This window comes from Myotis nattereri, assembly GCF_964212035.1.
Source record: "Myotis nattereri genome assembly, chromosome: 11".
Classification (NCBI taxonomy): Eukaryota; Metazoa; Chordata; class Mammalia; order Chiroptera; family Vespertilionidae; genus Myotis; species Myotis nattereri.
Window position 1 is genome coordinate 36,403,458 of NC_138086.1, and position 69,682 is coordinate 36,473,139.

The 69,682-nt window shown below is 47.4% G+C and overlaps 2 protein-coding genes across 2 annotated transcripts; both read right to left on the bottom strand.

Annotated features, from left to right (window-relative positions):
• Positions 1-7,032: 7,032 nt before the first annotated feature.
• PDIA4 (protein disulfide isomerase family A member 4) lies at positions 7,033-27,863 on the bottom strand. The gene is made up of 10 exons (XM_081102226.1): positions 27,524-27,863; positions 22,557-22,731; positions 18,651-18,856; positions 16,867-17,005; positions 15,520-15,725; positions 15,243-15,401; positions 12,538-12,689; positions 9,406-9,562; positions 8,920-9,153; positions 7,033-8,249 (listed from the first exon to the last, which is right to left on the bottom strand). Exons 1-10 carry the CDS (start codon positions 27,609-27,611, stop codon positions 7,834-7,836), a joined length of 1,932 nt encoding a protein of 643 aa, XP_080958352.1. The 5' UTR covers positions 27,612-27,863; the 3' UTR covers positions 7,033-7,833.
• Positions 27,864-35,803: 7,940 nt separating this feature from the next.
• ZNF786 (zinc finger protein 786) lies at positions 35,804-48,552 on the bottom strand. Its single transcript, XM_081102728.1, has 4 exons — positions 48,477-48,552; positions 43,451-43,577; positions 39,863-40,015; positions 35,804-38,427 (listed from the first exon to the last, which is right to left on the bottom strand). The coding sequence occupies exons 1-4, from the start codon at positions 48,492-48,494 to the stop codon at positions 36,323-36,325; spliced, it is 2,403 nt and encodes an 800-aa protein (XP_080958854.1). The 5' UTR covers positions 48,495-48,552; the 3' UTR covers positions 35,804-36,322.
• Between the last annotated feature and the right edge of the window lie 21,130 nt (positions 48,553-69,682).

The following is a 69,682-nucleotide window of genomic DNA, read 5'->3' on the forward strand; positions in this document are numbered from 1 at the left end:
AACCTGCGCAGCGCTCCAGCCTGGAAGCAGCCGCTCCCCACCTCCGCAGTCTGTCCCCTGCGGGAGGGCAGAGGCACCGCCCACGGCCAAGATCACCCGCCTCCTCGTTAAAACCTCACTGATGAGCCGTGACCCGCCTGGTTTGTCGGGCGGGTGTCGTCCTGGACTCCGAAGGACTTCTTGATTCTCCGGAAGGTCTCTGGTTGGATTCCCTGTCAGAGCATATGTGCTGGTTGTGCATTCGATCCCCAGTGGTAGCCGATGGAAGTTTTGCTCTGGCATCTTGTTTCTCTCCCTCCCCTTCCTCTCTGTCTAAAAATCAATACAACTTAAACATAAATAAAACCTATCTGATGAAAACCAGAAGCCACCAGCATGAGGAACATATTTCTGTAAAAGCGTCAGAGAAGCAAAGCTCAGAAAGACCTGAAGATTGCCTCTGATGCAAAGAACAGCAAGGAGAGCTGTGTGTGTGTGTGTGTGTGTGTGTGTGTGTGTGTGTGTGTGAGAGAGAGAGAGAGAGAGAGAGAGAGAGAGAGAGAGAGAGAGAGAGAGAGAGAGAGAGACTGGTTGCTCAGGGTGCAGATTGAGCCTGCAAATGAGGTATATGCCCTTGACTGGAAAACCCATAACCCTGTAAGTCCCACCTCGACACTCTATCCACTGAGCCAAACTGGCCAGGGCTAGGTCTATAATTTCTAACTGTATCTGCCCTCAGATGTCTTTTCTGTGACCTACATAATAGATAAAACGATTTGAACTAGATCTGGCATTTAAAAATTGGGGGATTTCAGCCCTGGCCAGGTAGCTGAGGTGGTTATACACCAAGGTTGTAGGTTCAATCCCCGGTCAGGACATATACAAGAACTGGCCGATGAATGCATAAATATGTGAACAAATTGGTGTTTCTCTTTCTCTCCTTCCCTCTCTGAAATCAATCGATAATTTTTTTTAATTGGGGGATTTCACACAATGTCTGGCTTTTCTTGAAAAATCTGAACAGCAACAGCAGGACCAGATTCCCATGGACAAGAAGTACCCTTCTCAGGTGGAACGCAGAATCTCGAAGTACACCCTGGTCACCATCACTCCTCATTGCCCACATCCAGCCCCGTGTCATTAACTCGCCCACTGGGTTCCTTGAACACTGGCATTTTCAACCTGGACCCCGAAGGTCTCTCAAGGCTCCAGTCCCCCAAATAGCTATGATTTCTGAGGACACTTTTGTAGCAGGTGGGGAGAGAGAGGATTTGACTCCCATCTCACCCATGGTTGAGGCATCAGTTTTCAATCCAATCAGAGCTGAGCCCACTTTCTTTTCATGAGAAAATCCAGGAAGACGGGAGGGCCCCTTTTCTAAAAGGCCCCCTTCCCAGTCTTTGTAACAAGGGGTCCTTTGTCCTCTCTCTGCCACAGTATCTCCACAGTCTAAGATGGGAAGATGTTGGATTAGAGAACTGTGCTCCAGGCAGGCCGAGTTGTGGTCAAGGGGGACCTGCATCAGGGGAGGCCCTCACACTGGGTGGACCCAAGATCTCCAGCTCTCCACTGGGTCATCCACATGGTGTTTTGTTACTATGTGCACAGCCCTCTGGGGCTCTCCATGGCTCTCGCTTTCCCAGCCCCCCCTCCTTGGCACAGCCAACTGTCATGTGAGTAACAAGGCAGACTCTAAGAAGGAGGGTTCTTTACCTTAGTACTGGTCCCACAGATGTATTTTATTTTTTAATATATTTTTATTGATTTCAGAGAGGGAGAGGGAGAGAGGGATAGAAACATCAGTGAAGAGAATCATTGATGGGCTGCCTCCTGCAAGCCTCCTACTGGGGATTGAGCCTGCAACCCAGGCAAGTGCCCTTGACCAGAATTGAACCTGGGACCCTTCAGTCCAGAGGTCGACGCTCTATCCACTGAGCCAGAGTGGCTAGGGCCCCACAAATGTATTTTAAAAACCTCTGACCTATAATAATAAAAGCATAATATGCTAATTAAACCAGACATCCTTCTGGAGGTCCTTTCGTCCTTCCAGACGAAGCCGGGGCTGCAAGAGAAGCTGGTGCCAGCAGCCAGGGGAAGGAAGGCCTACTTTTGCACGAATTTCGTGCATCGGACCTCTAGTTTATTATATCAATCAAGGAATTAAGGTAACCATACCCTCTCAGAGTTTAATCTCTTTGCCCCATCAGAAGACGGGGTAAGTTACCCCTGTAACTTGCTATTGATGTGCACTGTGATGGGCTGCAGGATCAGGCTTGTCCCTGGGCTCCTGGAGCACTTCCTGGCCCACATCCCCCACCCCAGGGCTGGTCAGGGATCATAGGCGGGTGGGAAAGGCATCAGTGCTTCCTCAGGGCCTGGGGAAGGAGCTAAGGGCAGAGGTGTTCTCAGAAAATACCTTTGAGCTAGCAAGGTTTGGCACTGGGGGCGGGTTGCCGAGGAGCCCCCTGGATCTGTGTGGTTTGGGGTCAAAGAAGCCAGGAAGCCAGGTCAAGCCCCATCAGAGCCCCTGCCCACTGAAGCCTTACAGGTTCTGAGAACTTCTTGCAAAGAAGCACTTTTTAAAGTTCAGTATTTCCCAAGCCAAATTACAAACAGAATTCGACCTTAATGGAGCATTTATTAACCTCCTTCAGAAGTGTTCTGCCAACACATCTGGGAAAGGCCGGAGCAATGGAAAACACTGGTTCTTTCTACTTCTGGTTTCCTGATTTACTGGCCACGTGGCTTTGGGGAAATTGTTAGCCTCTCAAACTTCCATTTCTTTTATTATATGACTAGAGGCCTGGTGCATGAAAATTCATGCACTGGAGGGGGGTCCCTCAGCCCTGCCTGACCCCTCTCACAGTCCAGGAGCCCTCAGGGGCAGGAGGCGACCCGGTGATCAGGGGAAGGCGACGCCCCATCACACCTCTGCTGACAGCACAAGCCTCAGCCGGCCCTGGTTACCTGAGCCTTGGGCGGCCGGGCAGCCACCATCCAAGGCTTGCCTGTGCCTAGGGCCAACCCTGGGAGGCTGGGGGGCTGAGGGGACTGGGTGCCGCCATCTTTGAGGGCGGGGCAGTCAATTAGCTTATTCCCTCCTTATTGGCTGTGGGCGCCACCATCTTTGCGATGATGTGAGGGTCAATTAGCATATTCCCTCTTTATTAGATAGGATGGGGGTTATCATATGTGTCCTGCTTATATTCCAGGGCTGACATGTGGTCAGATATGGGAGCTTCTGAAACAGACACTAGGCTCCACGCCTGCCGCACCTGATTTAGACCAGAACTGGGGGTCAGGACTCTATAGACACACACCCTCCATTAGGGTCTGCCTTGTATCTGCACAATGCACAGAACAGGCAGGAGAGGCAGAGCTGAGGCCCAATGTAAAGGGAAAAGGCCTCAAAATTAGCATTTCATGCTCCGCAGACCTTGGAGTTGGTGTCTGAGGATCTGCACACCAATTTCCTGTCACACCCTGGGAGTCATGTCCCTGACTCAGCACTTATGAGGCTAGAAGCTACCTCTCGGGGGAAGGCTGTGCTTCTTTAGCCGTAACTCCAACCTTGGGACTCAGCTCCTCCGTGTGACCTGGAGCAATACCCATCCTCTTCCTGTGATGACCACATGCCAGGAACAAAGCTAAGCCCGTGCCCACATCATCACACGGAACCCTTACAAATACCTGTGTGACGGGGCTGTGTCTTTCCTTACACATGGGAAAGCAAGCTCCCAGGGGAGTTAAGTAACCTGCTCAAAGTTACATGGTGGAGTCAGCTTGGACTGAGGCTTTACCAAAATATGCCAGATCCCTGCTACATGGTCAATGGCATCTATGATCAGTTTTTAAGATCTGGCACCATATCTATCTTTAGATCTCTCCAGGTGTCAATATATCTTCAGACACACCAGTAAGACAGTGACAATTGAACATTCCTCAAACTTATACAAAACACAACTGAACCGACCCAATTGACCCCGTCATTTCTGCAATGAGTTCAAGTTGTGGGGACAGGAACTGCCCTAGAACAAGACTGAAGAGACAAAGTGCTGACACCGTTTGCCGATGATTCAAACAGACCGATTGTAAAAAGATGTTTTTGGGGAAATCCAATTATAGCCTGGGTACTGGATGAATTCTTGTTTATTGTTAGCTGTGATAAGGCACCGTAGCTCTGTAGGAAAATGCGTTCAAGAATGTATGGGTGCCCTAACCGGTTTGGCTCAGTGGACAGAGTGTGGCCCTGGGTTCGATTTCGGTCAGGGACATGTACCTTGGTTGTGGGCTAGATCCCTAGTAAGGGGTGTGCAGGAGGCAGCCAATTGATGATTCTCTCTCATTGATGCTTCTCTCTATCCCTCTCCCTTCCTCTCTCTAAAAAAAAAAGAAAATGTAGGGGTGACACGAAATGTCTTGGCTGTGTCATTAAAGAAAAAGGGGGATGAACAGATAAAGAAAATGTAGCAAAATTTTGATAACTGTCTCAGGTGGGTGTTGGTTATGTTATGTCCTTTGGTTTTGTGTATGGAAACGTTTCATAATTAAATAACAAATCGGAAATCTGGATGCCACACCAGTCTTCTTTGGTCGACTCACCCACCCTCAACTTCCAATCAGCTGGAGTCCTGGAGACCCTGCTCACCCTGCTAGAGCCCACCCACCTTCCAACAGAAAGGCAGTGGTCTCTGCAGCTGCTGGGCGCTCCCTGGCAGACATGAGACCTGGGGCTCCCTCCCCCCGGCCCCGCCCCCCACAACTGTAACAGGAACACACTTAGAAACCACCTCACAGATCACTTAAATGGGATAAACCAGCAAACTGCTCACATAGGGTCTGGCTTTTGCTAAGTGGCCAATAAGTCAACTGTCACTTTCATGATTAAAAGCTCACTGATATCACTTCCCCACCAAGTTCCAGGATAAGGCCAGACTCCTTAGAGCAGTGGTTCTCAACCTTTCTAATGCCGCGACCCTTTAATACAGTTCCTCATGTTGTGGTGACCCCCAACCATAACATTATTTTCGTTGCTACTTCATAACCGTAATTTTGCTAGTTATGAATGGTAATGTAAATATCTGATATGCAGGATGTATTTTCATTGTTACAAATTGAACATAATTAAAGCGTAGTGATTAATCACAAAAACAATATGTAATTACATATGTGTTTTCCGATGGTCTTAGGTGACCCCTGTGAAAGGGTTGTTTGACCGCCAAAGGGGTCGCGACCCACAGGTTGAGAACCGCTGCCTTAGAGGAAAAAGACCCCCCGCCTCTGGCCCTGCCTCTTCCAGCCTCAATTCCCACCCTCACTGCCATCCTTTCCTCTACTTGGGGTTTTTTAAACACCTTACAGATTGTTGCCTCTACTTTGCCTCCACTTGGAAAAGTCCACGTCGTCCTCCTTCTGGCTCCTGCATCAGCCCCTGAAGGGCTGCTCTATCTAGGCTGTGACAGTCCCCTCTGGGCCCTGCACATACCTTCTCCACTGTGCAATCCCAACCTAACGGATTTACTTGCCCATCCCCTTCCCTGGGCCCTAACCAGTCAGGGAGATTTGTTCACAGTTGGCCTACATTCTGCAGTCAATTTAGGCATCGCTTACTCAGTGAAGACTTTCCCAGAGAGCCTGGTCTCCAGATTGTACTTCAGAAGAGGATATATTTTTATTTCTGCCCCAGGCTCTTTGCCAATGTGCCCATAAAATAAATCTCTTGGGATCTTAAAATGCAGATTCGGTTCAGCAAGTCTGAGGCCCAACCTTGTGACTCTGCATTTCAGACAGAAATCCAGGGAGTGCGACGTCACAGGTCCCTGGGCCACTGAGAAGCGAGCCTCACTCCTATACTTTCCTGAGCTCAAGCCTTGCTCATCCATGGCCCTCAGCCCAAACGTCACCTCAGACGGGCTCTCCCGACACCTTAATCCCACAAGGCCATGCTGTGCTTCCCTCCTAGAGTCAGTCTCCCCCTCACGGCTTCGTGCACACGGTGTGGACATTTCCCCAACTAGACTGGAGCCCCCAAGGAGAGGGGATACTGTTCTCCTGCTGGTGCTGGATAAGCCTCTCAGTTGAAGAAAAGGCCATGAGCACCACACCCGCATTTCCTCCTATGACAGCGGTTCTCAACCTGTGGGTCGCGACCCCTTTGGTGGTCGAACGACCCTTTCACAGGGGTCACCTAAGACCATCCTGCATATCAGATATTTACATGACGATTCATAACAGTAGCAACATTAGTTATGAAGTAGCAACAAAAATAATTTTATGGTTGGGTCACATGAGGAACTGTATTTAAAGGGCCAGAAGGTTGAGAACCACTGTCCTATGAGTTTCTGGCACAAAGTCCCAGGGTGGGGGTGCTCATTCTCCTGATAGAAGAGGAAAGAGGATGCCAAGGAGGGTACAGGCAACATCCTGTCACACTGGAGATTCTGAGAACTTACCGCACACCAGTTCCCACAGTCCCGTCCGTCTCAGCCAGACTCAACTTTAGAGCAGATCACTTGGAAGGCCCACCTAGGCTGCCCCTTCCAAGAGACCTGCTGGCTGCCCCCCATCCCAACCCTGCAACGAACACGCCAGTCACTGCCGAGAGCTGCCACCAGCTCAAGCAACTTCCACCTCACCACCTCTGCTGCAGTCAAAACCAGGAGCAGGTGACAGGGCAGGGGAGATGAAACATCCTGGGGCACAGCTTCTGAATGGGGCTCACATCCCACGCAGACCCCCCACCACCTTTGGAAGGGCTGGTCCGACATCCAGCGGGTCCTACACCTCTTCCCAGCCCCATCAGTGCTCGGCAGGTTCCTTGTCCTCCATCCTCGTCCTCCATCCTGATGGCATGTGCCACTGCTCACCTCCACACGACCTAGAGCTGAGGCCACCAAAGCCCCGCCCCTGGGCCTCCATGACCCCCCCTCGCCGTATGTCAGGTGTTAGGTGGGAAAGGGCTCCCCAGCCCACCCAGGTTGGCCTCTCCACCTTCACCTCCACCAAGGCTCTGGGTGAGCTGGTGCCCCTGACATAGTCATGCAGGTTGATTTTCAAAATTCCTTTTATTCCATCATAACAGCCTACCCAATCCTTACTATCCCCCTGAAGTACCCGCCTGTGCCCCAGGTCACCGCTCCTCCAGCCACGTCCATTCTGAAGAGTGGCTGGCCTCTCTCTCTAGGAGACACCTCAGTTCCTGGCTCAAGGGGCCTGGGGGCTTGGGAAAAGCGCCTCGTCCTGTGGTCCTGGGAGAAGGCTCAGCAACACCCAGTCCCTTTTTCACTGCAACAAGGCTGGGCGCTGCTTGTCGGGACTGCGCGCTCAGAGGTCAGGCTGAAGCGTCATCGTCCTTGGCAGGTTGCTTGGTGATGGCTCTCACTTTGCACCATAACAAGAAGAAACAAAAAATGAAAGCATTCCAACTAGTAATTCCTCAGACGACAACAAAATTAAGGGCAAAAATCAACATGATTTGGCAAAAGTTTTTAAAATTTTAAATTAAAAAAAGAAAAAACATTCACACAGAAGAGATTTAACTTGTCTGCTTTGAAGAAATATATTAAAGAAAGTGGAAAGTTAAAAAAATATCAAACCCCAAATAAGGATAAAAATAGATGTATCCTCTGTAAAAATCTGGGCAAATCTACTGAATCATTCATATCTATTCAGTATTCAGAGCGTGAGGTGAAATATCCGAGTATAAAAAGTTAAAAAAAAACAAAAAAAAACACAAAAAACAGCAAAAAACTCAAGACACTGCCCCTGTGCTGAGCGGGGCGGCGGCTCGCTCGGGCTCCGGCCGCTGGAAGCCACAGTGTGTCTGGTCCCTGCTGCCTCCCTGCCCTCCGAGCTTTAAAGGTCCTCCCTGGTCCTGCTGGGCTTTGTGACGTGCTCGTCTATGAACTTGCTCAAGTGCTCCAGGTCTCTGTTTCCATCCTCAAACTTAATCGGGTTCTTTTTGTCCCCACTGGGCGCGAAGTAGATGGTGGGGAAGCCCTCGACCTTGTATCGGTCGTTGGTGATGTCGTTGGCGGTGGCGTCCATCTTGGCGACGACCAGGTTCTTGTGGCCCTTGTACTTCTTGCCCAGGGCGGTGTACACGGGCTCCAGCTGCTTGCAGTGCCCGCACCAGGGTGCGTAGAACTCGATGAGGACGTCCTTCTTGGGGTCCATCACGATGGAGTCGAAGGTCTTGCCCACCACGACCTTGACGGGCCCCTTGTTGTTCTTGGGCACAGGTTGGGATTTGATAACCGGCTTCAGTTTTCCTGCCGAGGAAAGAAAGCAGGGGAGGGACGTGAGCGATGAAAAGGCCCCGGCTCTGCCTGGACTGGGTAGGGCCTTGCCTCCAACGGCCCATCCTTCAGTTTCCTGGTCTCCTCAAATCTTCTACTTCCCCCTTGCAAAGGCCAGAGAGGGGGGAGGTGGTCCCACCCAGGGCTCTGGGGCCACTGGGTCCTGTCCAGGGCGGCTGTCACAAAGGGAGAGCCGGTGCCTGGGGCTGCACAGCCGTGTGGGAAAAGCACTGACCGGAGCGGCAGACAGGGGCCTGGGAGGTCTGCCCATGACAGGCTGGCGCTGGGGACTGGGCCATGTGCTCAACCTGACCAATACAGACATGCATGTAATGCCTCCAAGAAATTCCCACATACACACAACTTCCCACAAACACCAAAAGCCTGTTTTAATTAAGTAAGACTTCTTGACATTTCCAAGACATACCTGCCCTTTTTCCTATTACAAAAAAAAAAAGAAAGAAAGAAAGAAAAGAAAAAGAAAGGTGTATCTCCATCTCTATCCTCCCTGAGGCACCCAGGGAACAAACGAGGTGTGGGCTCAGCACAAGCGATGGGATTGAAGAGTGCCCTAGCCTGGACGCCAGGTGCGCCCGCAGCCACCCAGGCTCGCGCAGGGGAAGCCCGGCCACACGCAGCCCACCTTTTTTGAAAGCTGTGACGAACTCTCGGAGGGTGTCGGAGTCAAACTCATCGGGCTCCATGGCAAACTTCCGCCCACCCTCGTCCAGGATGGCGGCATTGACGTCCTCCCCGCTCTCGCTGAGCCCCAGGTCCTTCACCTCCGTGGCAAAGTCGTCCTCGTCGGCCACAGCAAAGGTGTACTCCGGGAAGTCCTGGGCCACCTCCAGCACCTTGCTCCGCCAAAACTGAGTGGCTGAAACAGGACGAAGGACCGTGAGCCTCAGAGATGAAGGTGAAGATTCTGCCCCTTGGATTCTAACAAGGCTTAGGCTTCCATCGGAGAGAAAAGCATTTCTGAAAATGCCACCTCTGTGACCAAGGGACCCTGGTCGAAAGCTCCACCAGCCCAGGAGGCCTGCATAAGCCCCTGCCTGGAGCACAGAAGGACAATGACCTGAAGCCATAAAGTAAACACACTCCCACCCACCAGGGCCTGGTCCCTCACCCGCTCTGTAGTCAAAGCTGAAGTCCACGCTGTAGTAGACGACCACCAGAGGGCGGCGCGTGTACCGCTTGGCGTCGTTGGAGGGCTTGCGGTGACCCACCAGGGGCAAGGTGTGTTTCAGCACGAAGTCCTTGATGGCAGAGCCCTCTGTGGAGCTCTGCAAAAAGTGAGGACAGGTGAGGGTCGGCCTGACAAAAGTGGGGCTCACCTGACACTCCCACCTTTTGCTGCCACTGTTAATGAATACAGATGGGACGGAGCACGGGAAGAGGGGGTCACTGAAGGTGAGATGCTCTGGGCTCACTCAAGCACACCCCAGTAATTCCCTTTCTCCAGTGAACCTTGAGAGAGCTTGTGGGGCCACTGCAGAGGCCCCCACCCAGTCCTCCGGGCCTGGGCTCACTGTGCTGTCAATTAGGAAATGCTGGAGGAAGGCCCGCCTCCGGAGGACAGTTGTTACCACAGCCAACTGAGCAGAGGGTCCGTCTTCCCGTCTGATCCTCACGTCTGCCCTATGAGGACATTTCAGACGACAGCATGGAGGTGCAGAGAGGCCCAAGTGCACCCAGATGGTGAGTGGCCATGACAGCTTTGTGGGCTGCCTGGAGAAATCACCCCCGTGCTGCCCACTCCAAAGGACAGCGTGGTCTCGGGCAAGAGCATGGAGCCACAGCTGTGGCTGGCCCAGAGATGGAGCAGTGTGGAGACTCAGCTCACACCGGCACCCAGGTAACTTCCAGGTAAGAAGGAGCAGTGTGAGGCACTGGCATTTACACAGAACCTGTGATCGGCTGGGCACAGCGGTGGTCGCTTGGAGACACTGAGCCCAGGCTGTGAGAGGTGAAATGACTGCCCTGAGGGACAGGCAGCGTGTCCTGACACAGGGGCTCACACTGACTGAGGATCAGAGCCAGGCACTCAGACACCAGACTCACAGGCACCCCGAGGGTGGGCACAGCCACTTCACGGTATAGATGAAGATACCGAGGGGCAGTGAGGTTAAGCTGCTTGCCGAAGGTTGTACAGCTAGAAGTGGTGGATGAACACCACACCTTCCCCCACAGCCTGAGTCCCACCTGGACAGGACAGTCAGGGAGGTGGCCCCGTGCAGCCCTGAAGATGGGCAGAACTTTCCAAGTGAGAGGAAGAGCAGGAAGGAGCAGGGGACAAGGCATCGAGGCTCTGGCCCTAGGGTACCAGGAGGGTGGGAGGAAAGTGCCAAAAAAGCAGTGAGGTGGGTGGCAGGGGGTGTCACCCAGAAGGCAACCTCAAGAGTAAAGTGGCAGTGCCCTGGCCAGTGGGGCTCTGTTGGTTGGAGCATCATCCCATGCACTAGAAGCTCACAGGTTCAATTCCCAGTCAGGGAACACACTTAGGTTGTGCATTTGGTTCCCAGTCGGGCTATGTATGGGAGGCAACCAATTGATGTTTCTCTCTCAGTTCAATGTTTCTCTCTCCATCCCCTTCTCTAAAATCAATTGGAAAAAAAAAAAGCCCTAGCTGGTTTGGCTCAGTGGATAGCGCATCGGCTTGTGGACTGAAGGGTCCGGGGTTCAATTCCAGTGAAGGGCACATGCCCATGGTTGCGACTCGATCCCCAGTAGGGGGCGTGCAGGAGGCAGCCAATCAATGATTGTCTCTCATCATTGATGTTTCTATCTCTCTCTCCCTCTCCTTCCTCTCTGAAATCAATAAAAATATATTAAAAAAACACCACCACCTTGATAAAAAGAGAGAAAGAGAGAGAGAGAGAGAGAGAGAGAGAGAGAGAGAGAGAGAGAGAGTAAAGCGGCAGTGACAGCAGGCGAACTTGCGGAGTTGAGCACACACCCTGAGTTGAGCCTCAATGTGGACTCCTTGCAGAGCAAACAGACAGGCTGTCCTCTCTCAGCAGCTCCGGGTGCTGGCTTTACGCCTCGCTTCACCTTATCTGTCCTGCCCTTGTCTTTCCTTTGTCCTGATTTCTAAATCCACTTTTTAAAAACACTCCTTCTCATTATACTGTGTGAATTTTTACAAAGTAGCCTTCTGTAACTTTTGGAACAAAGGTGGTATATGAATAATACCAATCCATTTAAAATCGAAAAAAGCAGGCAAAAGACAAAAGTCAAGTGGCAGTGCTACATATACCAGACTGGACTGTGAGGCTCTTAACCCCTCTGAGGTCAAGGGCCTCTTCAGGAACCTGCCAAAAGCTACAGACTCCTTTCCTGGGAACATGGACACCACACAGGCTGTGCCCGACTCCCCGAGGTCACTGCTCCACGGCCATCAGGGCCCCTCTTTGGACGTGAGACTTCCAGAAGCAGCAATGGGAGTCAGAATCAGGGCTGTCTCCAAGGTTATGCTCCCAGTTCGTAAAAAAGACCAGAAGGGGCATGGCTGCCCCCTGCAGGACACATCCAGGGGACTAGGTCCCACACCACATCCTCCAGGTCCCAGGGGAGCCCTCAGCCCCAGCCTGGCCCAGGAAGAACACCTGCATTCTCCCTCAGCTGCTTCTAACTGGCGTGGGACCTTGGGTAAGACAGCTCACTTGGCTGCATCCAGTCTCTCTCTAGGAAAGTAAAAGCTTTGGGTTCAAGATCTAAGGTCTCTTCCAGGCCTGAAGACCTGCTCACTGAAGCACTCAGTACGCTGAGCTGGGACCGCCTCCCCTTCTAGAGGTGAATGTCACGTCCTTCAGGAAGATGGGGGTGGGGGTAGCAGTGCAAAGAAAGGCCAACTCCACGAGCCACGCGCAGTTCCACAGAGTGAACAGAGGCCTGCCATCGCCCCGCAGCCCTCAGTGCCTGGGGTCCCCGCCTGGAGCAAGACAGACACAGGCCAGACCCTCAGTGGCGGGCACCTATGGGAGGCTGGTGCCAGGAGGTCTGAGTGGTGTGAGAGGTGGTGCTCTGCCAGGGGCCAGGGCTCCTCACGTGCCGGGTGTGTGAGTGCTGCCTGGGTCCCTCGTGTAACTCCTGACCAGGAACCTTCCTACTGGCTGTGCTCCAGGGCCAGAGCCTTCGGTGGAGGGAAATCTCCAGCCTTCAAAACCCCTGCGATGGCACCACCAGGATCCTCATGCCGATCGCATGCCCAGGGGCTGGCACTTCAGAGGGCCATCGAGGCCTGAGCGCCCTCACCCACCTGGATGTCCATCATGTTGCTCCTGGGCTCGTATTTGGACTGGAATTTCTCAGGCTGCATCATGACCAACTTCCCTGGGGAGACTTTCAAGAACTTTGCAATTTCAGTGCTGAAAGTGTGGTGGAATTTGTAATCTTCTCTCAGGTTGTTAGCTGAAAAATGAACCAAATGATAAATACACAATTCATTAAATTGCTTAAACAATCAAATTTTAACTCATAACCCACATCAACCAAAGCAAATGGCCTGGAAATAGTGTAATGACCACCTGAGTTCTTGTGTGGACAGCACCTCAAGCTTTAAGGTTGGATTTTTAAACTTGGTACAGGCCTAATACCTTAAAACCTGTATCTTGGAATTTATAAAAAAAATTTAACAAACTGAATGTTCACAGTAAAACTTAGAGCTAATCTGTCACGTGTCCAGTTGACTGCCGTCTCCAATGCTGGGAAGCACACTGGTCACGGAGAGGCAGTCTCGGGAGGTGACGGTGAGCGTCGCACAATGCTGTGCGCACATGGTGAGCTGGCACACGCAGCACCTCCCGGGGGCCTAATCTCTCCTCAGTGTGTGTGGGGGGCTGTTGGTGGGCTGGGGTCCTAAATGTGGTTCCCCAACTATATATATTGCGTTTAAATCTCATCAAACTCACAAGATAAAACCCTGCTGTCTGGATACTCAAGAACAGGGGCTGGCCAACTTTTTCCAGAAAGGACCAGACAGTGAACGCCTGTGCCACAACCACTCGATGCTGGGCTCAAGTGTGAAAACAGCTAGACAGTGTGTGAACAAGTGAGTGCAGCTGTGTTCCAATAAAACCACAAACCAGGCGAGGCCTGTTTGTCAACTCTGCCCTCATTCTGGGGTGACCAGACCTCAGTCTCTCTGCTCTGTCCTGGCTGAGACACCTACACCCGCCTCTAAGGCAGCTAGCATATCACATGACTTGGGGGAGGCAGCCTGGAGATGCCATGGCTCTCAGAAGCAGACAAAACCAGATTCAAATCACAATTCTAAAACCTGCTAATGGTGTGACGCCAGACATGCTCATTATGCACCTGCCCAAGGCTCAGTCCATCCTCTGTAGAAACGGGAGTCTACCTCGTAGATCGCTGTGAGGATCAGTGAGGCAACCCACCCAGAAGCCATTCGCAGGCTAGCCTCCCACCCTGTTCTAAGCCTCCAGGTGCCCCAGATATTAACAGTCGGCCAAGGACAAAGAGACAAAATTGCCCCAAGAATTTGGTTAGCCACCCCCCTTATTCAGACCCTTCTCCCACTATCCACAGACCGCCCTGCATCCCTAGGGCTGTCTCGCTCCTTCCATGCAGCCCAGTGAACAGGAATGGGCCAGCATAGTAGGCCCAGTGACTCTCACCTCTGCCTGCAGCCTAACCAGATGGAGCCCGAGAGGCACCCGTGTCTGACTAGAAGTGTGGTGCCTGAACTGGCAGTGTGGGCAGCACCTGGCCCACCCCCCACCCAGCCTACAGCCCCAGGCCTGATCACAGACACCACACCGCACCACACTCCTCCCCGCAGCATGTGCACACACACAAATGTGACTTGGGTCTAGGGTTCCCTGTGCAAGTTCCTTCTTGATTACTTACGCGTGGATGACAGGGTTACCTACCCGTGGTCGGCAAACTGCGGCTCGTGAGCCACATGTGGTTCTTTGGCCCCTTGAGTGTGGCTCTTCCTAAGCCTTAGGAGTACCCTAATTAAGTTAATAACAATGTACCTACATATATAGTTTAAGTTTAAAAAATTTGGCTCTCAAAAGAAATTTCAATCGTTGTACTGTTGGTATTTGCCTCTGTTGACCACTGACCTAATCAATGAAGACCAACGAGCATGAGCGGAATGTAGCTCCATGGGAAGGTGCACTACATTAATCTGCATCTGACATGTGCATGACTGTTACAGAAGTCAGCACATTGCAAGCAGTGCGTTTAAAAGATGACAATCAGTACTCTAAAGTAGAAAAACGAGCTATTTTTGGTGTGAGTGCAATGAGAGGGTAGAGGGTACTCAGAAGGAAGTGATGGGGATGGAGGAGATCCTGAGTGTCCCTGAATAAACCAACTTTCATTCACAACCTAAGGGCCATCCTGGATGGCAAGTACACCTGCCCCCAGGCAGGGGCCAGACTTGGGCAGACAACTGTGCCCACCCCCACAAAACACTACTACTGACAGCTGGTCCTAACAATTTCACTTCTCACATTAGCAAGACTAGTACTTATGGGTGCTTATTAGCATCACCAGGCACTCCGTCTACATTATCGCAGCTGACGTAACCACCTTCGAAGTAGAAAAGGTCACCATGGTGGACAGAACACCAGGTTGGTCAGGTCACTGTCTGCGGTCAGTCAAGTGCTAACAATGGACAGAGCCAGGACTCAAACCCAGGTCTGATTTCCGCACTTTCTGGTGAAGAGCCTCCCCTTGCAGAGAGGCTGGCTTTGGGAAGGGGGTCCTGGAACGCAAGGGAGATAAGACAATGAACTTCACTGTGCCCCCCGCCGCCCCACTGTTTATGCACAATTAAGGCAACAGAGAACTAACCTCCAAAGCTGACAGCTAAGCCTGTTCCCATAAATGCTCTGCAATTCATCAAGCCATCCCCTAAATCGACGCCCAGGGCTATTATGCAAAGGCAGCAGGCTCCCCGGTGTCTGTCCAGCGCAGAGGACCACTACTCACCAGCATCCTGGTACAGCTGGTAGGCCGGGTCACTCTCTGCCTTGAAGACTCCAATGATGATGACATCATCTCCATCCTTCAGGAACTCTTGGACCTGCTTCAGGGCCAAAATCTCCTTGGAGGGCGGCCCGGACTGCTCAATCATGTAGTCCACGATCCCTGGGAGCAGAGCACCCGCCTGAGGAGGGGCTGGGGCTCCAGGGCACTCTGCCCACCGCCCACATCCACCAGGGAGCTTCCCCACCCGACTGAGCTTGGAGAAGGAAGTGGCCCCTACCGTATTTCTCCCTTGGGCCATTGTATTCAAAAGGCTTCCCCTTGCGGAAGATCTTCAGGGTGGGATAGCCGGAGACACCAAACCTCTTGGCCAGGTCTGTTTCTGCGGTGGCGTCAACCTTTGCCAGAGGGATTGGGGGAGAGCGCTTGCTCAGCTCTTTGGCGGCCTTCTCGTACTCGGGGGCCAGCTTCTTGCAGTGCCCACACCTGCCAGAGCAAGTCAGTTCAGTCAGGGGCCTGTTCCAGTGTGGACACAGCCTCCCAGTTACACAAGGTGCAAAACCCAGCCTGCGTTCCTGAGCAACTCAGTGCGATCCAGCAGACCTCCAACTGTCTCCGGGCGAGGGTGCTGAGCCAGGCCCCTCAAGAACCAGCTCGACACGGCTTCCTCCCGTGGCATACACACACGCACACACATAAACACATGCACACGCACAGGCACAGACCAGAGCGCAACTATGACATGGAGTAAGATGTGGGAAAGGCCAAGACAATGTCCTAAGAAGGGAGATGTGGGTCAGGTAGGGACACAAGTCAGGGACGGCTTCTTACAGGATGTGACAGTTGAACTGGGACATGAGGGATGAACAGGAAGTGGACAGGAGCCGAAAAAGGTGGGTGAGGGGAGGGGACACCAGGCAGGAAAGCTGTGGGAACCCTGAGGCTCTAGCATGAGAAGGGGACACATGTCGAGTGTGCAGCAAGGCTGAGGGTCATCTTCCAAGATTCACTCTGGAACAAACAGCCATTAGCAGAGACGAAGACAGATTCAACCCTCAGGAGGGAGACAGCGAGGCAGGGATGACAACCTGCGGTAGGTAGAGCGAGGCCACCAGATGCCACCCCCACCTTCATCTCTGTTCTTTCCTCTCTCCCAGCTGGCGAACTTCCATAAACAGCATTCCAGGCCCCCTACCCGAGGTGAAGGGTGTCACGGCTCTCAGTGCCTAGAGAGCCACAAGCTATCAAAGAGCTTTCACACGTGTTCCTCAGAGATGCTCCCTGGCCAGGGTAGGTGTGTGGTGACGAACCTAAGCCTAGGCCAGGTGCTCAGCCATGTGCTCCAGCCTTGAGGAACCCAGGGAGCCCTTTCACGTGGGTCATGTGGGCTTCCCCCATATCCTAGGCTTATGTTCAGCCTCATCATACCCCCCAGGAAAAGACTGTAAAAGGCCACCCCGTTCCGGAACACTTAGCAGCTCCACGTCGCCCTCTGTGCAAGGTGGGGATGCTGCACCCAGGCCATCTCTGGTGCCCCCCCCGCCGCCACCCCCCGCCCAGTGCAGGGTGCCCAATACAGGACGGGCCTGCTGAATCTCTGAGTAACATGAGAGCAACATTATCTTACCAGGGGGCATAGAACTCCACCAGAATGATGTCGGCATCGTTCACCACTTCGTCGAAGTTATCTTTGGTCAGCACAAGTGTGACTTCTGGTGGAGGCGTCCAGTTGGGCTGGGAGATCTCTTTGACCTTGGCAATAATTTCTGAAAGAAACCCAACAAGACTGAGCACAGGCAGACTTCTCGACAGCCCAAGGCCAGCCTGACGAATGAGACTCTATCATCATCTATCCTGATGAATTAGACTACAGTACTAACTGCAAGTGAACGCTGAGACGTCACCTCCCAGTGCTTGATCACACATGCTGATCAACAGCATTGGGGGCATCCCCTTAACATGTACCGCCTAGCACTAACACATTACAGCATCATAAAACATTGAGGAGAATGGAGAGCAGCGGCTCCCAAATGCTCAGGCTGCGCTGGCATCACCTGTTATGAAGGGAACTTTGAGACCCAGTCCAAGTGACTTCCTATCCTCGATGTGGAATCCAGGTCCCACAAAGGGAAGGCACTTGTCTAGGACAAAGGGCTACTGATGGGTGTTTTTTTTAAGCGATTAAAAGATTCCTAAAGGATACCACAATCGTATTTGTTCATTCAGGTAATAAGATTCACTTAGTGCCTAATGTGAGCAGGCAGGGATCCACCGGCCTGGTTTAAGAGACCTGCCTGGCTCCCCACACCATGGTTCCCAATGTGCAGTCTGGGCCTGAGGCCTCAGCAACCCCTGGCTGCTCGTAAGAAATGCCAATTATTAAGCCTGACCTGAAACTTACTGAGTCAGGGAACTCTGAAGATGGGGCTCTGCATCTGTCTTAAATGACGGCACCTCCGTTTTGGTGATTCTGATACAAGATGAACAGTGAGAACCACTGCTCTAGGACAGCGATTTTCAACCTCTGTCATCTCATGGCACTAAAATTAATTACTAAAATTCTGCAGTACACCAAAAATATATTTTTTGCTGCTCTGATAAAAAAAAGTTATAATTTTGATTCATTTACACAGGATGGCTATTGTTGTGTTGCCTGTTGTCATACTCTGTCTTTTGTATCATTTCATTTTTAAAAAAATGTTCTGCCCTAGCTGGTTTGGCTCAGTGGATAGTGTCCCAGTTCAATTTTGGTCAAGGGCATGTACCTTGGTTACAGGCTCAATTCCTGCCCCTGGTCAGGGCACATGCGGGAGGTAACCAATTGATGTGTCTCTCTTACATAGATGTTTCTCTGTCTCTATCCCTCCCTTCCACTCTCTGAAAAAGTCAATGGGAAAAATATCCTTGGTGAGGACTAAAAAAAACAAAAAATTTTCAATTAATCTTACGTCATTTCTTAACACATGTACCCCAGATCTTGTTTCATGGTCTGAAATTGGAAGATACCCCTCCCACCCAAGGACAAGTTTATTCTGATCTTGGTTAGCTCAAATATACCAGAAAGGATCACTCCCAGAAGCTAGTGCTCTGACGGGTCACTCAGTCCTCCCAACTTGTCTTCCTTCCCTTTTTTTTTTTTTTAAAAAATATATTTTTCTTGATTTCAGAGAGGAAGAGAGAGGTAGAGATAGAAACATCAATGATGAGAATCACTGATTGGCTGCCTCCTGCACACACCCTACTGGGGATTGAGCTCACAACCCAGGCATGCGCCCTTGACTGGAATCGAACCTGGGACCCTTCAGTTCACAGGCTGATGCTCTATCCACTGAGTCAAACCAGCTAGGGCTTGTCTTCCTTTGTATTACTCAAATCTCCTCCCCGGCTTGGTACCACTCAGGTACTACTCACCGTCCTGGGTCCTGGAACCCTCGTAGTCGACAGCCTGCCCCTTCTTGAGGATCTTGATGGTGGGGTAGCCGCTCACATCAAACCTGCTGGCCAGCGCTGACTCTGAGGTCGCATCAATCTTAGCGACAGGAATGGGAGGGTCGTTCTCCTTCAAGGTACTGGCAATTTTTTCATACTCTGGAGCAAACTGCTTGCAATGTCCACACCTAAGAAGGTTTGGGGAAAGATGAGCAAGTTGATTATATCCCTGGAGGCTTAACTCCAGCAATGCACACAAAAATGAGGCATCAGGGCGGGGAAAATCTGCAGTCAAGAGGAGACACACGAAATATCACGGGGAGGCCAAGCTGGCTGGAAGTCAAACATCAATTTTCAGCTTCCAGCTCTGCTTTGGGCACAGATTTTCAATGTCTCTGAACCCTATATTTTCATAGGTTTCTCAAAATTTGGCCCAGAGACCCCTTGCAAGGGGCCTATGAGGTAAAACTCTCTTTTTTTAAAAAATATATATTGATTTTTTACAGAGAGGAAGGGAGAGGGATAGACAGTTAGAAACATCGATGAGAGAGAAACATCGACCAGCTGCCTCCTCCTGCACACCTCCTACTGGGGATGCACCGGCAACCAAGGTACATGCCCTTGACCGGAATTGAACCTGGGACCCTTCAGTCCACAGGCCGATGCTCTATCCACTGAGCCAAACCGGTTTGGCTAAAACTCTTTACATAAACATTTTTTGTCTTTTTCACTCATTCTCTCAGACGTATATAGTGAATTTTCCAGAGGCTACACTGACTGACAATGGTGTTAGCATTTGGATGTTAACATGTAATGGGTTACTGTTACTTAAAAATGAGTAATTTTTATTTATTTTAAAATATATATTTTTTAATATATTTTATTGATTTTTTTACAGAGAGGAAGGGAGAGAGATTGAAACATCGATCAGCTGCCTCCTGCACACCTCCTACTGGGGATGTGCCCGCAACCAAGGTACATGCCCTTGACCGGAATCGAACCTGGGACCTTTTAGTCCGCAGGCTGATGCTCTATCCACTGAGCCAAACCGGTTACAGCTATTTATTTATTTTTAAATATATTTTTATTAACTTTTAGAGAGAGAGGAAGGGAGGGGGTAGAGAGATAGAAACATCAATGAGCCAAAACCAGTTTGGCTCAGTGGATAGAGCGTCAGCCTGCGGACTGAAAGGTCCCAGGTTCGATTCCGGTCAAAGGCATGTACCTTGGTTGCGGGCACATCCCCAGTAGGGGATGTGCAGGAGGCAGCTGACCGATGTTACTCTCTCATCGATGTTTCTAACTATCTCTCTCCCTTCTTCTCTGTAAAAAATCAATAAAATATATTTTTTTAAAAAAGGGAATTAATTAGCAGAGATATTTTAATATTGCTATTTGCCCTTTCTCTATAATATAAGTGTGAGAGATGAAAAGAAATTAGTAAAATGTATATAAAAATAATATATAAATTTATTAATAAATAAACAGTAACAAAAGGATATAACAACAGAGGCACGATATGAAAACGACAAAACATGATATAAAAACAACAAAAAGCCCTGACCAGTTTGGCTCAGTGGATAGAGCGTCAGCCTGCGGACTGAAGGGTCCCAGGTTCAATTCCAGTCAAGGACATGTACCTTGGTTGTGGGCACATCCCCAGTGGGGAGTGTGCAGGAGGCAGCTGATCGATGTTTCTCACTCTCTATCCCTCTCCCTTCCTCTCTGTAAAAAATCAATAAAATATATTTTAAAAAAACACACAACAAAAACATGATATGAAAACAACAAAAACATGATATAAAAACAAGTGATGCAAACAATGACTGATAAAGTGATGAAACTTATTCTAATATCTCCCTGTACACCACAATAAGAGTGAAAACACTTTCAGAGTGCTTGACTAATTTCCCTTGTGATGAAGTATTTAAAACTTTAACTGTAACATCACATGCTCTTCAAACTCGAGAGAAAGCAACATATAACTGACCATGCATGAAAACGGGTTCAGGTAGGAATATGCCTACTCTGTCTACACTTTGTCCTTGTGATTTATTAATAGTCATCACAAATGCTGGCATCACAGGAAACTGTCGTCGAATCAATTTAAATGAGAAGCCAGTGTCAGATGGGAACAAATTAATTCTTGGAATCAGAACAACCTCTCCCTCTACAGATCCTGTTAATACTTCAGCTTCGATAATGTTAGGTTGTAATCTTTTGATAATAAATCTGGTACCATTACAAAGGCCCCATTTACTATTGAGATTTCTCAAAAGCATGATGATTGCACCCACTTTCAATTTTAATTTATGACACGGCATTCCCGAAGGAGTAATACTATTAAGAAATTCGATGGGAAAATTTTCCTTTTCAGCATCATCTGTGGAATCAATGGAACCATCAAATATGTGTGAAAATCTCCATCGAGTATATCCAAATTTTCATTTAATTTTTGAACATGCTCATTTTTTGGACAAAGAATTGCACGTTTAGATATATTTTTAATATTATCTATAGCAGTGGTTCTCAACCTTGGCTGCACATTAGAATCACCTGGGAATCTTTTTAAGATCCTGATTCCTGGGCCTCATCCTCCGGAAATTATTTCTTTGTTATGGGGTGGGGCCACAACATTAGTAACAAAGAAACAGAATTTCTAGAGGATGAGGCCCAGAAATCAGGATTTTAAAAGGATTCCCAGGTGATTCTAATGTGCAGCCAAGGTTGAGAACCACTGATCTATAGATATAGTATTTCCAAAGGTAGCTTCAATGATAGATCCATTAAAAATCATTTCATTCTAAGCTCTGCTCCTAGGGCGGGTTCCTGCCTGAAACCTCGCCCTCCAGGAAACAGCTGGGGGAGGGCGCAGCCATTTCCAAGACAACCCCTGCAGGACTGACTTCCTTCGGGTTGGTCGCACTTCTGGCCGTGATGTTACACCCAGGGTTTTTATATAAGTAGATGATAAACATAACCCACATGAAAGCTATTTGGGGTCCTCACATTTTAAGTGTTAAGGGATTCATTCCCTGGCCGGGTGGGTCAGCTGGTTAGAGCATCATCCTGATACACCAAGGTTGCCTGTGGGTTTGATTCCCAGTCAGGGCACATGATTCATTTATTTATGCATTCAACAAATGAATGCATAAATAAGTGAAACAACAAATCAACGTGTTTTTTTTCTCTCTCTCAAATCAATAAATAAAAATTTTAAAAATTAGTTTGAGGACTGCTGATCTATAAAATAGGAATAAAACCTCACAGACCTGTTCATAGGATTGTTGAAATTTTTTACACAAAATAGCTAGTACCATACTCGAACAAAGCACCGGACACATAGGTACATCCTGACTATTATATTTTCAAGTGAACCAAGGAGGGTGGGTGAAAGAGGAGAGAAGAGATTAGGAGATAACAGGAGATGGGGGGAGGAATACAAGATGGGTAACATGCTGCACTGTGAAGGTGAAAGACAGGAAAGGGAGCGGGCACCTTCTCTGCCTTCCCAGGGGCTGCGTCAGGCCTACACACGGGAGCCAGCCTGACCAAGGGCAGGACGAGGGAGGTGGCCTTGAGATGGGTCAGATGTCTGTCACCAACACAGGTTTCCATATCATCAGAGTTTGTTAAACACCCACCCCTCCTGCCTTCCCTGGCTGTAACTATCAGAGGACAGGTTCATATTTGAAACTGCTGGGGACCACACTCTATAAGGGCTGGCTCATGGGATGTGCGGTGCAAATTGGCAGAATTCGGAGGTCCAGGTGATCCAGAGCCAAGGGCTGGCGTTCCTGCACCCAGCCACTCCTGCCCTGCCAGGGTCAAGCATGGGAGCAGAGGAACTTCGCATCCACCCTGAAGGAACCAGATGTGGGTCCTTACCATGGGGCGTAGAACTCCAGCAGCACCGTGTCTTTGTCAGCCACAAAGTTATCAAAGTTTACGTCAGTTAGGACTAAGACACCATTTTCTTCCTTAACTTCCAAGTCATCTTCCTCCTCTTCCTCCTCCTCCTCCTCCTCATCGTCCTCCTCAATGGCCTCTTCTTTATTAGAATCTGAGCAGGAAATATCCAGAATGGTTAGAAAACTGGTGACTTTCCCTCCTTAAAAATTTTCCTAGAACCCCAAATCCTTCAAAATGTGTCATGAGTCTGGAATAGTCTCTGGGAACCCCCAGCAGATGGGGTGGTGACATCAGGACTTTTCACCTCAGAAATTCTGCTCTAAGTTTGCATACTGGGTGGCCACTTAAGATTTAATTTAAAGGGAGGCCATGGTTAAATAAGATGTCTGAAAACCAGACCTAGAATTTAAAGTCTAAATACCCCCGCCCTGGCCGGTTTTGCTCAGTGGATAGAGCGTCGGCTTGCGGACTGAAAGGTCCCAGGTTCTATTCCGGTCAAGGGCATGTACCTTAGTTGCGGGCACATACCCAGTGGGGAGTGTGCAGGAGGCAGCTGATCGATGTTTCTCTCTCATCGATGTTTCTAACTCTCTATCCCTCTCCCTTCCTCTCTGTAAAAAATCAATAAAATATATTAAAAAAAAAAGTCTAAATACCCCAGCAGGATCACCCCCCTCCCCAGAGGTGGCACCCCCTGCTCTGCATGCCTCCTGCCTGAATACAGAGACCCCAACATCAGCCCCCTCCTGCTCTGTACTGAACTCTAACTCACAATCCCTCAGCAACCCTCCTGCAGTCTCTCTAGCCCATGGCTCCTCTGCACAGCCCATGCTCTGCGTTTTAGGAACACCTCGTTTTATGATTCCCTCTTGTTTGTGCTCCAGGGTATTAACTTTCACCTACGTGCTTCCAGCCTAGAAGCAAACCTCCCTTCCCAGAACACAGAATCCAAGTACACCTCATTATCAAGGTCGTTAATTTTTTGCCAAACTACAGATACAAGGCATTGTGGGACCACAGTTATTATTCAGGTTCTCCAGCTTCGGTCACATCAGCAGGTGCACTTGAAGCAAGCACGAGGACTTCATTAACTCCGAAGCCAGAACACTTCAAGGGGCCAATTATTGGTGTTTGGAGATGCTTCCCAGGAGATAAACCAAGATGGACAGTTTCCAAGTTTGGGGCCGAGGATGAGATCAAAGCATGAAAACCTACCCTTGGGATCCTGGAACTCCTGGGACTTACAGAGTCTGATGCCCGTCCCTAACTAATCCCCCCAACTACTCCAGGGCTGGCCCTGCAGCTGCTCAGGCGAGCCAGGGCACTGGTCTGGGTGGGGTGGGCAGCTTTGTCCACTACTGTTAAAATTTACCAATCCGCAAACCAATTACAAAAAACAAACCAAAACCACCCCCACCCCGCCAGCCACTTCCTCAAACATGTGCCTTTAAACACCTTACTGCTTTTTCCTGACTTCCACATTCCCTTGTCAGGAGAGGGAGAAATAGCTCTAAACCCCCCCCAAAACCCCCACCAGTGTGAAAATACAAACCAACCGGACTCCCCTGTCTCTGGGACAAGTTCCCCCCCTGCCCTCAGTTTTTCTCCTAGCCCACACCTTGCACTCTGGACGACAGTTCTGCAACAACCCTTCCCTGGCCACCTTATCACCTCCCTCCCCCATGGCAGGAGCTCTGTGGGGTGGGCAGACCTGCAGGGGCGCCAGGCCCCCAGCACTGTCAGCAGGCAGCACCAAGAAGAACAAGGCTTCCTGGATGTGAAGGGGGCCAGAACACAGGGGAAGGCAACATCTTTTGCAAGCTCTACCCAAAATGACCTGCAGGGGGGGACTTGACGCGGGGTGTTCTGCTTCAGCTGGGGTGCCTGCCTAGGAGGCACCCCACAACCTGGGGCCAGGATGGCCTGCTGTGGGCAGGGCTGGTGGGCCGTGCATACACACTCAGTGCCTGGCTGCTCTGCCCAGTCAGATCTGCCTGCAGAACCAAATTTCCCTGCAGGCAGATGGAGGCGGGAGGAGGGCTGAAAGAAAGCACTGGGAGCCTGGTCCGCTCTCCAAGCTGGGAATGCACGACGGGAGGAGGCGGGACTTGGCAATCCGCTCAACACCAGGGACAAGGAGAATGTTACGAAAAGGAAGAGCAAAGACGCCTCCTTACCCATGCTGGGCCCGACGTGGTCTGTGAGCACCAGAGATGGGGCTCTCGTGAGTAAATGGGTGTCCATGAGTTACCGTGGGCCAGAGCTAAGAGTGAATTCCTTTCTTGAATTTAAAAATGTTTTCCACTCCTCCCCAACTCACAGACCAAGGACTGATTCCCCTGCAATCTGAGAAGGTGCTGGCTCTATATTCGCACCAACTAGATACCCACATTTCCCCGCAAAGAAAACACCTACCTTTTAGTGGGGAGACCACTCTTCATTGGGCTTCACTTTTAAGCCCAATAGATAAAAATATACCCAAAGCCTCTGGCACCTTCTGGAAGCGTGCCATCCTCAGCCTGGGGCCGATGTAGCCTCCCACATAGCCTCAACAGTGCTGAGCCCAGGTGGTAAAATGGGGCCCTCCTCTAACCAGGTCACTGCAGTACCTGTCCCCTCCCACCAGCACATGTGGTGATAAGAATGGATCCCTGCCCGGCCTGGACGCTAGCAGCTCCTTGCAGAATGTCCTCATCAACTTTCTTAGCTCATCACTTCCAATCCCCACTACAGATGTCCCTGTAACAGTTGGATAAACTCTGCCATTAGGTCATACTGAATGGTTTATATTAAACATGGACTAGAGAAACTTGTTATCAGATGTAGCATTCTAGCTGATATGGTTGACAGGACTGTGCTGAGCTCTTAAACATTCTCTCATCCCTTGAGGGAAACACATTCCCTGCACTCACAGACAAGAAACTGAGGCACAGAGAGCCTAGGTCACCTGCCCGAGGATCACAAAAGCTACTCAGTGATGGCTCCTGACCACTCCACTACTGCACTGTATTGTCATATTAGATTTTCTTCTCAACACGCCCAAAGGTTTACGATTACTTCTCAGGAATGAAAAGAGAGAGGCAGCTGAAGAGTTCTTTAATGCTAGTGATTTTCCACTTAAAATCTAAACCCATCCCAAATAAAAGCAGGCATCAAAATATCTTCATTCTGTTCACTGGAAAGACGTGACAAGTAGAAGTGACGTCTAATTTGAGACATGACCACAAACTGAGGCTTAAATCATCAGAGCTCAAGCTCTATTGGTGACCGTATTTTTTTTGGGGGGGGGGGGCATCTAGAACCCAGACACCACTGTGCTGTTTGAACCTAAAATGTAAGAAAGGCACACAAGACGGAAAACCCTGCAGCCTTGGAATATCTGGGGAGGGGGAAAGTGTGGCCCCAAAATAAATTCACAGGACAAGTTACCTGTGAAAGTGAAGGGCAGGGATCCCCACAGGGATGGGCAAGAGTCCAGATAAGGGCTCGAAGCTCCACTCCACCCCAGAGGATGCCCTGGGAAACCTGCCTCGGCGGTGACAACTCCAGAGTTCCCTGGCTCACCCCAAAGGCAACTGCTTCCCCGGCCTCCACTGCGTTAGTGACCTGTGGCCCAAATGACAAACGGACTGGTTATTAGTAGCCCTTGGTGTCCAGGCCATTTGCTTTTTAGCTACATTCCAAAAAGTACCCTCCAGCCCCACTGGTCCTCAAACTTTAACGTACCTCCCAAAGTTTATTCTATGAGTCCATGAAGAGTGTGTCTAGAATGCAGATCACAGCCCTCACCCCAACTTCTGCTTTGGTATATTTTGGGACTCTGTATTTAAATAAGCACCAGGTGGTTTGGATAAGGGTCCCAGGTCACACTTGTAAGGCCACGCTGCTATATAGGTCCTTTCGGCAGGTGTTTTTCACTAGGTGCTGGCTTTTACTTCCTTTTCTATTTGGGTAAAGATTCTTGATTCAGTGACCCCAGAGAAGTTACTCAATCTGTTTGAAAGAGTACAAAGTTCACACTTCCTTACACACTAATCTTAGAAAAGGGGCTTATTTATATTGGAACGAACTCACTAGGAAAAGAAAAAAAACTAGTCGTGGGGAGAAAGACAAGAGAGGAAGAAAGCTGAGACCCGTAACAGGATGCCCTGTTCTCTCCGAGTAGCTTCCTTTCCTTGCAGTGTGCTTTCTACTTGTCAAAGTTCTCTTAGCCATGTGTTCTGAGCTCGCTGATTTCAAAGCAAAACGCAGGACCCATGACTAGTAACTGTCGACGGATCGTCCCTGCGAGAGAAGGTGCTTCATGGGCACGGGCCACAGGCCTCATCCTTGACTCCCAGACCCAGCGCGGTGATTGGCACATAGTACGTGCTGAACAAATGTTCGCTGAGGGGCTGGCATCTCCGGGTTTAAAAAGATGCAAACCAAGCTATCCATTTCTCCCACCAACCAGAACCCTCGGGTCACTTATTTCCAAATGTAAAGACATTTTAAAAAAGTAAGATGCTTGCTGCCCACGACTCCTCTGGGCTTCCACTTGGGCCTTCACGCCCCGGCCTTCTCTGAATCCTGATTGGAAACATTGGCCCCCTCTCCTACACTCCCTGGGCGTGTTCGCCTGGACATTTTAAGCAATTCTCAAACTTCCCTTCACGGGAGCATGGACCTGAGGAAAGTCTGAGCGGAATCGAGACGAAGAAACCAATTGCAAAGAAGGCACTTTGCACCCCTCCGGTCCAAGCCTCGGCGGCAGCCCCGACCCCGTCCCCGCGCTGCCATCCCGGGATCTATGCGATGCGGGCCACCCGCAACCGGTCCCTTAAACTCCAGAATGTCAGCGCCGGCGTCAGTGTTGGAGGGGCTCCGCGCGGAACCCGCCGGCTCCGGGTCGCACCCACCCCCGCGCCGCGCGAGACGCTCTTCAGCCCGCAGGCCCGGCTCACCTGCGTCCGGCCCCCCGGCGCTCGCCACGGCCAGCAGTTGCGCCAGCGCCAGGAGCAGGACCAGCAGGCAGGCTTTCCGGAGCTTCATCACGGCGGCGTGAGCGCGGGCTCCCAGCACTGGCAGCAGCAGAGCGATCCCGAACCCGGGGCTCTGGCCTGGCGGGCGGAACGCGAGGGTCGAAAAGAAGCTGCCCCCTCCCCTCCCACGAAGTCCTCGCTGGAGATTGGCTGGGGGCGAGAGCCGGCCAATCCCAGCCCGATCGGGCGCGCGGGCAGCGGGCGCCTCGCTGCGCGTCCCAGCTCCGGGCACCGCCCTCCACGCCTGCGCTCCTCCCCAGCTTCCTCCGCGCGCCGGGAGGCTCCTGCGTTTAAAGCTCTGAGCCCTAACGTGAGGTGCCCCCTTCTGATTGGCTGCGCCGGAGCCACCAATCAGCAGCTGCCACTCGGTTTGCCGGGAGCGCACAGGTTTAGAGAGGGAGCGGGGGAGAACAAAGGCGGCCGGCAGGAGCCTGAGGGGCGTGGCCGTACTACGCATCGTGGCACGATTGGGCGTCGGTGAGGTGGGCGGGGCCTGTATGTGCAGGGCGGGGCGGAGCTCCGTGAGGGCTGTTGTGCTTCGCAGGAAGAACACGTGTCCTTAGAAGAGCGGTCAGCGCAAAGGCTGTCTGCTCAACCTGCAGCGGTGCCCGGAGACCAGGGAACTGTTCGGCGGAGGGGTCCGAACCAGTCTGTTGATGGGAAGAAGAAAACGAGACACTCGAGTCAGCCTCATGCTCCTGGTCTTCTCGTGTTTTTTCTTCTTGAGCAAATAAAAGCTTGCATTTCTTTCCTGGGCTTGGAGAAGGGATGAGCAGGTTTCTTAAATGCCCGAGTTTTAGTATGCCTGCAGAGTTATAGAAGACAAGGAGAAAAAATAAAACACAAGAGTGCAAGAGTATTTTTCTGTGTATACAAATTATTAAGTGAGGAAGAAAGAAAGCCGGCTTCACAGGCTTAAATAGAGTTTTTTTTGGTTTGTTTTGTTAATCCTCACCCAAGAATATTTTTTCCATTGATTTTTTTTTTTTAGAGAAAGTGGAAGGGAAAGAGGAGGGAGGGAGGGAGGGAGAGAGAAAGAGAGAGAGAGAGAGAGAGAGAGAGAAACATCGACCTATGGAAATTGATCCCAAGACCCTCCTGTGCCAGGGCCGATGTTCTAATCACTAAGAACGCTGGCCAGGGCAACAATTAGAGTTTTTAAATTTAATATATTCTTTTTAAAAATATATTTTATTGATTTTTTACAGAGAGGAAGGGAGAGGGATAGAGAGTTAGAAACATTGATGAGAGAGAAACATCGATGCAGCTGCCTCCTGCACACTCCCCACGGGATGTGCCCGCAACCAAGGTACAATGCCTTTGACCAGAATCGAACCTGGGACCCTTCAGTCTGCAGGCCAACAACCGTTTAGGGCTAAATTTAATATAGTCTTATTGAGCTCCTGTGAACCTAATGGTTCCCCCTTATTTTTGTAGGGCAGAAAGACCTCAACACCAGAGTATACACTAAGTGATTTATTAGAATGCTATGAATGTAGAATGTAAAACAGTTAAACATCTTTTCTTTAACCTTCACCCAAAGACATGCTTATTGATTTTAGAGAGATGGGGAGGAGGAAGAGAGAAACATTGATCGGTTGCTTCCCATACTATCAGTGGGTCAAACCCGAAACCTGTGTATGTGACTTGACCAAGAATCAAACCCAGGCCCCTTGGGTGCACCGGACAATGCTCCAACCAACTGAGCTACACTGGCCAGGGCACAAAATAGGAATGACAAAGCAGGGGAAAAACAACTTCATAGTGGGGAGGTCTGGGAGACATGACCTTCATTAAGTGATCAACATGAACATCATCACTTGTGAAACAAACAAGTCATGTGCTACCCAGTAAGATACAATGAGAACACAGCATTGCTTTTTCAGCTGAAAAATAAGTAACCTGAGCCAAATAATGAAGGCACATATTGGGGGACATGCTACAAAATAACTGCCTCGTGTCCTTGAAAAGTATCAAGGTCCTGACAGCCCAAGGCTGTCTGTTTTTCTAGAAACTTACTGAGGGCTGAAGCCAGCATGCTGCAAAACCTACACTTTTAAAACTACCTGCCAGGTCCCCAGTGCTTCACCCGGGTCTGAGTCCCAAGATACAACAGGTGACAGTTACTATCTAATAAAGACTGTCAACCTCACAGACCAGAGAAAACCCAACTCCAACACATCTCAAACATTATGGAAATGTTACTGACTCACATGACTGTACAGTCCAGGGATAGTATAAGTTCACGTCTAGCTCAAATAATGTTAACAGAACAAGGTTTCTCTAGCTCTCAGTTTCGTTTCCATGTGTTAGTTTGGCAATTCTTAGGGCTACATTCTTCCTCATTCATATCCAGCAGGAAAGAGGGTGTTTTTCCCCATGTAAGTTGAATAGAATAAGAAAGTTATGACATGATTTTAAATAGTAAAATTACAGGTAGTTTTTCTTCTCCCTGCATGAAAACTGGAAGAGAATGGTGGGAGGAGATAATTTTATACTCTCTCATCACTGTGTGAATCACTCACTGAATCACTGCTGCATCTTCAACTGCAAAAGAGATGTAAAAATACATATCCATGACTTTAAAAAAAGTCATTGGCTATGCCCTAGCTGGTTTTGCACAATGGTTAGAGCTTCAGCCCTGGGTTGCAGGCTTGATCCCTGGTCCATATTGGAGTGAGTGTGGAAGGCAACCAATCAATGTGTATCTCTCTCACATCGATGTTTCTATCTCTTCCCCTCCCTTCTACTCTCTAAAAATCAATGGAAAAACTATCCTCCTGTGAGGATTAACAAAAAATAAAAGTCACTAGAAGGGTAGGGCAGGAGATCCTGCTGATAAAGGAAATTGCTGTCCATGAAAGGCCAGTCAAGCAGCAAACAGAAAGAACAGATGGCCTGCAGAGATTTGTGATTTCAGGAATTACTCTCAATTTTTCAATAAAAACATAATTCCTAGAGAGAGAAATATCTCTTATTTAGGCATTCACTGGGTCAGTCTTGTATGTGCCATTCTGGGGATTGAACCAAAAACCTTGATGTATCAGGATGATGCTTTAACCAAGTGAGCTAACCAGCCAGGGGTATTGTAAGGTACTTTCTAATGCTCATCAGATTCTTGTACTCTTGTGCTCAGAAACAGATGGCCAGGCACATCACCAAAGGGCACTCCCCCTGGACCCTTGAACACATTTCCTTTTGTCTCAGGATGGCTTCATACCTGCCCTCACCAGTAATGGTTATAAGTCTTCTACCTTTGTTCATATCACATAAGGAGTTCCCAAAAGGATCTTGAGAAGTCAGACTTTTCAATATATAAAACAGGCAAGGTTTTGGTGACATAATACCAGGAAGAAGTTGTAATCATTTTTTTGGTCCTCTTTCCAAAAGTTAACATTGGCTGCAAACAAACCAGATTCATACCCAGGAAGAGGTGGATCACTGAATAAATAGGCCTTTGTTTTACAGGTATAGTGGGGAGAAAACATAAAGAAGTCAGTCACTGGAACCTCAGAAAACACATCTTCTATAATAACAGAAGTGTAATATGCTAATTAGACTGGATATCCTTCTGGACAATCTTCTGGACAAAGCTGGGGTTGCGAGGGAAGCCCGGGTGCCGGGTGCCAAAGAGAAGCCAGTGCCAGCAGCAGGGATGGGGGTGGGGGGGGTGAGGGGGATGGCCTACTTTTGTATGAATTTTGTGCATCGGGCCTCTAGTTTCTAACTAAAGAATCAGGACCTAAAACTAATAGTTTGATTCATCAAATGAACACAAAGACAGTCATATAAGTGTGTAAGTCTTGTAGGACATAGTCATGCAAACATGTTATAGTACTATGTGATAAAGTCTGCATAGAACTGTCTTCAATGCTTTCTTTGTGCTACCTTAAAAACACTGTGTTTCTAAGAAAGAAATACAGAAAGTTACATCCTCAGAATCTTCTACAATTGGTACTGTTTTTCACTCCATTAAAATGAAGTTTAAATTGAAAAGTATTTGCCCCCAAGAACACATTAGAAATGTCAGAAAGAAATGATGGGTCATCAATTAACTTCTTCAAAACTTTTTGCACCCGAAGTCAAAATATCATTTTCCTAGGTGACAAAGAGGAGTACAGAAAATGCCCCATAGCTTCCTGATAAACTGAAAAATGTGAGAAAGAAGCATGGCTAGGCAGCCACACCCCAGGGAAGCAAAACTGTGAAGAATAATATTAAATATTTATTCAAGGAAAGAAGTCCCAATAAATATTTGTTGAAGGTAAGAAGGAAGAGCACAGAACTGGAACTCCAGAAACCTAAGCTGTACTTTCAATCACTAGCTGAAGTGACCTGGAGCAAGTCCTTTAACCTGTTGTAACTCACTTTCCTCTGATAAAGGAAATTGCATAAAATGAAGACCTTACCTGAATACTATCTATCTATTTTTGTATTGGTGAAAAAGACAATAAGAAATTGTCATGTTTCTTGAGAAACATTGTTTCAATTCAGGCTAAGTATCAGGAAACAGTTCCTGTCACCCCAGGGGGCCTTTAAGAGACTTAAAACTAAAATAAGAGTTGCACCCATCATTACCATTTTCTAAAGAACTGTTATTAAAGTGACAGTCCCGATCACTGCAATTTAGTATTGTACTATGTATGTCCCTCTCTGGGACTCCTTTCTTTTTCTCAGCCATAATGTCCTGTGTTCTTTTTCCTTCCATTCTATACCTCGCCAACAAGCTGAGTCCCAGGGAAACAGGAACACTCAGAAAGCCTTGGGCTGACTGTAAAATCGGTCGTGAAGTGTAGGACTCTCATTAATCCATTGATTGATTCAACAAGTGTTCACAGAGCGCCCTCTGAGGGCCACACGCTGAATGGATAAAGGTAAAACTCCATGCTCCCACCCGAGACAGTTCCCACAGCTTCTGGGGTGGGAGCATGGATTTCCCTGCGCTGCCCTCCGGACCCCAGGGCGGGAGCTCCTGTTTGAAGGCTGGGCCGGGGCTCCCGCGCGGGCCACCCCCGCTGCCGGGCCTAGATGTCACCACTCCCACCTGATGGTCCCGCAGGGTCCTGCAGCCTGAGCTTTCAGCTCCCGCCGGGCTCTGCGAGGGGAGGCCCTGGTGCCCGGCGGTGCTGGGGCGGAGCCTGCGCCTGTCAGCCCGTCCTGCCCGGCCGTTGCCCTGGGGACACGCAGGGCATCCTGGGAACGTTCAGCTCTTTGTGCTTCTATAGCCAACAGCCTCCTGTGACTGGTAGCACTGTGCATCTTTTTGTTTCTTTAAACATTTTTTTTTTTTTTTTTACTCACTTATTTTTTAGAGAAAGAAACATCGATTTGCTGTTCCACTCATTTATGCAGTCTGGTTGATTCTTGCATGTGCCTGACGGGATAGAAGCCCACAACTTTTTGGTATATGGGAAGACGCTCCAACTAACTGAGCTCCAACCAACTGAGCCACCTGGCTGGGGCTGATCTATTTTCTTTTTCTTCTTTTAAATCCTCACCCGAGGATATGATTTTGAGAGAGAGAGAGAGAGAGAGAGAGAGAGAGAGAGAGGAAAGAAACATCAACGTGAGAAACAATTGCCTCTTCTATGTGCCCCAACTGGGGATCGAACCTACAACCTAGGTATGTGACCTGACCAGGAATAGAACCATGACCTTTCAGTTCTATTAAACCAACTAAGCCAGGGCAGTTCCTGTCTTGAATGGAGACAGTGACTGGGCTTTGTGAATAGGATCTTTTTTCTTATTTGTAATAGTTACTTTGCTGATTCTGCTGGGTGTTCTAGGTAATAATACATTCCATAATTTTTAAATTTTTTAAATTGATTTCAGAGAGGACAGTAGAGGGAGAGATAAATAGAAACATCAATGATGAGAGAATCATTGATCGGCTGCCTCCTGCACCTCCCACACTCCGGATCAAGCCCAAAACCTGGGCATGTGCCCTAATCGTGAATTGAAGTATGACCTCCTAGTTCATAGGTTGACACTCAACCACTGAGCCATGCTGGTGGGGCTCCATAATTTTATTGGGATCTTTTTTCTTTCATTATGTCCCTTTAATGCAGTGGTTCTCAACCTTCTGGCCCTTTAAATACAGTTCCTCATGTTGTGACCCAACCATAAAATTATTTTCATTGCTACTTCATAACTGTAATGTTGCTACTGTTATGAATCGTAATGTAAATAAATATCTGATATGCAGGATGATTTTAGGTGACCCCTATGAAGGGGTTGTTCGACTGCCAAAGGGGTCGCGACACACAGGTTGAGAACCGCTGCTTTAATGTGATCTTCACTATTGGGCTCTTCAGATTACTTTGTAGGACAAGCATGTCAAACTCACCGCCCACGGGCCTCATGCCTCATTTATTTGGCCCGTGCTAACCTTTTGAGTTTGACATGTTTGTAGGAGATAGGCTTTTTTGGGCAGGAGGTGATGGGGTTTTTTTTGTTTTTTTAAATAAATTTTATTGATTTTTTACAGAAAGGAGGGAAAGGGATAGAAACATCGATGAGAGAGAAACACCGATCAGCTGCTTCCTGCACACCCCCTACTGGGGATGTGCCACAGCCAAGGCACATGCCCTTGACCAGAATCGAACCTGGGACCCTTCGGTCTGCAGGCCGACGCTCTATCCACTGAGCCAAACCAGTTAGGGTGGTGATGGGGTTCTTGTAGGCATCCTTACTTATTCTCGAAGGTCTGGGATTGCACCAGCATATCTCTGCATTGATTTTTCCTTTGAGGAATTGGGGCAGATCAGGAAGAGGAGTTTTATGAACCTGTGCTTGTGCCACCTTGTTTCCCAGAAGTCCCTCTATTCTTTAAACATCGCTCTGGTATCTTTTTCATTTTTAGTGTGAGCAACCTGGGGCACTTGGGTTTAATTGGGACTTAGCCTTTTTCTCAACTTCCCCCAAAACATGCCATTTCTAACAAAATTCAAACACTCTGGATCTTTTAGGATCTCTGAGATCCTTTACTTACAAGTCTGCGAGAACACCAGCCTAGAGTCCCTGGCCTGCCGTTCCCTTCAAAACCACTACCTGCTTCAGTCACATGCTCTTCCTCCAGGTCCCCACACTGCAGTGCTGGGTCTATCGCTATGCTTTGTGAGGTTCGCAACGCTGTGAACACAACAGACATCAGTGCAGCTCTGAGTGATTAGAAACCTGCCTAAATGACACCATCTCTTAATATTACCAATCACCCTTGTTAGTGTCCCATCACTTAAGGAAACATCGGGTGCTCTAAACTATTCAAGTGTAATCTGACTTAGAGGTCTTTTTCCTCTGTTCTCTAAGACCCAAGACCTCATTTCCTGGGATTCTCACTCTTCTGAACAGACTAAGGGCTATTTTGTTGAAGCCAGGCCTATTCTTAAGCAATTTTTTAAAAATGAGTCCTGCAGAAGATCCACAGATCACAGTAAGTGTTTTAGGAAAAAAGAAAAGAAAGGATCCCAAGGCCAAGTACATTCAGAATATGATTCACAGTATGTCTTTCTCTCGGAGAGTCATGGACTGTGTCTGTGGGAAGCAGGGTGAGGGAATTGTTCAACTTTAAACTAATTGGTCATGTAATTTTTTTTGTAAGAGTCTCTTTGGAGCTAGTATTCCACAGAAAATAATCTGTGACATTGTTTCATAGCCATGTCTATTACTGTTTACTGGCAATCTCATTTTCTATCAGCCTTCAGAATTACAAATCAGCCATTCTGTTACATGCAATGTGAACCCTCTAAAAGCCAGGAATTCTTTGTGTGAAAGAAAACTCTTTCTCTAAAGTATAAACATTCTGTGCACACAGAACCCTCACTTAATGTACCAAAGGCAGCATTTTCCTGGTCTTCTACTTGTATTGTGTTTATTCTACTTCTACTTTTATTTGCTTGAAAACTCTCCACACTAAGCTGTTGCTGCCTGTTATTTTATCTCAACTTGGAATTTAGTCATCTGCTAATTGGGGTGAATGGGAATCTCATTTACTCTCTCAGGTTCAAATAGCATCTCTGTTCTGGAGCTCCCGAATTGACACCTTTCCCAATCTCTTAAATTCTAGTCCCATACATTTTAGCATCTTCAGTTTTATATTTCTTCAACTCAGATTAGCCAATTCTTGCTGAAATTAGCAGCTTTTCCCTAGGGGAACTATGCATAATCACTGTGGAATTGTTGTGAAACTTAAGTACTCTCATCAACTATTCAGAAAACTTGTTTTATTACTATCAGTTTCCAAACAAGTCAATCTAACCAAATCTAATGTCTGCAACAAAATTCACTGGATTGAAACCACACCAGCTTAGGATCATACATGAAAAAAGAAAAGGGGAATGACATGTAACAGCCAGTACTAGAGGGATTTCCTGTCTAAATTCAAGCTGGGATTTCAAAGCTAGCTAAGCATTTGGGTAAAATTGCCACTTAAGATAGTAGGAAAAACATGTCTCTTTTTATCAATGGATAGAAAATACAACTGGTGATGATTTAAGAAAGAAAATTCTTAGTGGTTTCTTATAGTCCTAGCTTGTATTACATTCTTGCTCAAAAAGGGGCCCTTGTTCCTGAAACCTGTGCCTGGAGTGTGACAAGAGCTTCCCCCGAGCGGTCTGCTGAAGATCCACCAGCGTGTGCAGCAGTGGGTTCAGCTATGGTTGCTGTGGATCCCCAGGCACCATGAGCCCGATGACTGCTTATCTGGATGGCTGCCACTCTGTCTCAGCTCCAGTCAGCCTCGATCATTGCAAACAGCTGGCTGAGCCGTTTCTGAATGTCAGGCCCACTCGGAGCACGACAGGATTTTGTGTGCACTCGGATGTGTTCAGCAAGTTTGGACTTATAAATGAAGCCCTTCCCACAGTCGCCACAGGCAAAAGGCCTTTCTGGCCGATGTATGCGCTGGTGCCTAAGCATGTGTCCCTTTTCCCGGAAGGTTTTGTCACACTCAGGGCAGTGGAAAGGTCGCTCTCCTGTGTGCAGGCCTTGGTGGCTGAGCAGCTGTGCCTTCAAGCGGAAACTCTTGTCACATTTCAGACACCGAAAAGGCTTCTCCCCCGTGTGTGTCCTGATGTGTTCAACAAGTTTTGACTGCTTGGCAAAGCCTTTGCCACACTCACAGGAGAACGGCATCTGCCCGCTGTGCAGCAGCTGGTGGGCCTTCATGTCCGCCTTCACACGATAGCTCTTTTCACACTGCGGGCACTGGAAGGGCCTCTCTCCTGTGTGCAGGCGCTGGTGACTCAGCAGCTGCCCCTTGAGGCGGAAACTCCGGTCGCAGTCGGTGCACTGGAAGGGCCTCTCCCCACTGTGCACGCGCAGGTGCTCGGTGAGCTTAGACTGCCTGGTGAAGCCCTTGCCGCACTCCGCACAGGAGAACGGCCTCTCGGCGCTGTGCGTGCGCTGGTGGGCCTTCAGGATGCCCTTCAGGCGGAAGCTCTTGTCACACTCAGGGCACTGGAAAGGCCTCTCCCCGCTGTGCACACGCAGGTGCTCACGGAGCTTGCACTGGTGAGTGAAGCCGCGGCCACACTCACTGCAGGAGAATGGCCTCTCCCCACTGTGTCGGAGCCGGTGGGCTCTCAACATGCTCTTCAGACGGAAGCTCAGCTCACACTCGGGGCACTGGAAGGGCTTCTCGTCCGTGTGCAGTCGCTGGTGCCTCAGCAGCTGTCCCCTCTGGCGGAAATTCCTGCCACACTCGGCACACCAGAAAGGCTTCTCCCCGCTGTGCACTCGGGTGTGTTCGGCGAGTTTGCACTGTTTGCTGAACCCCTTGCCACACTTCCTGCAGGAGAAGGGTCTCTCTCCACTGTGCACACGCTGGTGGACCTTCAGCAGCCCACTCAGGCGGAAGCTCTTGCCACACTCCAGGCACGGGAAGGGCTTTTCCCCCTTGTGCACCCTGACATGGCTGGTGAGCTTGGCCCTGGTAGAGAAGCACTTGTCACATGCTGTGCAAAGGAATGGCCTCTCTCTGGCAGGGCAGCGCTGGAGGACACGCTCCATGCCCCCCATCAAGTGGCAGCGCTCCTCAAGAGGCAGGCCTGGGCCTGGCCTCTGTCCTGAGTGCACACTGCTGAGCCTGGCCTTCTCACAGAAGGCCCTGTCGCCCTCTCTCGGGAAGACTGGCCTCGCCCCGCTGCGCTGGCCCTGGTGAGCCTGTATGCTGGTCTTCGGGAGAAAGCTCATGTCACACCTGGGGCACTGGGAAGGGCTCTCCCCCTGGTGCAGAAGGTGGTGGCTGAAGAGGGTCCACTTGTGATGGAAGCACATATTGCATTCAGGGCACTGCAGTGGGCTCTTCCCTGTGTGTGTGGCCAGATGTTTAAGCAAATCCCGCTTTAGGCAGAAGCTCCTCCCACATTCATGACATCGAAAGTGCCTCTGTCCCCGAGGGATGCTCCGCTGATGCTGCAGGTCAGCTTGTTTGCTGAGTTTCTTCCAGGCCCCATGCGGCGGGTCCTTCGAGTGGCTCCCCTGGTGCTTCTCTACACGATTCTTCTTCCAAAAGCTTTCCCCACAGACAGGGCAAGGATGTGGGGTGCCCTCCCAGGAGGTCATCTCCTGGAGGCCTGGGGGACCCAGAGTTCTGGGGTTCGAGAGTCTTTCTCTGTGGGTGGGTTTCCAGGAATGGTGGGCTGCTGGGAGTAGAGCCCGTGGATCGTGTCTGTCTGGCTTCATGAAGGTGATGTCTTGGTCCGGCCTGAAGGAAACATCTTCATTTTTTCTTTGTAAGGGTTCGGAGGAACCCTGGCTCTCAAGAGGATCGACTTGGAAATGGCATTCGGGTTCTCTTGAATTCACAGCTTGCTGGCTTCCTGAAACTGAAACCAAAAATTCAGTCAGAATTCGTGTCTATGGCGTGATGAAAGGCTATGTCACTAGGAAAGTGATCTGCAACAGTGACCTCTGGTGGCCTGGGAACCCAGTTTCCACTAAACTGTACACAGGGCACATTTCAGTTTGGTTCTGTTTCATGACCAGGAGTTTGGTGAGTCTGGTGAAAGTAAACCGAACAGACTTTCTTAGAATAAGAAGAAAATACAGGTCACAAATGTAGGGCCTAAGCCAGCCGTGGGCAAACTACGGCCCGCGGGCCAGATCCGGCCCGTTTGAAATGAATAAAACTAAAAAAAAAAAAAAAAAGACCGTACCCTTTTATGTAATGATGTTTACTTTGAATTTATATTAGTTCACACAAACACTCCATCCATGCTTTTGTTCCGGCCCTCCGGTCCAGTTTAAAAACCCATTGTGGCCTTCGAGTCAAAAAGTTTGCCCACCCCTGGCCTAAGCTTTGAATCCAGCATGTCTGGGTTCGAATCCCATGTGTCTACTGCAACATTTGTCAAGCTACTTTGGCTTCAGATCCTTCTCCTAGAGAAACAGGATAACAATGAGACTGCTGAGAATGAAAGGAGCTAATGTGTGCCGAGTGCTCAGCATGAGCCTGGCGGACTGCACATCCTGTCAACGTTCACCACGATTGCCCCGTTCTGATGTGCACATTCCTGGAGTCAGGAAGGGAAAAGGGCAGTGTCACTGACAGCCCTGACTGACATGTGGCTCTGTGTGCTCCACAGCTGCCCCGAGGCCAGGCAGCAAGGCCTTGTGTCTGTTCCTCCCTCTTCCAACTTCCTTCTAACTATTTTTTCCTTCTTTCTTTTCTTTCTTCTTCTTGTTTCCCTTCTAACTATTTAAAAAGGTTTCTTGAAAGAAAAGCAGGTGGCAAAAAGTGAAATAATTTGTGCAGAAAAACTTTTATTCTCCAGAAAGCAGCAGCTAAAAGCTAAACAAACTACTGACAAGATTTCTTGGAATGATGCCCACATTTGACTTTCTCATCCCATACCTAACACTGACTCTGAGGAATCCAGAAGCCCCAGACTCTCCATCAGGACAGGAAACAAGTGGAGAGCTAAGGTTTAGCCATTCCAACAGAGACAACAGTCTCCAGACGGGAGGAAGCAATTTCCCCCCACCCCTACTCAGAACAGCTCACACTCACTGAGCTCTTACTACTTTAACCCTATAATGTACGTACTTTTATTAGCTTCATGTTATAGTTAGGAAATGAAATACTGAGAGGATGAATAACCTGCTCAAGGTCACTCAGAAAAGGCAAGATCCAGACGCAGGCTCCAGAACCCAGATGCCAAGCCTCAGCCCAGCCAAACCAGACAAGATCAGAAGTAATGAGAAGTAAGAAACCTGAATGTGACATCGTTAAGGACAGGGCCCTGATTTCTTTATACTTACTCCAAAACTGCTGTCCCTCAATAACTGGATCGAAATGCAAATCAGCAGGGTTGAAAATCACGTTTCCTGACTTCTGTGGTTCTCTGAAATTCCTGAAGAGCTCTCTCCCCTGTTCAATCTGGGATATCAGCTCCGGTTTGGGAAGTCCACCATCTGTACAGAGAAGCCAAATGGGAGTTTGGTTTCGTTGAGTGTGAAATTTAAAGCACACTGACGTTTTAAATTTCTTAAAATTTACTCGGGACAATGTAGGAAAAGAGATATCAAAAAACAGATTATAATCTGGCTGGTGATGCTAAGTGGTGAGAACGTCGGCCCACGCACCAAAGGATTTCTGGTTTGATCCCCAGTCCAGACAGGGCACATGCAGGAGGCAACCAATCCATGTGTCTCTCTCACATCATCAATGTTTCTCTCTCCTCCCTTCCATTCTCTCTTAAAAGCAATGGAAAAAATATCCTTAGGTGAGGATTAACAAAAAAAAAAATAATTTACACAAAGAAGAGCAAAACTTCCCACACATAACATGAGATAAGCTATCTCGTGCTATTTTAATCTTGTCGTCTTTGTCCCCATATATCTAGCAATGCTGTATATTGTCATGGATTTCATAAAATATACTGTAGTGTGCTCTGAAAATGGTGGGACAACTAGAGATCCCTGGGAAGAGGGGGGTATACAAAAATAAGAACTGAAATGGTTGTCCCTGGAAATTTCAAAGTAGGTGGCTCCAGCAAAAATTCTCTTAGAAGTACTTCTAGTGACAGTGCTAACGACAACCTAAACCATGGCTGAGTTCTGCTAGAACAGAGTGGGTTGCAATGAGTAAAACGATGAATTAAAAGTTATAAGATTCTCAAATATATATGTCCCCATTCTCCTATAAGAAAGGTTTACTCTCTGTATTTTCAAGTAAAACTTTTTTTCAGTAACAACCAAAAGTATGCTTCAAAGGTTGCTAGAGGAGGTTGTGGATGGCCCGATCAGAGGAGAGACAATCTGGGCAATGCCTCCAGGATGTCAGAATGGCACCAGACAGGTGCAGACTGGTCACACACTTCTCCCGAGTCCTCCTCAGCCTCCGAAATCTGACTTCAACACCCAAAGAATTCTAAGGCTGCTCTCATGAAAAAAAAAAATCACTATCTTTTTTAAAAATCCATACATTTATTATCAATCTTCATCTGGGTTGAACTCCCAGCAGCTTTTGAAATAAAAGTATTTTTCCAAAAACAAACAAAACAATATTCAACTACATAACATCCAAAAGAGTAAAATACTTAGGAATAAAATTAATAAAATAAAATTAATACTTAGGAATAAAATTAATAAAGAGTAAAATACTTAGGAATAAAATTAATGCAAGACTTGTAAAATAAAAACGGTGAAATATTGTTTTAAAATATTTTAAAGTCCTAAATAAATGGAAAGATATCCCATGTTCATAAATTGGAAGACTTAATGTTAAGATGACAATATTCCCCAAATCCCATCTGCTTACTTGTGGGGGCAGGGGACGGAGTAGAAATTGACAAACTGATCCTAAAAGCAATAATCAAAACAGTGTTGCAGGGACATAAGGATAGACATATAGATGGATGAAATAGAACTGAGAATCCAGAAATAAATGGACATTTACAGTGAATTGATTTTCCAAAAGAATCAATTGACTATAGAGAATCTGATAGGGGGAAAATAGTATTTTCAACAAATGGTGTTGGGACAATTGGATACCCATACGTAAAAGTAGATTTCTACCTCACACCATATACAAAAACTAACTCAAAACACATCAAAGACCTACATGTAAGTGCTAAAAGGATAAGACTCTTGGAAGAAAACATAGGAGTGAATCTTTATGACTTTGGATTAGGCAATGGTTTCTTAGATATGGCATCAAAAGTTCAAGCAACAAAAGAAAAAATAAACTGGACTTCTTCAAAATTGAAAGCTTTTGTGCTTCAAAGGACACCATGAAGAAAGTAAATAGAAAACACACAGAATAGAAAAAAATAGTTGCAAATCATGTATCTGCTAAAGGCCCAGGGTACAGAATAAATAGAGAACACTTATAATTCAACAATAAAAAGAGAAATAACCCAATGTAAAAATGGGCAAAGTATTTGAATAGACATTTCTTTAAAGAAGATTTTAAAAAAATGCTCAACATGGTGAGCCATTAAGGAAATGCAGACCACAACCACAACGATAGATTCATTTGATTTTGATGCTTGGAATATTCTTTTTGGGTGGCACAGAAGTAATGACATAATTACCTATAGACTCAATTATTTTAATTGGTTCTTTAATAATAATGATGAAAATAATGTAACATCTTAGCTATGTTTCAGAAACACTCTACAGAAAGTACCTGGAAAAATTATGGTAATTAAACAAAATATAAGTATTAGAAACTTTTCAATCTAAAGGAAATGGTCTGGCTGTCAGGAACTGGCAGGAGAGATGGAAGGAAGTATAGGAGAACTAACTACCTTATCTTCATATACTAAAGGAGTCAAGAGATGTAAATTTCATGGCACACAATCTAGAAGTTTATTATTTAAATCATTAAAGTAGCCAATAGAGGCATGAAAAATTATCAAAATCTGGGGAGAAAGGAGACAGAAAATTGACAGCGTAAGTGGGCTAATGCCTCCTTTTTCATAGTAATGAGTTCATTAATGCTGCCTAAACATGATAAGAAAAGAAACAGAGATGTAAGCATGACAGTTATACAGATTGAAGGAAACCACAGTGAGAACTAAAATAGAAATGATTAGCCCTGGCTGGGTAGCTCAGTTGGTTAGAGTGTTGTCTTGACACACCAAGGTTGTGGGTTCAATCCCTGGTCAGGACACATATGAGAATCAACCAATGAATGCATAAATAAATGGAACAACAAATCAATCTCTCTCTTTCTCATCAATTTAAAAAAGAAAAAAAATGGTTAAAAGTGGTTGCCTTTAGGGAATTAACTGAGGGAGTGAGAATGAAGAGATTTTATCATTTGATGCTTTTCTGAAAGACCTGAATTTTTAATAAACATATTTGATAATAAAAAGAAATATAAAGACCAAGTAAGCAGCAAGACTAAAAAGAACACCCATGACCACAACCATGCAGAGACAGCTGCTGTTCAACATGTCAGTGGAAAGCCTTGCCAAATCTCATTGTAGGGGGAAAGTAACATTAGTGTTTCCAAGGCATATGGACACTCCCGGAAAAGTGACAGACAAGAATACCCTAGGTTAAAATATCTGGGTACTGTATGAATATGAGCTAGGCATGTGCCCATGTGGAAAATCCTGGAATCTGAAAGTATGTAGTGACTAAATGCCCTGAAATATACTTATTTAGTCACTCCTGACCACCTTACATTCCATGCTGCATCAAATATTCTCATGTAACGTTGTCTACCCTTGAGTAAGGATCAGCAATGCTGACGGGAGTATTAGTGGAAGAATATGGGGTAAAAGTGCTTTTCTGAGTTAATTTCTGAGAAATCTGGCTAGCTGACCGACCAGCAGGAACATCATACAGTACCCAGTTCCATGATTTACCCACAAAAACAGGTTGAACACTTCTTACCTAGAGAAACCAGAGTCTCATAATTGGTTCTCATCACACGCTTGTAAAGCTCCTTCTGCCAGGCCTCTAGATCCTGCCATTCTTGCTCCGAGAAGTAAATGGCAATATCCTCAAAAGTGAGAGGAACCTGCAAGTACACACATAATACACATACAAGCGCGATTGCTTCAAAATGACTCTGGCTCCTTCTCAGCCATTTAAAAGACTTTTGGAGCAGACACAGTTTTTAATGTTTGGCAGCTTCTTTCTTGGGAACAGCTCCTTCCCTGTTCCAGTTATGTGGTTCTGTTGTTAACCACAACTCTTCCATATTCCAAAAAGAATCCGGCACTTTGACCCTAGCTAATAAAACATTTCTTTACACCTGTGCCGGCACAGGATGCCCTTAAGACTTATGTTTTTGCCAATGTGATGGGTGAAAAAATTGTATTTCATTGTTCTAATATGCATTAACCTGTGAGACTTAACATCCTTTTCATACTTTTTGGGGACGGTCCACATGTCTTAGTGCATGACTGTTCATACCCTTTGTTCAGCGTTCTAGTGGGCTCTTATAATTTGAATGAACTTTCTTATATTGGGGTTAATTCTTTGCTTGACTAGAAATGTTTTCTCCCAATATATCAATTGTATTTTGACTTTATATTCGCCAAACATTCCGAGCCTTTCATTTAGTTAAAAATCTGAGTCTTTTCCATATTGTCTCATTTTAAGTGTTTCCCACCACGTAAGTTTACAGATATTCTACTAATTTTTTTAAACATTTAGATTTAGTTTAATCCTAGAGGCAATTGGTATATTTATTTACATATATATGGAGAGCCAATCATACAACACTATTAAATACAATATTCTTTCTCCTTAGACGGAAATATCAACCGTTAGCCCTTGCATATATAGTTGACCCTTGAAACATCCCGGGGTTAGGGTTGTATCTTTTATGTACAATTTATGTATCTTTTCCACTGCTTGGGAGTTGGCACCCAAGCTGAAGCCCAACCAACTGAGCCACACCAGCCAGGGTTAAATTTTTTTTTAAAAAATCTTTGTTTGAAGTATTACATAGGTCCTCCTTAGAGAGAGAAAATAGGAGGGGAAGAGGGAAAAAACCCTAACTTGTTGTTCCATTTATTTATGCATTCATTGGTTGCTTCGTGTATATGCCCTGACCAGAGAGCCAACTAGCAACCTTGGCATATAGGGAGGATGTTCTAACCAACTGAGCGACCAGCCAGAGTTCCTCTTTTTTTAACATCTCACTGACAAACTTTTTTTTTATGTTACTGATTTGAGCCAGTTGGCATGGTGCAGTGGTTGAGCGTCAACCTATGAACCAGGTCTCGGTTCAATTCCTGGTCAGGACACATGCCTGGGTTGCAGGCTGGATTCCCAGTGTGGAATGTGCAGGAGGCAGCCAATCAATGATTCTCTCTCTCTTTGATGTTTTTATTTCTCTCTCCCTCTCATTTCCTGAAATCCATTTTTTAAAAGTTATTGACGCCGAAACCGGTTTGGCTCAGTGGATAGAGCGTCGGCCTGCGGACTGAAAGTTCCCAGGTTCGATTCCGGTCAAGGGCATGTACCTGGGTTGCGGGTACATCCCCGGTGGGGGGTGTGCAGGAGGCAGCTGATCGATGTTTCTCTCTCATCGATGTTTCTTACTATCTCTCTCCCTTTCTCTCTGTAAAAAAATCAATAAAATATATTTTTTTAAAAAAAGTTATTGACTTGAGAAACATCGATTCATTGCCCCACCCACTCAGGCATCCACGGGTTGATTGTCCCATGTGCCCTGACCAGGGACAGTACCCGAAACCCTGGCATATTGGTCAATACTCCAGTCAACCTGGCAGGGCCACCACTGATAAACTTTTTGACTGTTGTGTGCCTAACACCGTTTCTCCATTAAGCTGTGGTTTTTATTGCATGATTTTGCCTGGCACTGATTTTTTGAAATGCATTTGATGTATTATAGCAGAATTGAATGTTTTTATTTGTGTTAAATATACTTATTCTCTTCTCTATAGTAATTTCCTTACTTTTAAATATAGTTTTATTGATTTCAGCAAGGAAGGGAGAGGAAAGGAAATATCAAAAATGAGAGAGAATCATCAATTGGCTGCTTCCCACACGCCCCACTGGGGATTGAGCCCACAATTGGGTATGTGGGGATTGAACTATGATCTGGTTCATATATAGACACTCAACCACTGAGCAACATCAGCCGGGCAAATTCCTTACTTTTAAACAGATGTTTTTCAAAAATGCTCAAAAAGCCTTTATTATTTATTACTTTAATTTTCAGTTTACAAGATCCAAAAAAATCACAGACTGTAACAAGCATCCTTGTATTTACCATTGACCTAACAAATTTAACATTTTTTCTTCAAATTTCCTTTTAATAAAACAGAACATGATAGATGAAGCTCAAGTCTTCTTGGTCCACTCTTCAATCTTGTTCTTACATTCAGTCTTATTCTCCTCCTTTTGGAGACATAAACAGTATGATGAATGTGGTAACTTTTCATTTCATGTTTTTAACTTTTAATACTCATACATATCTATCTATGAATAATATATACTATTGCTTTGTCTTTTATGCAAAAGTGCTTTATTATACTGCAACTTGCATTTTTCATTCAACATTTTGCGATCTGTCCATATTGCTAGAGAACTGATTTATTGTAATTTTGTAGAGTTTCATTGTCTGAATTTCACAATTTTCAATCCATTTTCAGTTCTGTGAATTACCTATTCATATCCTTCCCTATATTTTTACTGGGCCACTTGTCCTTTCATTTTGAAGACTTCTTTATATGCTTTGTACATTGATTGTTGACTACATTAGGTCGCAAATGCTTTCTCCTAGTGTGTCTAAATATTTAAATTTTACTTATGCTGTCTAATACTATACATAAAATTTTTATTGTGATGTAAATATATCAATCTTTTCTTAGGTTATTTTGTTTTCTGTGTTTTAAGGAAACTTTTTTTTACACTAAGATTACAAAGATATTCTACATTTTCTCCCAAAAGGTTGATGTTTAATTTTATGTTTAGATTTTTTTTTAACCTCACCCAAGAAATGAGGGTATTTTTTCCATTCATTTTTAGAGAGTCGAAGGGAAGAGGTAGGGGGAGAGACAGAGAAACATCAGTCTGAGTGAGTGAGAGAGACATCGACTGGTTGCCTCCTACATGCACCCCGAAATCGAGGATCAAACCTGCAACCCAGGTATGAGCCCTCAACTGAAATTGAATCTGCGACTCTCCAGTAAGCAGGCTCATGCTCTAACCACTGAGCCCGCCAGGCAAGGCTTGTGTTTAGATTTTTAACTTACATGGAATGAATGTAATTTCTTAATGGTATACAGTAGTGATTACCTCAATGTTTTTTGCTTTTTTCCCCCCAATGGAAAGTCAATTGTCCCAAATACTGCTTTTGAAAGTCTGTGTATTAGTGTCCTAGGGCTGTTGTAATAAAGTACCACAAACTAGATGGCTTAAAACAACGAAAACGTGTCCTCTCACAATTCTGGTGGCTAGTCCGAAAACAGAGTGTTATGTTAGCAGGCCCAGCTCTCTCTGAAGGCTCCAATGGAGACTCTATTCCATGCCCTTCCCTTATGCCTGGTGGTGGCTGTCCATCCTTGGCGTAGCTCGGCTTACAGCTGCCGTTCTCTGCTGTCATATGGCCTTTTCCTTTTGAGTACCTAGGTTTCTGTGTCTCTTCTTCTGTGTCTCTAAAGCAGCGGTTCTCAACCTGTGGGTCGTGACCCCTTTGGGGGTCGAATGACCCTTTCACAGGAGTCGCCTAAGACCATCGAAAAACACATATATAATTACATATTGTTTTTGTGATTAATCACTGTGCTTTAATTATGTTCAATTGGTAACAATGAAATTGGGGGTCACCACAACATGATGAACTGTATTAAAGGGTCGCGGCGTTAGGAAGGTTGAGAACCACTGTTAAAGTCAGAGGTTCCAGAAGGACTTGCATTTTGGAGAGGTATTCAATCTGGTACAGTCTGCTTCAGGGCGCTCTTTTGGTTTCCACTGCTCTGCCTCTCTCCACACAAAACAGAACTGGATCAATTCTAGAGATTTATAGTCAGTCTTATTATTTTTGGGGGCAATTCCTCCTTCTTTGCTCTTTTTTTTTCTCTTTAAGAATCACATTATTGATCTTTATTTTTCCAAATGAAATTTATAAATTATCTAAATTCGTAAAAATCTTACTGCCATTTTGATAAAACTGCAGTAAATTTATACATTGAGTTGGAAGAAAAGTATCATCTTTTCTTCTATAGGCACGGTATACCTCCCCTTTATCTATCATTTCCTCTATAAATGTATTGCATATCCTTTCTATTTTTAATCCAAGGAATTATGTCTTTTGTGGAGATTGTTAACAGTATTTTAAAATTTAATGATCTCATGAATTCGTTTAGGATTCAGCAAAAACGTTCAATATTGAGAAGTTTATATAGAAAAACATAATAAAAATGGCCCCTCTCTAAACCTCAGTTTCAGCACAACACTAATGAAATCATATGTGCTCTAGGTTTTTATATCCTCTTCTGTTCCTTTCAGTGTATCGCCATCCTTCCTTCTTACACTCAACACGAACTTGAACGTCAGCGGCCGATTCTGACATTTAAGCCCCCGCCAAGCACCGCGGCGCCGGGCACAATCGTGTCGTTGACACCTGTTCTGAATTCAGCAGCTAACGCTGGCTGAACTGTGACACGGGCCGGCCCCAGCCTCCTTCCGTCCTCCTCCGGGTCCGCCCGCGCGCCCGGTGCCCCGGCCCCGGCGCCGCCCGCTCCCGGCTCTGCCCGTCCACGCTCGGCTGCGTTCAGATCTGTCCACCGAAGCGCCCCCGGAGCGGCGGTCCCCGGACCCTACACCCGAAGCCTAGCGCGGCCCACACTGCGCCCCACCTGTCCGCCCGCCGGCCGGCCAGGCTGGAAACAACAGACCCGACCCGAACGTTGGCGTCCGCACGAGGCACCCCTCTTACCGGAGCCCGCTCGGCCATGGCCTTTCGCTGCTCCGCCGGCCCGGCAGCCGGCGCCTCGCTCTCCGCCCCGCCCCGCAGGCTCAGCCCCGGCGCGGTGCACGCTGGGACTTGAGGCCGGCCGACGCCCCGCCCCCACACCGCCCCCTGCTGCCGGGAGGAGCGAACGCCGCCTGAAGGAGCCGCCCGAGTTGCCGGTGGTTGTGGAGGGGCACAGCCTGGCTGCCCAGGGGAGCCGCCACCTGTTGGGGACGGATCCTGGCACTCTCTTCGGGGCTCAAGGGTGACAGACAAAGACCAATGCGAATTGAAAGAGCTGGAGAGGGACGAAGACAGAGGTGTAAATGCAGTCAAGTGGAAATGGATGGAGAGGAGACAGGGATGGGCGTCACATCTGCTTCCTCCCCAAAACCGACCCCCGCCATCTGCGGGGTGACCCCAGGAATCAGATTGCTAGGGATGTCAGACAATTGAGGGGCATTAACAAGCAGGTCCCCGTGTTGATAACTGGGAGTCCATCCTAAGGGAGACTCTTTAAAAAAATAATTATTGTTGATAGTATTACAGATGTCTCTCATTTTCTCCCTTTTTGCCTTGCTCCACCTGAGGGAGACTCGAGTATGCAGACCACTCCGCAGCAGAGTTGTACAGGTGAGGGCAAGGATGCTCAGTGGTTATTCTCAGAAGTCATGCAGACATGGCATTGTGGATCCCACGGTCTTAAATTAGGAATGAGTTATTGTCTGTACAGCCCAAGTAATCCTATATAATAAAAGCCTAGGTGGCATCATGCGTGACATCATAAGATGGTCAGCAGGGGGGCGGATAGAGGGCAATCAGGCAGGCAGGTGAGCGGTTAGGAGCCAGCAGTCCCGGATTGTGAGAGGGATGTCCGACTTCCAGTCACGCGAGACATCATCACAAGATGGCCACCACACTCTGGGGAGTCGGACATCCCACAAGGGGTCCCAGATTGGAGAGGGTGCAAGCTGGGCTGAGGGACACCCCCCTCCATGCACAAACTTGTGCACTGGGCCTCTAGTAGTCTTATAATGTAAATATAAAATGGATCTCAAATTTACTCTGCCTTTTACTCTAAACCAGTGGTTCTCAACCTTCCTAATGCCATGACCCTTTAATACAGTTCCTCATGTTGTGGTGACCCCAATTTCATTGTTACAAATTGGACATAATTAAAGCATAGTGATTAATCACAAAAACAATATGTAATTATATATGTGTTTTCCGATGGTCTTAGGTGACCTCTGTGAAGGGTCATTCGACCCCCAAAGGGGTCGAGACCCACAGGTTGAGAACCGCTGCTCTAAACAGTCATTGTGGTTGAACCACTTGGGTTTATGGAATTGCTATTCCTACCTTAAAGGTTTTCTTTTTAAAAATTACATATAGCCGAAACCGGTTTGGCTCAGTGGATAGCGCGTCGGCCTGCGGACTGAAAGGTCCCAGGTTCGATTCCGGTCAAGGGCATGTACCTGGGTTGCGGGCACGTCCCCAGTGGGGGATGTGCAGGAGGCAGCTGATCGATGTTTCTCTCTCATTGATGTTTCTGACTCTCTATCTCTCTCCCTTCCGCTCTGTGGAAAATCAATAAAATATATTTTTAAAAAATTACATATATATAATTTAACAATAAAAACTTTTAAAAATAAAAGCTGCTCATAATTCTGGTACTCTAATATAAATGCTCCATTTTTTTCATGAAACTTCCAGTCACTGTTACAAGAACAGTTTTCCTACAGTCTCTCCACTCACTATATCAAATGTTCTGCAACTTTAGTTGTACAAGATCATCTGGGAAGATTGTCATTCACTACCTCTGAGGAGGGTCCCAACGGTCTGCATTTTTAACGTGTATCCCAGGCGAGGCAGAGTTGTCCTGAAGGACATGGACAAGAAGCCAGTCAGCACCTACAGCCAGCTCACACACCCAGGCACTAGAGGAAACTTTGCACAAAGGCACCATGGACTCACCAAGAGGCTATACCGACAGGAACATACCAACCAGAGATGGCACCTCTCCTTTCTGTTTAGACACTATGATTGGTGGAGCGCCCTTAATCCCAGCTGATTGGTTCAGGTAATCAGGGACCACATGTTGTGCTACAAAGAACACTGATTTAGGCCCTGAAGATCTCCAAGGAAGGAAATCTACATATTTCTGTCAGAATAATATTTAAGATTGACAGTCCAAAAGACAGATGAAGGTTTGCTAGAACAAACTGGAAAACTGCCTGTGCTAGACCACAGAACAAAAAATGGAGTGGTTATGGACTGACAATATTTTTTGCTTTGGTACTTAACTCACAGATCCTAACGTTAAGTATATGTCTTGAAGAATTGATACACATTGTTGGGAATGCAGAGACGTTAGATCTATAATACTGCTTGCTACTCACAGTGGTGGGTCTTTAGGTGATTTAAATTAACTCAGAAGAAAATAACACATATGTGGCCAACATTTTAACAAATGAGACAGTAAATTACATTTATTTTGAGCAATATAGGAAAACTCCCACAAGACACAGATGTCCTCTCACCATTTGAGAAAAAATGAAATTCACTATGTGAGAAAATGGAAAACTTCAATTAAATAAGGCAGCCCAGTAATGGAAAGCACACTGAGGCATTTTGTACATGCACAGAAGTTTGAAGACCCATCTGCACCTTCAGCGGGTGCGAGTGCTGGCTGTTGGCCCCGATCCGCCCCGAGGGCTTCTCTACCTCCTCATGCTCCTGAGGGGCGATCCGGGCAGTAGCCACCGCTCGCACCCACTGATGGCGCCGGCCCCAATTGCTCTGTGCCGTCAGCAGGTGGGAGCAGTGGTGATGGGAACAGGGGTGCCAGCAGACAGGGGACTAGGGGCTGCAGCAGGAAAGGCCGGGCAGGGGCACAGAGGTTGGGCCATGACCCGCCCCTGTGCCCAACACATCTTTACAGCCCACAGTCCCTTTCAAGGTGCATGAATTCGTGCACTGGGCCCCTAGTTGTATTATAAAGTAGTTGTCTCTGGATGTGCCATGAACACCATAATAAAGGGGTCACAGATGTCTCTTGGAACCAAATGAAGTGAATAGCAGCAGGTCTTTGAGCCCTTGTGTCATCTAATAGGAGGACCCAACTGTTCTAAGACCTGCTGATGTTGCTAAGATGTATCGATTAAAAAAAACCCCACAGTAGCCTGGCCACTGTGGCTCAGTGATTGACCGTTGACTTATGAACCAGGAGATCACAGTTTGATTCCTGGTCAGGGCACATGTGCGGTTGCAGACTCAATCCCCAGTGTGGGGCATGCAGGAGGGAGGCAGCTGATCAATGATTCTCTCATATCATTGAAGTTTCTATCTTTCTCTTCCCCTTCCTCTCCCTCTAAAATAAAAACATGTCTAAAAAATAAATTTCATAAAAATAAAAAAGTAAATAAATATATTTATTTTAAAATAATTTTAGATACACAGGTAGTTACAAAGATAGTCCAGAAGAATTCCCTATACCACTCACCAATGGTTACATGACATTATTATAGTATACTAGAGGCCCGGTGCACAAAAATTTGTGCACTTGGTGGGAAAGGGGGGCCCCCTCAGCCCGGCCTGTGCCCTCTCGCAGTCTGGGACTCCTCGGGAGATAACGACCTGCTGGCTTAGGCCTGCTCCCGGGTGGCAGAGGGCAGGCCCAATCCCTAGGTGCAGCCCCTGGTCGGGCTCAGAGCAGGGCCAATTGGGGAGTTGGGGCGCCGCCCCTGTCATGCACAGAGCAGGGCGGATCGGGAGGTTGCAATGCCACCCTCAGTCACGCTCAGGGTAGGGCTGATTGGGGGGTTGGGGCACCCCACCCTGTCACACTCAAGGCAGGGTCGATGGGGAGGTTGCGACGCCACCCCATCACTCACAGAGCAGGGCCCATCAGGGGGGTTGGGGCTCCGTACCCTGTCACGCACAGAGCAGGGTTGATCAGGTGGTTGGGGAGCTCCCTCTGTCATGCACAGAGCAGGGCCAATAGGGGAGTTGGGGCACCGCCCCCTATCACACACAGAGCAGGGCAGATCAGGGGGTTGGGGTGCCGCACCCTGTCACACTCAGGGCAGGGCTGATGGGAAGGTTATGGCTCTACCCCGTCACACACAGAGCAGGGCCCGTGGGGGGCGGTTGGGGCATCGCCCTCTATCACCCACAGAGCAGGGCTGATCAGGGGGTTGGGGCGCTGCCACTGTCACACTCAGGGCAGGGCCGATGGGGAGGTTATGGCTCTACCCCGTCACACACAAAGCAGGGCCCGTGGCAGGGCAGGGTTGGGGCGTTGCACCCTGTCACACACAGAGCGGGGCTGATCAGGGGGTTGGGGCGCCGCACCCTGTCACACACAGAGCCACAGGGCGATCAGGGGGTTGTGGAGCTCCCCCCTATCAGGCACAGAGCAGGGCTGATCAGGGGGTTGGGGCACCTTCTCCTGCCACGAACACAGCAGGGCCGATAGGGAGGTTGTGGCCCCACCCCGTCACACACAGAGCCGCAGGGCGATCAGGGGGTTTGGGCGCTGCCCCGTCACGCTGATCCCAGTGCTGGGAGGCATATTACCCTTTTACTATATAGGATAGAGGCCTGGTGCACATGTGGGGGCCAGCTGGTTTGCCCTAAAGGGTGTCCTGGATCAGGGTGGGGGTCCCCACTGGGGTGCCTGGCCAGCCTGGGTGAGGGGATGATGGCTGTTTGCAGCTGGTCACACACCCTTCAGGGTGGGGGTCCCCACTGGGGTGCCTGGCCAGTCTGGGTGAGGGGCTGAGGGCTGTTTTCAGGCTGGCAGATGACAGAAGCTCCCAACTGCTCCTTTTTTTCTTTTTTCTTTTATTCTGGCTCCAGCTCTGAGGCCTCTGCTGCTGAAAGCAGGTATCTGGTTTGTTTTGGTTCTATAATCGAAACAATGTATAACTCCAGCTCTGAGATCCCGGCTCGCTGAAAGCAGGTTTCTGGGGTTTTGTTTAGCTTCTATATTTGTTACAATGTTTCAAACTGCAAGATCAGAGGCCGGCAAGGCAGGCGGGAAACGTTGGTTTCCTCCGTCACTGTAGCAAGCAAGCCTCATGTTAGTTTCAAGCTGCCTGGCTGCCAGCCGCCATCTTGGCTGGCAGTTAATTTGCATATCGCCCTGATTAGCCAATGGGAAGAGTAGTGGTCATACGCTAATTACCTGTTTCTCTTTTATTAGATAGGATAGAAATCATGAAATGGATATTGGTGCAGTGTATGTATAATTCTAGGCGATTTCATCACAAGTGCTGATTTCTCCCCTTCTGTACCTGGTCTTTTCACCCTGTTAACAGGACTGTCCCAGAGCAAAAGCTTTAAATTTTGATGACACGCCCTGTATCACTGTTTTCTTTTATAGATGGTGCTTTTGAAACATATATATTTTTTATTGATTTCAGAGGGGGAGAGATATAGAAATATTAATGAGAATCATTGATCAGCTGTCTCTTGTACGTCCCCCATTGGGGATCAAGCATGTGCCCCGCTGACCAGGAATTGAACCATGACCTCCTGGTTCAAAGGTCAACACAACCTCTGAGGCCAAGCATAGATTGTGATTTTGGTGCCACTTCGAACAACTTTTCATCAAGACCTAGGTCTCGAAGATTTTTTCCTGTGTCATCTTCTATAGATTTTATGCCTTAACATTTTACATTTGTATATGACATTTTATTTTTTTATTTTTTATTTTTTTAAATATATTTTATTGATTTTTTACAGAGAGGAAGGGAGAGAGATAGAGAGTTAGAAACATCGATGAGAGAGAAACATCGATCAGCTGCCTCCTGCACATCTCCTACTGGGGATGTGCCCGCAACCCTGGTACATGCCCTTGACCGGAATCGAACCTGGGACCTTTCAGTCCGCAGGCCGACGCTCTATCACTGAACCAAACCGGTTTCGGCTGTATATGACATTTTAAAATTTCTTGTTAATCCTCATCCAAGGATATTTTTCCCATTGATTTTGAGAGTGAAAGGGAGGGGTAGAGACACAGAGAGAAACATTGATGAGAGAGACTCACCGATTGGTTGCCTCCCCCACACACCCAACCAGGGCAGGGATCAAGCCTGCAACAAAGGCATGTGTCCTTGACCAGAATCGAACCCAGACCCTTCAGTCCTTGGGCAGACTCTCTAACCACTAAGCAATCAGCCAGGGCACAGCTGTGACAGTTTTTAAAGAAAAAGTAGATGTTCACGTTTTATGTGTACTCTCCTGGTTTTCCTATCTTGGCAAATAAAATTCACAATTTTAACAAGGGGTGGTTCAAGAAACAAATGGACAAACAAAAGAATACATCTGCAAACCATGATTGACTCACGGACCATTAATCTACAATCTTTTGTATAGAGCGAGCACAGGAATACTCCCCCTGAATGTTCCAAGGACAGACCACTGTGACCTCAGGGAAGAAAGAAAACATTTAACCTTTGAAAAACTCCATTTTTAGTCCTTTCAGATTCTGCACGACAATTGTAGATGACTGCTGACCAAGGAATGTGCTGGGTATCTCCCACGACAGTGAGGGCTGTTCCCAAGTGCATTAAGAAAGGTTGGTTACCAAAAAAAAAAAAAAAAAAAAAAAAAAAAATCGGCGGAGGGATGGCTCGTATCTCGAAAAACTCGTTAGTCGGGACACTCGTAAGGCCCCACTGTATTTGTTTTGTGTCTGGTTTAAAGAAAACACAAGTGTGCCGTATTTGATATTCTAGTTAATTTCTGTTGGAAGAAGCAAAGATATTTATTTTTTACTTTTTTAAAGAAAAAAAAAGAAAAAGAAAGGTTGGTCACCAAAGCTACAAAATAAACTCTCCCAATAAAGGAATCTAGGAGCCCTGGCAACGAGGTCCTTTGACACAGGGTTTTGGAGAGCCAAGCTGCAGAGATAAAATTCCATCATCAAAACTATTACACGCCCCCAAAGCTTAAGAATCAGCTTGTGCCCTAACCAGCTTGGCTCAGTGGATAGAGCGTCGGCCTGTGGACTCAAGGGTCCCCGGTTCGATTCTGGTCAAGGGCATGTACCTTGGTTGCGGGCACATCCCCACTGGGGAGTGTGCAGGAGGCAGCTGATTGGTGTTTCTCTCTCATCGATGTTTCTAACTCTCTATACCTCTCCCTTCCTCTCTATAAAAATAATCAATAAAATATTAAAAAAAAAAAAAAAGAATCAGCTTGTATCACCAACAGGTTTAAACCCAGGGTTGTTTTTATAAGGTGGGACTTTGAAAGAAATTCCTCTAACCGATTTCTTGAACCTCAGCCATGCGCTTTCCACCTGCAAGTATCTTCTGTGAACAAATTCAGTTGGCACGGAGCTGCTCCAGAGAAAAGTAAAATCAACCAGAAAATGCTGCTTTCTCCTTGCCTATCACAAATAACCCAATAGCCAAGAAAACAGCATAATTTGAGCTTTTACTAAAGAACCACCACAAACCACCAAACTTCAGGGAACAGAGGGTAGTCCAGGAGGTTCCCAACCATTCACAGGAGGAAGACTCAGCTTGAAGAAACTGGAACAGGATTGGCACCTGCCAAGGGAAGCTGGGGGAGGAGGGCGAAGTGCAAGACGACGCACTGTGTTAGGGAGACTTCCCGACATGAACCCTCAGGGGGTGCAAGGAAAACGTGCAGCTTGGGCAGCGTATACTTCATGGAATGTACAGAGTTTCCTGTGTGAAGTTCGGGATGGGCCTTTCAAACTCTAAAACCAGAATCCAGTTTTCCCACCGAAACACAGAGTATTCGCGGTACGTGAGACTTAGGAGAACCACTCAAACTGGCTGCGTATCCTCTGTCCTTTCCTAAGAGGCGGCCTCAGGGCTTCCTCTGCACCTTTTCTCGTTCGCGGATGAAGACGTACTTCTTGGAGGCCACCCGCCCAAGCAGAGGAACCACGACGGTCGGAGAGGGATCAAAGGCGGGAAAAGCGGTGGTCCTGAGCCGACGACTGGCCGAGACCCTGCATTTCCCCACGTGGCCCCTTCCTGCAGGGCCATGCACAGCTCCCGCACCGAAACCGCGCCTCCCTCCCCGGACGCGGAACGAACTCCAGGCCGCGGGAGGGGCCGGAGACTAGGCCGGACCCGCCACCTCCACAGTCGCTCACACCGGGCCCGGGTGTGCCACAGCCCTTTGCGGCTCCGCCCGGCACCGACCCCAGAACAGAGAACACAGAACGCGCCCCCCTGCCTCGAGCCTCCTCCCGCTTCGCCCTAACGCGCAGGTCCAGCCCCGGCGCGGTGCACGCTGGGACTTGAGGCCGGCCGGGCCCCGGATGCTCGGCTCCAACAGCGCCCCCTGCGGCCTGGAGGAGCGAACGCCGCCTGCAGGAGCCGCCAGAGCTGCACTTACCTGCTCTGGAGCCCAGCCTAGCTGCCCCAGGACGGATCCTGGCACTCTGCTGGGGGCTCGAGGGCGACGGACAGAGACCGAGGCGAATTGAACGAGCTGGAGAGGGACGAAGACGGAGGTGGAAACGCACAGTCAGCTGGGAATGGATGGAAAGGGGACAGGGACGGGACACTTCACTGAGACAGGGGGGCGGGGGGAGGTCTGGTTCCTCCCCAAAGTCGACCCCAGTCACCTGTGAGGTGACCCCGGGAATCAGATTGCTAGGCGGTCAGACAATCAAGGGGCATTAACAAGCAGGTCCCCTGTAGTCAATTGGAGGCCACCTTGCTGGGGACTCGAGTGTGCAGACCACCCTCGGAACTGTCCCTGAGCGGAGGTCGGGTGTTCCTCCAAGTCCTGCCCCGGGTAGGTGAGGGCACTCCTGGCCAATCGGGACACAGGCCACGCTGATTAGCTGTCCGCTTCTGTGGATACCTCTGATCAGGTTGAGGGAGTTCATTTCCTAGTTTAATAAGAGTTCTGTTGTGAGTGGATAGTTTGTTTTCTCATATTCTTTTTCTTTCTTTTTAAAAAATATATTTTTACTGATTTCAGAGAGGAAGGGAGAGAGAGAGAGAGAGAGAGAGAGAGAGAGAGAAACATCAATGATGAGAGAGAATCATTGATGGGCTGCCTCATGCACGACCCACACTGGGGACTGAGACAGCAACAGGGCAGGTGCCCGACAGGGAATCTAACAGTGACCTCCTGATTCATAGGTCTATGCTCAACCACTGAGCCACGCCAGCTGGGCTCATAATGCCTTTCTATATCAACATACTAGTATATTACAATGTGGTTTCAACAAATGAATTTTAAGGGGACACACACATTCAGTTTCATATGACCCAGGGAAGGATTTCTTAAACACAACCCCCAAATCAAAACCTTTATAAGAGTCCGGTCACAGTGACTCAGTGGCTGAGCACCAACCTATGAACCAGGAGGTTACCATTCAGTTCCCAGTTGGGGCCAGTCCTCAGTGGGGGTGTGCAGGAGGCAGCCGATCAGCCTATCTATGATTCTCTCTCATCAGTGATGTTTCTATCTCTCTCTCCCTTCCTCTCTCAAATCAATAAAAATATATTTTTAAAAAACTTACAAGATAAATTTGATGATAACAACATTTAATTTTTCATCTGACAAAAACTTCCTTAAACAAGAGACTATGGGTTGTGAAAAACATAAGATGGAGAATGGATTTGTACCACAATATCAGAAAGATGAAAACATTATGGAGATGTGTTGCACAACAATTTGAATGTACTTAACTCTGCTGAACTATCCACCTAAAATGAATTTTATGTTGTGGTTTGTTTTTTTTTTACCACAATTAAAATAACAGATTATTTTATAACCAATAAATATATGAAAAGATGCTCAACATTTCTAAAAATCAGAGGAATGAAAATTAATTAAAAAAAATAGAGAGGCACCATTTTCACTCCCTTCACAAAACAGGATAAATTGAGACTTAACTGGATCAAGAGTGGGTGAGGGGAAATGATCTTTTCCTTTGCTCAAAATGGAAGTATAATTGGTATACTCAGTATAGAGAAAATGTTGGCAATAAGATATTGTAGGGGAAATTTAAAAATTACATAAAACCACCTTGGCCAATGTGGCTCAGTTTGTTGGGCATCATCCCATGCACCAAAAGGCTGTCGGTTTGATTCCTGGTCAGGGCACATGCCTGGGTTTCAGGTTGGATCCCAGATAGGGGGCATGCTGGAGGCAGCCAATCATTGTTTTGCTCTCACATGAATGTTTCTCTCTCTCTCTCTCTCTCTCTCTCTCTCTCTCTCTCTCCCTTTCCCTTCCTCGCTCTCTAAAAATCAATTTAAAAATCTTTTTTAAAATTAAAAAAAGATAGGAACCTAATAAAAACAGCACAGTTTTATTCATTTTAAATGATTAAAAATAATTACCTTTAAACTACCTGAAATTTTCTAGTGAAAGTGGGTATAAGAAGGGGTAAATTATGTTGAAGTAGTGGATGGAATATTATCTGAAATCAGATGGAAAATTGTAACACCAGATGTGGAAAGGTAGGGCTGCCCACAGATTCCTGAACCTCTGAAACTATAAGATATAATACAGATTTCTCATTCAAAGCTGCTAGAATCGAGGTATTTTGTTATATAGCAGTCTCTAAATAATGCAGAGTCCTTCTGCCGTTGAATCAAACAAGCCCCTGGACCTCTTGGGAAAGCATAAGAAAGATAGCGATTTGGTAATGCAAGAGAAATTCAAGGAAACAAAAAGTTTTATGTTATCATGGATGGGAGGGAAAAGGAAAGACAGGAAGGAATAGTGAGCCATGAGAGCAGGATACACAAGACAAAACACTGAAATAAAAATTGAAGTTCAGTGCCTTAAAGAGATGCAGAATTGGAGGAGAGGTGGGGGAGGTTGTCTTGGTCCCACACTATGGATAACTTTAAAGTAATCTCAACTGAAAGACAGGTGAAGGACAATCTACTCCTTGCTCGTGAAGCGTCAGCTTGTCTCTGGGCTTCCTCTTCTGCTCAATATACCAAGCCAGGTACAAACTTTGTTGCCTCAAATGTAACCTTCATTGGTTGACCTTCCAAGCTGGTGCCAACCAGGAATGATGCCTTTTTGGGAAAAGAGAATGGTTATGGCGTAAGAATTGCCAGTACAGTTGAGCAGGGCTAGCAGCTCTCTGCTGAGTCAGAATCAACAGCCCATAAATGAGCGGAAGTGTAAAGAACTTATTAACTATATACCATTATTAACAAGAGGGGGTATAGCTCAGGGGTAGAGCATTTGACTGCAGATCAAGAGGTCCCTGGTTCAAATCCGGGTGCCCCCTTCAAGAATCTCTTTTCCTCCTTGAGCTAAATTGACAAATTAAATTCTATGCAGGCCATACTCTAGTCCCCTTACAGGAGGAGGCTAGCTAGAGCCTATGAAAGGACACCTTTATGTGGCTGTCCCTTTGCAGGTAGGCACTGGGCAGGGCCTTCAAGACCAAGGATAAGACCAAATCTATTGCCAATGCCCTCTTGGAGGGTATGTTTCCTGGGACCAATTTCAGTGTCATCCAGGGCTCAGTCAAGAGACAGAAACCAAGCCAGTTATTTTAACAGAATTTAATATAATTGTTAACCAGTATACCAATTTCCTGTAGCTTCTGTAACAAAGTACCACAACATGGGAGACATAAAAAAACAAATTTATTGTCTCACAGTTCTGGACACCAGAGTCTGAAATCAAGGTGTCAGACAGGCCGTGCTCTCTCCGAAGGCTCTGTAGGTCCTTCCTTGCCTCTTTCCAGCTCCGGTGTTTGTTGGCAATCCTCGGCCGTCCTTGGCTTGCAGAGGCGTCAACCCAGTCTCTGCCTAGGTGTTCACGTGGCCATCTTCTTTCTGTGTATCTTTCCACTTCTTATGACACCAGTCACATTGGATTAAGGGCCCACCCTACTTCACGGTGATCCCATCTTAACGACTTCCATCTTTGAAGGCCCTCTTCAAATAAGGACACGTTCCTGCACCGTGGGAGAGGGATTGAAGGGGGCTATGAATTCAACATACCTTTTGGTGGCACAAAATTCAACCCACAGCAGCCAGAAATTAGAAGTAAAAGGGCAGAAAGGGAAGACTAAGTATCATAGGGGTAGTTTCTGTAGAAGCAGCCACCACTCGAGGGCTGCGGACAAACAGAAAGGACAAACTTGTTAAGTCTTACAAGCTTGGGGAGTATCTCTGGGATCAGGGACTCAGATCTCGAAGGTGATGCTGCTGTCCCTGAAGAGTCATGACGAAGCCGGGCCTGTGAGCACCACACTGCACGTGGCAATCGCTGTTTCTCCTGGATGGACAGCGGCTGCCAGGTGACACTGACAGGAACCCAACGCCGGAACCCAAAGCAGGTGCTTCTTCCTGCTCCAACCTTCCATCTCGTTTTGCAGCTCTCCTGGCAGGACCAGCCAGGACGCCACCTGGCGAAGGAGAGCCTGGCTTACAGAGGCCCAAACCCAGCACCACAGAGCAGAGCACAGGAAGGTGGACTTGGAGCCTAGAGACCGTCATGTTCATCTCCCCCAGCAGTTAAAGGGCTGACTGGAGATTCGGGCACGGGGAGGGGTCAGCATTGTGCAGAGAGCTCTGATCTGTAGCCAGGCAAGTGTGTTCTCTCTTTGAGGTGCTCCGTGCCTGGTCAGGCCATGAGGCATTTTGAGTCTGTTTTCAGATGCTCAGCACAAAAACCACTATAGAGATGTGAGTGTGGATCCCTCCAGCGGCCAGGGAGTGCTCCCTACATTGCTGCCCTCCTTTAGGGACCGAAGGTGGGGAGGTTGTGGAGCTGTGGGAGGAGGGAACCTGCTGCTTCTTCTAATGTGGGGAAACGAGTTAGCATAAAGCAGGTCTGGCAACTCAGCCAAGCTATGTGGACAGGGTATCTAGGGCAGAAGCTCTGGGTGTGGCCACACAAGGAAAGGGTGTTCATTGGGCCTCACTGGTATGGCAGGGGGTATAGCTCAGGGGTAGAGCATTTGACTGCAGATCAAGAGGTCCCCAGTTCAAATCTGGGTGCCCCCTAGCATTTTAGTCTCAATGGTCACAAAGGTCATAAAGGAGTTCCAGTTTCCTCTCCTCTTTCTGAATCTGATCTCTAGTCTTCCTGCAAAAGGTGAAGAAGTTGAGGAGGCTCTTTCTGCCCAGAGCAGGGCAGCTCTGCTCAGATGATGTGTTTGTCCCACTGCTCTGATCTTCCTACTCTCCCCTCACCTGGTCCCCTGCTCTCCAATGTGAACTTGATCTCCTGGTTGAAGTTGAGGACTCTGACCTTTGCAAGTAGCCAGAGAGAAGCCTGCGATCACTTACAAAAGAACAATAGCTGGACTGCTGGTCGACTTTTCAATAGTTTCAAAGGAAGCCAGTAGATAGTGCAATGACACATTCCATATGTTGGGAGGAAATTACAGTCAGCTCTGAATTCTATTCCCAGCTAAACTGTCCTTCAAGATCAGACCAAAGTTGAGAGTTTACCACCAACAGATTCTCACTAAAGAAATTTTTAAACATATACTTCAGAGAAAAGAAAAATGATCCCAGATGGGAGGTCTGAGACACAAGAAGGAAGCTCGACCAAGGAAAGTGTAAGTTATGTCAGTAAATCTAAAAATCATTGACCATAGCCTTGGCTAGTGTGACTCACTTGGAGTGTCATCCCGTGTACCAAAATGTGGTGGGTTTGATTCATGGTCAGGTCACATACCAGGTTGTGGGTTTAATCCCTCGTATGGGAGGCAATACATCAATGCCTCTCTCTCTCTCTCTCTCTCTCTCTCTCTCTCTCTCTCTCCTCTCTCTCTCTCTTTCTCTTTCTCTCTCTCTCAAATCAATTTAAAAATTATTGACTATATAACACAATATTAATGTCTAATTTATAGTTGTTTTAAAGATAGAACTAAAATACTGATTAATAATAACATATAAGGAATGGGGTCATAAGATTTAAAGTGTTTATGTAATTCGGGAGGAAGATATTGATTGGCTTAGATATTAAAATTTGCATGCAAAACTTTTTATGGTATCATTTTAAAGGTGGTGGTTTTGGCACTCTCCCTCTAGGTATGGATTTAATTTTGTTTACTATGTTTCAGATTGACTTGGGTCCTGGAATGTAAGGATTGATTAGTTGTAAAATAATTTCATTAGTTGTAAAATAGCCTCAGCCATTTCTCCTCAGATTTTGCATTGACTTCATTCTCTCATTTCTTCTCCCTGGACTCCATTTAAATGTATGTTAGATCTTCTCACTGTATCCTGTATATTTATCACTCTCTATTCTGTTTGCCACAAATTATCTCTCCATGTTTTATAATGGAGAAATGGACATTTATTTCCAGTGTTCTAGTTTAATAATTTTCTCTTTGGCTGAATCTATTAATTGAATAGAAACAGATATATTTATTAAGTTTTAATTTTTGCTATTGACTTTTAGATAAAAATTTTCTTTGTTGCTCTACTTTCAAACCTTCCTAGTTACCTTTATTTTATTTTTTATTTATTTATTTTTTTATTGCTTAAAGTATTACAAAGGGTATTACATATGTGTCCATTTTATCCCCCTATTTTATTTTTTTTTAAAAAAACCATATATTTTTATTGATTTCAGAGAGAGGAAGGGGGGGGAGAGAGAGAGATAGAGAAACATCAGTGATGAGAGAGAATCATTGATTGACTGACTCCGGCACACTCCACAGTGGGGACCGAGCGCTCAACTCGAGCATATGCCCTGATGGGGAATCGAACTGAGACCTCCTGGTCATAGGTTGATGCTCAACCACTGAGCAGCACCGGTGGCATTAGTTGCCTTGAACGCTTTCAAGTTTATGACTGAAATTTTCCAGCCTGGCTAGTAGCTCCTTAAACACAGCAAAATTGTTACTTTACAGGGTGTTTTCGGTAGTTCTAATATAAAAAGTTCAACCTGGCCAGCGTGGCTCGGTGGTTGAGCATTGACCTATAGTGCTTCTCTCTCATCATGGATGTTCCCATCTCTTTTTCCTTCTCCCTTCCTCTCTGAAATCAATAGAAATATAATAAAAATAAAACGTTTCTGTGTTTAGGTCTGTGGTCTGTTGTTTCCACTGATTCTCATGGATGGTTTTTCTTCCCTGTGTACATAGTGCTCTTTGGCTAGGCGTTGAACATTTGATTCCAAACTTGATTTGTAGAATTTTAGGCTGGGTGAAGATAATGTCATCCCTCATTTGTTCTTGTTGTTGTTTTTTCAATTATCTGTGGACGCTAGCAGTCAAGATACTTCAATATAACTTCAATTGAGTTTTTTGGGCCATTCAGATGACACAAAGACAAGCTACAAATTCTTGTAGAGGCCGATTTCTCTCCGTTCACCCTTACTCCACAGGGTACTAGCCCAAAGCCAGAGGTAGTTTTACCAGTGTCCCTACTCGTGGTGACCCTGAATTCTGACTTCCATCGTCCAAACTCCTGACAGGCTTCCAAAAGGTCCACCGAGCCTCTCAGCTGCCTCTTCTGGACTGAACACCACATTCAGGGACTAAGCAGCCTCCGGCGTGGAGCTTTAACTTTCTGTCTCCCATCCTTTCCATCTAGCATTTCCTGTCTAACTAGCTAGCTCTTTGATGCTTTTAACGAGATGTTTAAAGTATTTTCCCAGCTTTTGATTTGTCCTTGTAGGAAATATTGTTTCAAATTACCTTGTTCATTAAGGAACATGGAGGCTCCTTTGCAGGATTCTTTATGACATTTATATGTCTTCAAAGCATATTTTTTAATTAAAAAAATCATTATGTAAAAAGGGACTACGTCTAAACATTTTCATCAAAAAAAATACTAACCTAGAGTAAAAAAGAAAAAGTGGTAGCAGAGAAAGGAAGGGGAAGAGAGAGTCAGGTGGTCAAGTCTGTGGTAGAGGCAGCTCCCCTAAGAAATTTCCAGGGAGAGGACACAGCCTTTACTTTGAAAAAAAAATTAATTATGTGTTACAGATTTCACAGAGAGAGGGAAAGAGATAGAAACATCAATGATGAGCGAATCATTGATTGGCTACCTCCTGCATGCCCCCTACTAGGGATAAACCCAAAGCTGGGCATATGCCCTGACCTGGAATCAAACCATGACTTCCTGGTTCATGGGTTGACACTCAGCAGCTGAGCCACACTGGCTGGGCCACAGCCTTGACTATTGACACAGTTCTTAAATCATTACAGTCACCCCTGGGAAGTAGGAGGAGGTATTTCCATACTTCACAAGTGGTAGCAAAAAGAATTAGGGGTCAGCCGTCTTCTGGAAATTACAGTGAGGTTGAGAAAATGAAGCTGTTAAGATAAAGAAAGGGAAGTCCCTCCACAAGCCATGAAGGGCAAGAGTCCTGCTCCTGGTGGTCTGGGCTCACTTGATCAGTCTCTTCAGTTTAATGTGCCCACAGTGGGCGCTGTCTGGAAGATGGTCAGGGCGGGATGCGTGGAGCTGGTGCCAATCCAAATACTAAATTTTTTTTTAATCACATTTAACAGTTAAATGTGGAAGGAAGAGACAGAAGTTTCAGCACCAGCTTCAGTAACTAAAGGGGTCAAAGAAGTAGGGGGCACCTGGATTTGAACCAGGGACCTCTTGATCTGCAGTCAAATGCTCTACCACTGAGCTATACCCCCACTTACATATAATATTTCATTAGCACTGTTTCACCCATGGTGCTGCATGTAGGATTGCTGCCTGTCTACATGTCGCTGTTTTTTCTGCATGTCCCAGAACATGGCAGCTCTTCTCACTGTAGTCCACTGTCTTGTCTTCAGGCTTCCTCTTCCTCAGGTTGTGATAACAGCACCAGCCTTTACACCTGGGAAGGCCATTTGAGTCTACACTAGTGTTTCTACCTAAACCAGCACATACTTATCAGAACAATCATGGTCAGGTCCAGGTCCTCAGTGAACCTCACACTCAGTGCCGGGGGAGCCTCGTCCCTATTCTAAGGTCTCAAGAATGTGCTCCTTGTTCCACTCATTCAGTCACTCAACAAACACAGAGCATGTGAGGTCCAGGTCCTGTCATCCATGCTGAGGACACAGAGACTTAAACATTGTCCTTGTTCCAATAGGAGACAAAATCATGAGCCAAAGACTTTGCACAAGAGTGGCAGAAGCCCAAGAAGAGAGCCGTGGGAGCAGGGAGTGAGAAGCTGGCCTGCCTGGAGAGTCAGAAATGGCTTCCTGGGGGAGATGGACAAGGAGTTTGCCAGAAGAAGCTGGAGAGGATTTCTGGCCAAGGGAGGAGGAAGAACAAAGGGAAGAGTGGGTCAGGCATGTCCGGAGCTCAGGGAGGCTTCAGGTGATGTCACACATGTGGGCTCATTGACCTGAGAACCATTTTGGCTTCCTGCTAAGGCAGGAGTGGGACTTGGCCATTGTCACTGGAAGCAGGCCTATGACACACAGCATGACAAGGCATGACCTCATTGAGTCCTCACAACCACCCTTGTGTTGTCTAATTGCAGCACAGTTTGGCCAGAACAGAACCCAGGCCCAGGGAGCACCAGAGCACACTACGGGCCCTAGAACACAGCACAGTCAATATGGCAGTGAGGAGCCATCGGGGGCCAGGGGCCACTATGGGACAAGAGCAATCATTTGGCTCTTTATTTAGCACTTCACACTAAAAGTGAGTTGAGGAAGGGGGCACCCGGATTTGAACCGGGGACCTCTTGATCTGCAGTCAAATGCTCTACCCCTGAGCTATACCCCCAAGCCTGCTTATGAACCTTAATTACACCTCTTCAACTGTGCACCTGACTCCTATTTCTGGAATCCTACAGCCCTGCCTCTGGGAGCAGGCAGCCTGCCCGATGACATCCTGGCTCTCACTGTCATCACTTGCTCACTCGTCCGTCTGTAAACATCTGCTGACCCACCTTCTATGTGCCAGGCTCATCCTGCCGGCTTCTATTTTCTCCCTTTCTGGCCCCACTTCCCTCTGCCAACCGGTTCTGTAGGCCGTACAGGGGGCAGTCATTGCTTTCCCAGCCTGAGAGAGCCCAGGCCCCCTCTGCCCTCTTCTACTAGGGCACTGGGGGGCAGTAAAGTCTACATGGATAGAGGAGCAGGTCTGGCCAGGACACCACACCCTGAGACAGAAGGCCCCTTTCTCCCTTTCCGCCATCTGCTTCACCCACTAAACCCCTTTTATCCACTCACGTTGATCAACGTGGTGGAGGAAAAGGTGAACCAGCCCAACTCCCTCTCAAGAGGAAAACTCGTATGAGAAGGGGGTGGAACCCTGGTAACTTGCTTGTGAGCCCCCAGGGCCTGGAGTAGACTGCATAGCAGAGGCAGTCATCTTTGTGAGAGCAGGGAGAATGGGGAAGCAGACAGCAAGGAGTCTGTCCTCTCATTTGAAAGGCTCATAAGAGTGTGAGACACAGCCAGAGAGAGCGTGACCCTCTCACCCTCCGCATGGATGGAAAAGCCATGAAAGGTACGGAGAACTCTTACGCCTTCCCAGTGCCACACACTCCATGACCCCATGGGCTGGTTTACTCAGCCTGGAGATGATTTCAAACTTCCTGTGCTCCCCTAAGCCTTGGTTCTCCCACATGAACGGGCATCAGAATCCCCAGAGGAACATGTTAAATCTGCAAGTCCAGTCCTAGTGGAGGAGTTCCAACTACACCTTTCCTAGATTTCCTGCGGGAGGAGCCACAGGGAAGCATCCAGTAAATGAAGCAGCCTTACCCCAAACTGTCTGGTCCACTGTCTGCAGCAGAGGGAGCATAAGCAGCCCCCAGAGGAAGGCCTGACCTGGCTGAGGGAGGAGCAGAGCTCTCCCCTGATGCGTCTGGAAAGCTTGCAGAGAGAGTGGGATGCAAGAAAGTCACTGCTGGGTTCTTCTTTGAAAGCTGCTAAGACCACAGGTCCAACCCAAGTTTCATGAGGACCTCATGCCCCAAACCCCTGGTGCTCATTGGAACCCCACACAGGAGCAAACCCCGGCTCCATGGCCGAGCTGAACTGGGGTTGGAGGGACCTCTGACGTAGGGGTACCTCGGCCAGGCCCTGCGTGCTGCACACCTCCCTGTCCTCCACCCCCGCTTAGAGGCCCAGCCTAGTGGCCAAAGGCTCCTTAACCCCAGGGAAGCAGTAACAGCACTCAGAGACAGAACTTCCTGCAGGCTCTGGTGCCATGGGAAGGGCAGGACATCGAGGGTCAGAGTCCAATTCATAGTTCTTCTCCATGACACCTTGGGCAAGTCATTTAACCCCCCTGCCTTTCATTCCATAACATCTGAAAATGGGAATTAAGGGCGCTTCTACCTTCCTGAAGACGGAGGGCTGATAAATGATCTCAAAGTGCTGCCAGCACTCAGACCCACAAGGCTCATTGGATTCAATTAAGGAAGAAAACCAAGGATTTAGGGCCAGCCTCTTACCCAGGGACAGGGATGTAAAATACTTCAAATCAGCTCCAGTCGCTACTCCCCATGCCCGAATAAGAGGGCATTGCTGGGCAAAGGCAAAAGCGTCTCCATTATGTTTGCTTCAGAGAAAAGGCAGGGACCAGAGGCAAAAAGGATCCATGGTCAGGGCCCCTGAGTTCTGGTCCCCTCTCCTGGTACAGACACATCTTCTGTGATTTTCCTTCCCTAAGCCAGTCCTCATCCTCAGAGGTCGTTCTGGAGTAACTAATGGGTACAACATACCCATACCAATCACCCCACTCCGCCTGCAACAGAAGACCTTTATGCTGTGTCTCATGTTTCTTCTGACATTTAAAAAAATTTTTATTGTTTTTACAGAGGAAGGAGAAGGAGAGTGAGATAGAAACATCAATGATGAGAGAATCATTGATTGGCTGCCTCTGCATACCCCGCACTGGGGATTGAGCCTCTAACTCAGGCATATGCCCTGATGAGGAATCAAACTGTGACTTCCAGCCACTGAGCGACACTTGCTAGTCCAGAGCCGTTACTTTTTTATTTTTAAATATATATTTCATTAATTTTTTTTTACAGAGAGGAAGGGAGAGGGATAGAGAGTTAGAAACATGGATGAGAGAGAAAAATCAATCAGCTGCCTCCTGCAAACCCACTACTGGGGATGTGCCCGAAACCAAGGTACATGCCCTTAACCAGAATTGAACCTGGGACCCTTGTTCTGCAGGCCGAAACTCTATCCAATGAGCCAAACCGGTTAGGGCTAGAGCCTTTACTTTTGGCATGGTTCTCAAATCCTTACAGTCACCCCTGGAAAGTAGGAAGCTGTATTTCCATACTTCACAAGTGGTAGCAACAAGAACACGGGGTCAGCTGTCTTCTGGAAATTACAGTGAGGTTGAGAAAATGAAGCTGTTAAGAGAAAGAAAGGGAAGTCCCTCCACAAGCCATGAAGGGCAAGAGTCCCGGTCCGGGTGGTCTGGGCTCACTCCATCAGTCTGTTCAGTTTAATGTGTCCACTGGGGCGCTGTCTGGAAGATGGTCGGGGGCGGGGGGGGGGGTGCGTGGAGCTGGTGCTGATCCAAATCCAAATCAAAGATTTGAAATACGAAGAAGCAAAAAACACCCAACCAGAAAAGCAAAATGAAAAAAGAATCCAAAAACACGAAGATAGTGTAAGGAGCCCCTGGGACAACTTCAAGCGTCCCAACATCCGAATTATAGGGGTGCCAGAAGAAGAGAGAGAGTAAGATATTGAAAACCTATTTGAAGAAATGATGATAGAAAACTTCCCCTACCTGGTGAAAGAAATAGACTTACATGTCCAGGAAGCAAAGAGAACCCCAAACAAAAGGAATCCAAAGAGGACCACAGCAAGACACATCATAATTAAAATGCCAAGAGCAAAAGACAAAGAGAGAATCTTAAAAGCAGCAAGAGAAAGAAACTCAGTTACCTACAAGGGAATATCCATACGACTCTCAGCTGATTTCTCAACAGAAACTTTACAGGCCAGAAGTGAGTGACAAGAAATATTCAAAGTGATGAATACCAAGAACCTACAACCAAGATTACTTTACCCAGCAAAGCTATCATTCACAGATAAGGAAAAGCTAAAGGAATTCATCACCACCAAAGCAGTATTATATGAAATGCTGAAAGGTATCCTTTAAGAAGAGGAAGAAGAAAAAGGTAAAGATACAAATTATGAACAACAAATACACATCTATCAACAAGTGAATCTAAAAATCAAGTGAATAAATAATCTGATGACCAGAATAAACTGGTGATTATAATAGAATCAGGGGCATAGAAAGAGA

Excerpts from the sequence above, each read along its gene's own strand:
- PDIA4 (XM_081102226.1), bottom strand. The coding sequence starts at position 27,611 with ATGAAGCTCCGGAAAGCCTGCCTGCTGGTCCTGCTCCTGGCGCTGGCG. Across the intron at positions 15,402-15,519 it reads TGGCCCAAGGGAGAAATACG|GGATCGTGGACTACATGATT; the intron begins GTAGGGGCCACT and ends CTCTGCTCCCAG. Across the intron at positions 8,250-8,919 it reads CGTCACAGCTTTCAAAAAAG|GAAAACTGAAGCCGGTTATC; the intron begins GTGGGCTGCGTG and ends TTTCCTCGGCAG.
- ZNF786 (XM_081102728.1), bottom strand. Across the intron at positions 40,016-43,450 it reads TGAGACTCTGGTTTCTCTAG|ATGGTGGACTTCCCAAACCG; the intron begins GTAAGAAGTGTT and ends TTCTCTGTACAG. Across the intron at positions 38,428-39,862 it reads TGAGGGACAGCAGTTTTGGA|TTTCAGGAAGCCAGCAAGCT; the intron begins GTAAGTATAAAG and ends TTTTGGTTTCAG.